General features: G+C 46.4%; 1 protein-coding gene across 1 annotated transcript; it reads right to left on the bottom strand.

The window, feature by feature from the left end:
* Nucleotides 1-2,493: 2,493 nt before the first annotated feature.
* On the bottom strand, nucleotides 2,494-55,431 carry dnah5l (dynein, axonemal, heavy chain 5 like). Its single transcript, XM_025910569.1, has 97 exons — nucleotides 55,410-55,431; nucleotides 54,570-54,789; nucleotides 54,104-54,204; nucleotides 51,993-52,181; nucleotides 51,851-51,925; nucleotides 51,649-51,738; nucleotides 48,661-48,732; nucleotides 48,431-48,535; nucleotides 47,541-47,727; nucleotides 47,160-47,325; nucleotides 46,418-46,511; nucleotides 46,235-46,333; nucleotides 45,365-45,546; nucleotides 45,092-45,211; nucleotides 44,907-45,012; nucleotides 44,542-44,637; nucleotides 42,903-42,998; nucleotides 42,649-42,822; nucleotides 42,380-42,469; nucleotides 42,137-42,292; nucleotides 41,750-41,889; nucleotides 41,281-41,432; nucleotides 40,968-41,175; nucleotides 40,126-40,213; nucleotides 39,896-40,019; nucleotides 39,532-39,713; nucleotides 39,196-39,288; nucleotides 38,998-39,101; nucleotides 36,993-37,089; nucleotides 36,833-36,913; nucleotides 36,204-36,458; nucleotides 35,602-35,751; nucleotides 35,406-35,524; nucleotides 35,090-35,226; nucleotides 34,853-35,015; nucleotides 34,337-34,448; nucleotides 33,401-33,529; nucleotides 32,811-33,010; nucleotides 32,500-32,653; nucleotides 32,309-32,419; nucleotides 32,062-32,217; nucleotides 30,298-30,426; nucleotides 29,979-30,194; nucleotides 29,116-29,262; nucleotides 28,854-29,026; nucleotides 28,711-28,781; nucleotides 28,390-28,497; nucleotides 27,756-27,943; nucleotides 27,331-27,525; nucleotides 27,043-27,177; nucleotides 26,836-26,893; nucleotides 26,605-26,736; nucleotides 25,772-25,989; nucleotides 25,525-25,659; nucleotides 25,204-25,380; nucleotides 24,148-24,237; nucleotides 23,913-24,047; nucleotides 23,404-23,505; nucleotides 23,145-23,312; nucleotides 22,858-23,064; nucleotides 22,574-22,666; nucleotides 22,065-22,301; nucleotides 21,407-21,472; nucleotides 21,117-21,257; nucleotides 20,296-20,427; nucleotides 20,019-20,129; nucleotides 19,772-19,926; nucleotides 18,799-18,920; nucleotides 18,299-18,528; nucleotides 18,012-18,170; nucleotides 17,775-17,931; nucleotides 17,524-17,669; nucleotides 16,942-17,157; nucleotides 16,019-16,120; nucleotides 15,831-15,944; nucleotides 15,135-15,302; nucleotides 14,919-15,023; nucleotides 14,412-14,525; nucleotides 14,154-14,330; nucleotides 13,716-13,910; nucleotides 13,485-13,640; nucleotides 13,227-13,409; nucleotides 12,757-12,927; nucleotides 11,811-12,062; nucleotides 11,593-11,719; nucleotides 11,242-11,513; nucleotides 11,004-11,168; nucleotides 10,474-10,691; nucleotides 10,279-10,334; nucleotides 10,063-10,184; nucleotides 9,795-9,945; nucleotides 5,023-5,222; nucleotides 4,742-4,930; nucleotides 4,012-4,144; nucleotides 3,711-3,919; nucleotides 3,414-3,635; nucleotides 2,494-3,121 (listed from the first exon to the last, which is right to left on the bottom strand). Exons 2-97 carry the CDS (start codon nucleotides 54,787-54,789, stop codon nucleotides 2,888-2,890), a joined length of 14,157 nt encoding a protein of 4,718 aa, XP_025766354.1. The 5' UTR covers nucleotides 55,410-55,431; the 3' UTR covers nucleotides 2,494-2,887.
* Between the last annotated feature and the right edge of the window lie 7,489 nt (nucleotides 55,432-62,920).

Here is a 62,920-nt window from a genome sequence, read left to right as displayed (position 1 = left end):
GACCTGGACCAGTACGCCTCATCTGTACTGGATTACATCTCCGAAACCACAGACAGTGTCACCACCCAGAAACGGATCACCATGTACCCCAACCAGAAGCCTTGGATGAACCGGGATGTTCGTCTCCTCCTGAAGGCCCGCAACACCGCCTTTAGGTCAGGAGATGCACACGCCTACAGTACAGCCAGGGCTAATCTAAAGAAGGGCATCAAAAAAGCCAAACACCATTACAAAAAGAAGGTAGAAGAACACTTCTCCAACTCCAACCCCCGACGCATGTGACAAGGACTCCAGACCATTACAGACTACAGGACCACCAAACCCTCCCCCGCATCCTCTGATGTCTCCTTCCTCAACGAGCTCAACAACTTTTATGCTCGTTTTGAGCGAGGGAACCCCACAACCACAACCAAAACAGACATGACGCCAGACCACCAACCTCTGACTCTCTCCCCCACCGATGTAGGAGCGGTGCTGAGTAGGATCAATGTCCACAAGGCTGCAGGTCCTGATGGCATCCTCGGGCGTGTTCTCAGAGCGTGTTCTGGGGAGCTTGCAGGAGTGCTCACAGACATATTCAATCTGTCCTTGGCCCACGCTGTGGTACCGGTCTGCTTCAAATCCACCTCCATCGTCCCGATACCCAAAAACTCCAACCCATCTAGCCTCAATGACTACCGCCCAGTAGCACTCACCCCCATCATCACAAAGTGCTTAGAGCAGCTGGTCTTAGCATACTTCAAATCCTGTCTCCCCCCCACCCTGGACCCCCACCAATTTGCATACCGCCAGAACAGGAGCACAGAGGATGCAGTCTCCATCGCACTGCACTCTGTCCTCTCACACCTGGACAACAACAACACCTACGCCAGAATGCTGTTTATAGACTTCAGTTCAGCATTCAATACAATCCACCCCTCACAACTCATCAGGAAACTGACAGACCTGGGCATCAGTTCCCTCATCTGCAAATGGTTACTGGACTTCCTGACCAACCGCCCTCAACATGTCCGACTGGATAACCGCTGCTCATCAACAATCACAATGAACACCGGTGTACCACAAGGCTGTGTGATGAGCCCTTTCCTCTACTCCCTCTTCACCCACGACTGCAGACCTGCTGATGGTTCCAACAACATCATTAAGTTTACAGATGACACCACGGTGATTGGCCTCATCAGTGACAACGATGAGACCGCCTACAGGGAGGAGGTGGATCGTCTGGCTGAGTGGTGCGACACAAACAACCTGCTGCTTAACACTGAGAAGACTAAGGAGCTCATCGTGGACTACAGGAGGAATGCTGACCCACATCCACCCATCCACATTAAGGGGACGGCTGTGGAGCGTGTGAGCAGCTTCAAGTTCCTGGGAGTCCACATCTCCGAGGATCTCACCTGGACAACCAACTGCTCCAAGCTGGTCAAGAAGGCTCACCAGCGCCTCTTCTTCTTGAGGACTCTGAGGAAGAACCACCTGTCCTCAGACATCCTGGTGAACTTCTACCGCTGCACCATCGAGAGCATCCTGACCAACTGTATAACAGTCTGGTACGGGAACTGCTCTGCCTCGGACCAGAAGGCGTTGCAGAGGGTCGTGAAAACTGCCCAGCGCATCGCCGGAGCACCACTTCCTGCCATAAAGGACATCTACAGGAAGCGGTGTCTGAAAAGGGCTGGGAAAATCATCAGAGACCCCAGTCACCCATCACATGGACTCTTCACCCTCCTGCCCTCTGGGAGGCGCTACAGGAGCCTCCGGACTAAGATCACCAGGTACCGGAACAGCTTCTTCCCCACAGCTGTCAGACTCCTGAACTCTGCCTCCTGACATCTGACCCACGTTAAACTCATGGACTGAACATACACACACCCACAACCACTAGCACTTGATAATTTTTAATCCTACAACTGTTTATAACTTGCATAGTTCACATTTCTGTATAACTGTATATCTCAGATTTCTGTATAGTTTTTATTTCATATTTATATCCTGTTCATAGCCTGTACATAGCTTGTACTCACTACAGCCTGTACATACTTATAGTTATAGAATATTCATAACATACTTCACACCGTGTACATTATAACATACCATAATAGACCCATTTCTGTAATATACTTACACATCTATATTATTGCTAATATATATTGTAATATATCTATATCACGGCTAAAGCACTTTGTGGATGGATGCAAACTGCATTTCGTTGCCCTGTACCTGTGCATGTGCAATGACAATAAAGTTGAATTCTATTCTATTCTATTCTATCCTAAAAAATAAATCCTGCTCTTTCATTTTGGTGCTGCATTGTTCACAGAAACACATATTTTCCTGTTTCTTTCTGTTTGTGTGTTTTGCCTGTTTAGCGCTGCTGAGCAGGAAAACCCAGACGAACAAAAACCTCTTTTAAGTAAATGTTTGAGTTACTTTGGGTCTGAACTGTAAAAAACTGCAGACTGAAACAGATTTGAAGGCATCACAGGAACAGCCTCACATTCAAAACATGTTTATTTTGAAACAATCAGGAAATGGAAAGGTTTTTAATTAAAACAAATTATTATTTTATGCATTCTAAGTTCATACAACCACCGAAACTGTGATGATCCTCACATCAGCTTTACTGTGTAAGGTCACATACAAAATCATTAATGTTACTATTATCATTATTATTGTTAGAGACTTGCAGAGAGGTGGAAACATTTTGATTTTCATAAATTTAACAGACTAAAAACCTACAAACATGTTTGGTGCTGAAGAAAAATGGAAAACATCAGAAAATCAGAATAAAAAAGCTCAAACTGAAACCTGTGGGGAGGTCTGAGTGAGACACAGCAGAGCCCCACGGTGAGTGTCTGTCTGTGTCTGTGGAACAACAGCGTTTGGATCACTTGCAGTCGCAGAGCAGCGCGGCGCCTCGCAGCGTCCAGCGCTCGGGCGGCTGCACGCTCCTCAGCTGCAGGGAGAAGATGAAGTTCAGGTCGGTGCGTCGAGGCTTCTTGTAGACGGGACACGAGTACAGGCTGACCGCCCCTCCGCCGCCAGGGGGACGCTTACTGTCGGCCATGTTGGCTGAGCTGACGGCGAAGACGTGGACCACAGGGAGGGGGGTGAAGAGGACCTGAGGGGCGGAGACAAACTTATTATTACTGAGCAAAAACAAAAATACTTTGATTTCATTTAGTTCCTAAATTTTAGTTTAGATTTAGTTTCTAAATCAATTATTAATTCACGATTTTTCATTAGATTAATCTTTTAAAAACTCTTAAAATGTTTTTATGTTAATTTACAAAAAAATACAGAAACAGTAAAACGTTGGACTTTTGTTTGAACATTGAAGTTTTTTTCAAAGCTTCAGTTTATTATTTTAATTTAAGTAAAAAAAAACACTGATTTTAAAAAGACAAACTAACTTTGGGCGGAGCCTCAGCGAGTTTGGCGCCACGTCTGTCCCATCCCGCTCCATCCAGAAAGAGGCCATAGATATAGACTCCACCCACATCTTCAGGGGGCGGAGCTGAGACGTCCTCCCTCATCATCTTGGTGACATCATTGCTAAGGGTGACCGTGTCCAAGGCCCAGCCCCTGGACAGGTTGGAGCGTGTCGTCTCCTGGCGCATGGCGGTCAGGAAACCCTAAAGAAACAAAAATCATTCAGAAAGAAAACTGAAGAATTCCAAAACTCCAGATTTCCGGAACAATGAACCAACCTGCGGGTTGAAGAAGGCGGTGAGCCAGAACTGGTTGGGCCGCCCGGCGCTGATCCACGCGCTGAGCTGCTGGTTCCTCTCCAGCAGCTCGCTGAACCAGAAGCCGAGCGTGGCCGACGGCCAGCTGAGCCTCAGCCACAGGCGCGGGATCCGAGCATCGAACATGCTGTCGAGGGCATCGCGCAAGTCTTCAGACATGATGATGGTCCCTGCAACGGAAACACGAGTCAGATCGAGCGTCAGTGAACGTGTGTGTGTGTGTGTGTGTGTGTGTGTGTGTGCGTGTGTGTGTGTGACTGACCATCGATGGCCAGTCTGAGGTCAGTGAGCGTGCTCCGTACGCTGCTGATGACACGCTGCATTCGATCCAACTCCTGTCGGAGGAAGATGTTCATTGGCTGAAGAGGACCCATCTTCTGGAGTTGACCTTTGACCTATAAAACACACAGAGACGTCATATTTCTCCAGAGGACTCATGAACGTGTTTGTTGGTTCAGAGATGCTCTGCCAGATTCTGCTGATGATTTAAAGTCTGAATTCATCTAAAAGAATCAGACGCTGACAAATCTGCTGTCTGAAATCTGTTCACTCGTTTACATCATTCACTGGGCGACGTTAGCAGCTGGGCTCTAGAGTACAACCACACTGTGCTTTATTGTCATATTTTGATCTCTGCATTCTTTTTCACTTCCTGTCAAAGTTCAATAACATTAGCTTAGCATAAACATTAGAAACAGGAAACAGTTACCCTGGCTCGGTCCAAACGTACCCACAGCTGCTCACCTGCATCTCTGACACTCGTGTATTAGCACACTGTTTGTTTGAGCTGCACAGAGCTGCATGTGTTTCTTGAGCCTAACAAAGCTGCTTTGAACATGAGCACATTTTTGTTTTTAACTTGGCAGCTTGTTGCTTACACAGCAGCTCAGCTGTTTCCAGTATTCATGCTAAGCTGAGCTAGCTGGCGGCTGATTGGCGGGATTGTGTTCTTCCTCGAGTTTTGGGTCGGCTGTTCGGTGCTAAACAAACACCTCATGTGGGATGTAGTCAGGTGGCAGCTTCTCCAGCATCTCATTGGCTAGTCTCTGCACAGTGTCCTCCCTGGTCTCCCCGGCCCCGCCTCCGGTGTCCTTCGGTTGGATGTTGGTTATGGTGCTGAGCGTGTCATTCGCCAGGTTGGTCTGATAGGTGATGTCAGCGTTGGGGTGGAGTCCAAACACCTGTAAACAGGACGACAGAGGCTTTTTGTGACATGTGACTGGGCTAGTACTGCCTCAGTGTGGATGCGTCCCGTCTCTGAGCGTGCTCGGACCTCTGGTGAGTCGACCAGCGGCAGCCCCTCGATGTGCTGCAGGACCTCCTGGATGCTCTTGGCCTTGGCAGGGATGCTGTAGCCCTTAAAGAAGCAGAATGCTTCACTGAAGGTGCTCTCACTGAACCAGACACGCGTGAACGTGTTGAGGAGCCGTTTGTCCAAGTCATCCGTCACCCGACCGCCATACTGGACTTCACCTGGAAAGCAGACATGAAGAGAGAGTCAGGAAGATTTCTGGAGAACTGGAGGGTTTGAGGTTTCTCTCATAATCTGATGGATGAAACGTTACGGTGGAAAGAACAGAGCAGGTTTAAAGAGGGCTGACCGAACATGTAGCAATTCAATTCAATTTTATTTATATAGCGCCAAATCACAACAAAAGTCGCCTCAAGGCGCTTTATATTGTACAGTAGATCGTACAATAATACATACAGAGAAAAACCCAATAATCATATCACCCCCTGTGAGCAAGCACTTTGGCGACAGTGGGAAGGAAAAACTCCCTTTTAACAGGAAGAAACCTCCGGCAGAACCAGGCTCAGGGAGGGGCGGCCATCTGCTGCGACCGGTTGGGGCGAGAGAAGAAAAACAGGATAAAGACATGCTGTGGAAGAGAGACAGAGATTAATAACAGATATGATTCAATGCAGAGAGGTCTATTAACACATAGTGAGTGAGAAAGGTGACTGGAAAGGAAAAACTCAATGCATCATGGGAATCCCCGGCAGCCTACGTCTATTGCAGCATAACTAAGGGAGGATTCAGGGTCACCTGGTCCAGCCCTAACTATATGCTTTAGCAAAAAGGAAAGTTTGAAGCCTAATCTTGAAAGTAGAGATAGTGTCTGTCTCCTGAATCCAAACTGGAAGCTGGTTCCACAGAAGAGGGGCCTGAAAACTGAAGGCTCTGCCTCCCATTCTACTTTTAAATACTCTAGGAACAACAAATAGGCCTGCAGTGTGAGAGCGAAGTGCTCTAATAAGGTGATATGGTACTACAAGGTCATTAAGATAAGATGGGGCCTGATTATTTAAGACCTTGTATGTGAGGAGCAGGATTTTGAATTCTGGATTTAACAGGAAGCCAATGAAGAGAAGCCAATACAGGAGAAATCTGCTTTCTCTTTCTAGTCCCTGTCAGGACTCTTGCTGCAGCATTTTGGATTAACTGGAGGCTTTTCAGGGAGTTTTTAGGACTTCCTGACAATAATGAATTACAGTAGTCCAGCCTGGAAGTAATAAATGCATGAACTAGTTTTTCAGCGTCACTCTGAGACAGGATATTTCTAATTTTAGAGCTATTGCACAAAAGGAAGAAATCAGTCTTACAGATTTGTTTAATATGTGCATTGAAGGACATGTCCTGGTCACAAATGACTCCAAGGTTCCTCACAGTGTTACTGGAGGCCAAGGTAATGCCATCCAGAGTAAGAATCTGGTTAGATACCATATTTCTAAGATTTTCAGGGCTGAGTACAAAAACCTCAGTTTTATCTGAATTAAGAAGCAGAAAGTTAGCGGCCATCCAGGTCTTTATGTCTTTAAGACATTCCTGCAGTTTAACTAATTGGTGTGTGTTACCTGGCTTCATGGATAGATAGAGCTGTGTGTCATCTGCATAGCAGTGAAAATGTATGCTATGTCTTCTAATGATGCTGCCTAAGGGAAGCATGTATAATGTAAACAGAATTGGTCCTAGCACTGAACCCTGTGGAACTCCATAATTGACCTTAGTGTGTGAAGAGGACTCTCCATTTACATGTACAAATTGGAGTCTATTAGATAGATATGATACAAACCACTGTAGTACAGTACCTGTAATACCTACAGCATGTTCTAATCGCTCTAATAGGATATTATGGTCAACAGTATCGAACGCAGCACTGAGGTCTAGCAGGACAAGCACAGAGATGACTCCACTGTCAGAGGCCATAAGAAGATCATTTGTAACCTTCACTAAAGCTGTTTCTGTGCTGTGATGAGCTCTGAAACCTGACTGAAACTCTTCAAATAAGCCATTCCTCTGCAGATGATCTGTTAGCTGTTTGACAACTACTCTTTCAAGGATGTTTGATATGAAAGGAAAGTTGGAGATTGGCCTATAATTAGCTGAGACTGCTGGGTCTAGAGATGCTTTTTAAGTAAAGGTTTAATTACAGCCAGCTTGAAGGCCTGTGGTACATAGCCGATTATTAGAGATAGGTTGATCATATTTAAGACTGAAGCATTAATTAATGGCAGGACTTCTTTGAGCAGTTTTGTAGGAATGGGGTCTAAAAGACACGTTGATGGTTTGGAGGAAGTAATTATTGAAGTTAACTCAGAAAGATCAAGTGGAGAAAAAGAGTCTAACTTAACATCGTTAAAGGGATTGTTGGCTCAGTAGAGCTCTGACTTTTTGTCAGCCTGGCTACAATGCTGAAGAGAAACCTGGGGTTGTTCTTATTTTCTTCAATCAGTGATGAATAGTAAGATGTTCTGGCTTTGCGGAGGGCTTTCTTATAAATCAGCAAACTATTTCTCCAGGCTAAATGATGATCCTCTAAATTTCTGACACGCCATTTCCTCTCCAGCTTACGAGTTATCTGCTTTAGGCTATGTGTTTGAGAATTATACCACGGAGTCAGGTACTTCTGATTTGAGGCCTTAGTTTTCACAGGAGCTACAGTATCCAGAGTCGTCATAGTGAGGAGGTAAAATTATTAACAAGATAATCGACCTCTGTTGGAGTAGCGTTCAGATAGCTGCTCTGCTCTATGTTGGTACAGGGCATTGAAGATGATAACAGTGGGTGGATTATATTCTTAAACTTAGTTAAAGCACTTTCAGAAAGACATCTACTGTGATAAAGTCTACTCTCCACTGCTGTGTAATCAATTATTGTAAATGTAAATGTTATCAGGAAATGATCAGACAGCAGAGGGTTTTCAGGAAACACTGTTAAATGTTCAGTTTCTATGCCATATGTTAAAACAAGATCTAGAGTGTGATTAAAGTGGTGGGCGGGTTCTTTTACATTTTGAGAGAAGCCAATTCAGTCCAATAACAGATTAAATGCCGTGTTGAGGCTGTCATTTTTAGCATCTACATGGATGTTAAAATCACCCACAATAATTATTTTATCTGAGCTGAGCACTAAATCAGATAAAAAGTCTGAGAAATCAGAGAGAAACTCTGTGTAAGGCCCAGGTGGACGATAGATGGTAACAAGTAAGACTGGTTTCTGAGTTTTACAGCTGGGGTGGACGAGGCTAAGCATCAGGCTTTCAAATGAATTAAAAGTCTGTCTTGGTCTTTGGTTGATTAATAGGCTGGTGTGAAAAATTGCTGCCACACCGCCCCCTCGGCCTGTGCTTCGAGGTTTCTGGTAGTTAGAATGACCCGGGGGTGTTGATTCATTTAAACTAACATAATCATCCTGCTGCAACCAGGTTTCTGTAAGGCAGAGTAAATCGATTTGTTGATCAATTATTAAGTCATGTACTAACAGAGACTTGGAGGAGAGAGACCTAATATTTAATAATTCACATTTCACTGTTTTACTCTTTGGTTCAGATGTGGATACTGTATTGTTCTTTCTTTGTGATTTTTTTTTTAATGTAAGTTGTTTATTGCTGGTGTTTAGTTTGTTTTGTGTCTTTTTGGGAGCTGACACAGTTTCTATGGAGATGGGGTTTTGGGGGGGGTAACGGGAGGAGAGAAGCTGCAGAGATCTCCAAAAGTTGATTCTGTTCATCTGGACGTAGCCAGATGAACAGCGACGTAGCCGTGACGCAGCCCATTGTTCCTTCAGTGGGCTGGTTTCAGTCATTATGCAAATGTACTGTTTATAAGATTTGGGGAAACCTGCAGTCAGCTGAGACTGAAGAAGTCACTTGGATGAGTGACGAAACGTTTCTCCCACCAAACGCTACGTCCAGATGAACAGAATCAACTTTTGGAGATTTACTTTCCTGGATGATTGAGAATGCATCAAGAAGCTGCAGAGAGGTGTGTAAGACTGCAACTCTCCTTCCTGGTCCCAACTCTGGATAGTCATATTTTGGGGGATTTAATAAATTTGTCCATATTTCTAGAAATGAGAGCTGCTCCATCCAAAGTGGGATGGATGCAGTCTCTCCTAACAAGACCAGGTTTCCTCCAGAAGGTTTGCTTCTGTTTAAGACTATGCTTCCTCCTCACCATCACCCAGCCGCCCTCTTTCCCCAGCTGCTTGGGGTCTGCTGGGGAACAGCTAGCGGGGCCTACGCTGCACCAGCTACAGGGGCCTGGCTAGCTGCGGGTGAATGAAGGGTGCGAAGCCGAGTCTCCAATTCAGTAATCCTGGCCTCCAGAGCTGCAAATATGCTACATTTGTTACAAGAATCATTACTGCTAAAGGAGGCCGAGGAGTAACTAAACATCTGACACAATGAGCAGGAAAGTGCAGGAGGGACAGGTGAAGTAGCCATGCTGCTAGCGAGTCGGCTACGAGCTAAGCTAAGCTAGCAAAACAGTACAGACACAGTGAGTGAATACGTTGGCTATAAGTTAGGTAGTGAGTACACAGAAAGTGTGCTTCGGATGAAGCACGTGAAGATTATACTATGAAAAAAGAATGTATCTAACAGTTTTTAATTAAATTGCTAAGCAGATAAGCTACTCAGAAACACCACTGTGTTTGAGCAGGAACAGGAAGTGATACTCTACCACAGAGAGAGCGAACACCAAGTGACAGCGCAATTAAACGTTAGCGGTGGAAAGAACAGAGCAGGTTTAAAGAGGGCTAACCGAGCATGTAGCGCAGACAGCTCCAGTTCACGCCTCGCTTCATGTCCAGGTTGTCCAGGTGGTTCTGCACAAACTGGATGCTGGAGGTAAAATCTGCCTGGTTGAACTCGTAGGGGATGTTCCAGCCGAGCGGACCGAACTTACGACGCTCCTGATGGGATGAAGAAGAAGAAGCAGAAATGATAACATCAGAATGATCTTACAGGAGCTGTTTTCCACAAAGAAACAGTGGATTTATGAATCTGATCGTGTGGCTGTTGGCAGATACCTGCACGGTGGTGTGGAGGAAGGCCACAGCGTACAGCAGAGGCTTCCACTGAGGCAGGTTGCTGATCTCCAGCTGGTCCTGAGTGACACCATTAAAAGTCCTCTTCAGACCAGCTTTCATGCCTGATGCCGACAGATAAAATAAAATAAGTGGGAAAGTGAAAGACAGCGAAGGATCAATAAAAATTCACGAGTTCATCAGGATCATGTCTCCTACCGAGAGGAGGTTCATTGGTGAACTTGATGGAGGACTGAAGGAAGGTGATGGGGAACCTGCTCACAAACACAAACACAGTCAAGCAGCTCTGCAGACACAGCAGCTGGTTTAAGCTGAGACTAAATGTGCCGTAAAGTAAACCTGCAGAGGGGCCATCAGGACTTAAAGCAGGACGTCAGACCTCGTCATTGTTACCTGGGGTGCACGTCGGTCGTCAGCCACACTCGGAAATCTTTGTGCACGCTCTCCGGCACCGCTGTTGTGACCGTCTCCAGCAGCTCATCCAGGAAGTCCAGTCCCAGGTGGCAGTTCTGGAGGAGGAGCCAGCCGCCATCCAGCATGCTGTTGGCCAATAGCCTGCGAGCGTGAACCTCTTGGCCCTGACCCATGGAGATGGGACGGCACGGCGCCCCTGCAGCAAAAAAAAAAAAAAAAAAATCAAATCTGGGCTTTAACAAAATAAATCAGTATTTTTCCTTAATTTGCTTTTGCTCCTGTACTTTCAGTTATTTTTCGATAAATACACAAAAATTATTTGTGTATTTTCTTGTGTACCCCTGTCATCTGCACTTTTTAGATTGAAATTAAATATCCCATCATTTGCTTAAATAGGATTTATGACTATTTTATTCGTACTTATGTATTAATTATTTCGGTAGTTTCTGATGTTTTTCCTTTTTATTACATCATCGTTCACCTCCGCCCTTTCACTCAGTCGCCCTCACCTTATTCTTGGCTAATCTCTCGATGTTCTCAGTCGGGTCGGAGCCCATCGACAGCAGACACACCATCGGCGTTCGGTTGTTGCTCTCTGCCAACATGGCGTCCAAGTCCAGGACCGAGCCTTCGGCGTACTGTTGGCCCAGAGACTCTGAGATGTAGCGCCGCGCCTGCAACCATCAGCAGCTGTTAGCCTCCACATTAACCACAGTCTGCTCTGTCAGATCAAATCAGCAGTCAGACCTGAGCGATGGTCCGGTCGGGGCACCAGCTCCGGATGAGCAGAAGCTTCCGGAAGGTGTCGAGCTTCTCCTCGTAGCCATCGGGCAGCGGGGCGTCTTCTGGCGCCGGATGGTCGAACCACGCTTTCCAGGCGCGCTCGTTCTGGTTCACCTGGTTCACAATCTGGAAGAAGGCAGGCAGGCTGGACAGCTGCACCAGGTTCAGCCAGGTCTGGTCCAGGATCCAGCGCCGTGGCTTCGATTCTACAGAGTTGAGGTCCAGAGAGGCTCCGCCTACACCGAGAGAGAAACAACTTTCACTCTCAAAGGACTCTGGAGGATGCAGGAGAAGAAAGGAGGAGGAGGAGGTAACCTTTGATGAAGGTGAGCACCTCCATGTGCGAGATGATTCGGGCCTGCAGGTCGATCTTTAGAGCCAACAGCAGAGTGAAGAGCAGCTTGTGTTCCTCGTACAGACCTCTGGCTGTGTAACGGTACACCTGAGGGGCAGACAAACATCCTGAACCTCCACTCGAGTGCACGTTACAGGAAAGAAAGGACAGCCCTGAGGTGTGCGCTGATGAGGAGCACCTGGTAGGTGAGGAAGCTGATGATGTTGCTAATGCGTTTGGAGGTGACCTGCGACCTGGCCGAGTTCTGCATGGATGAATCAAAAAGCCCGAGGAACTGCCGCAGCGACGTCTGGTACATGACGTTCACCAGCGACATCTCCACAATCAGGAAGTACAGGATGCTCCCCCTGGTGGCCACTGGTCGGTACTCCTCCCTGGCCTGGTTAATCTTCACCTCTGTCTCGGCGGCAACCGTCAGCTTCTCACTTACCTGGAAGATAAAAGGACTCGCTGACTTTCATACAGGTTCCTTTAGCTCAGTGGACCCCAAACTTTTTTCACCACCACCCCAAACACATCCTCCAACCACACACACACACACACACATTTTGTTTTCCAAACTCCATGCAGTTTATTTCACACCACAAACATTTAGTAAATAATTAAACAAATAAAAGTAAACTGCAATAAATTACAGGTAACAATAATATAAAGTACTAACTCTTTTACGCCACACCTACACGGGTATTTTGGAAAACGCAGCTGTTTCTATGTGTTTGGGCCTTTCGTCTGCACGTAAATGGCGTTTCGAATCACCGAAAACGGAGAATTTTTATTTTTATTATTTTTATTTTATCATTTATTATCATTTATTATAATTATTTATTTTATTATTGTATTTATCCATCCATCCATCCATTCGCTTCCGCTTATCCTTTCCAGGGTTGCGGGGGGCGCTGGAGCCTATCCCAGCTGTTAAATTGTATTTAAATTTTATTATTATTTTATTTTTTATTTTAACTGGAGAAACTCTTACAGCGGATTTATTCTTCACATTTCCAGCTGCAGACTTTTATTCTTGGACGTTAATAGAGTGCAGCTGATGATTTTTAAATGTTTTCCTCGATGAACATTAGAAACATGTATCAGACAATAAGGAGATGCGGTGAAGGAGCAGGTGGTACCTCCTGAGCGGTGATCTTGGTGACGCTCAGCACCTCGATCAGAGACTGGTCCTCCACCAGCGAGCCCTGTGTGCTGGTGAGCCTGAACAGCAGGCTGTCCTCCAGCTCCTGCATCTTCCTCTTGTTGGACGTCACCTCCTCCAGGAGCTTCACTCGCTCTGCCTCCATCTCCTTCATCAGAACACGGGAATCATTTCAAAATGAGGGCAGACATATTTAATCCACCTTCAGTTTACTGCACAGAAACTTTATCTTTGTTCGTGGCTTGTTTGGCCTCCGCTGAGATGTTGGGCGGACACGTGGGTTCAGACGTTCCCACCAACATAAAGCAGACAGCATGAGTGTGTGGTGTAAAACATCTTAATGTGGACGTGCCGAGCGCTACAATGGCCTTCAAACATACCGTAGGAAATGTAACTAGCTAACTCATTAACTACGTCACTGATTGGATAACTGGCAGGTGGAGTGACCTGCTTCTCCAGCAGGATGACCCGTCCCAGCAGCTGGTCCTCCAGGCCTCTCTGAGTGACGGTGAAATCCACCACGGCCGTCCTGGCGCTGACCTCAGGGCTGTATGCTGGGTTGGCCATCTTGGTGGTGATGTAGAGCGTGAAGCCCTTCATTACATCCACCTCCTTGTCTCCAACCTTCACCTGCAGGAGGAGGAGAAACATCCGTTACTGTGTCTTCTTCCTCGTTTAGCCTCCGGTCCAGATCAGCTGTTTTACCTTGTAAGTGGAGCCAGACTTGATGTAGTTTTTGTCCAGTATGTTGTCCAGGACGGGGTCCAGTTCCTCACCAACGTCCTCCAGCAGCAGGGGGCGCCCAAGAGACAGGCTGTCCTCCAGGTGGGAACGGAAGTATTTGTGGTTCAAAGACGTCACCTAAGCCACAGAAGAAGAAAATCACGAACAGTTAGCGAAGCGCTCGGACTTTGAGTCATGTGCTAATGCTCTCACCTGCAGCTGCTGGTCTCGCTCTCTGTTCTGGATCCAGGTCTTGCCCTGGCCCTGGGGGTCTATCAGCAGCGGGTAGCGGGACGCCTTCGTCACCACGATGCCGTTCTGGATGGACAGGTCGTCGCTGGGTAAACCCTGCAGGTTCCACTCGCTCACTGTGGCGTTGTCCACCAGCAGACCAATCACGTTCAGCTCCTGCAGGAGAAATGGAGTTACATCATCAGCAGGTCAGAACAAGCTCGTTCAGCAGGGTTTGGTTCCTTGTGTTTAAGAACCAAGAGAAACAAGGCGGCTGTGATGTGTTTCATCATCTGTCCAATAATATGGCTGCTTTGACTTCACTGTCCAAGACGTCTGAGCTGCAGGTATCTGTGTCTCTGTGACACACCCCTACTGTCTGTGGATTCTCTGTATAAACATTCAGCCGTGACATCTTACGGGACTGAAGGGGAGGAGCTTCTCCTCCATCTCTTTCCTCCACAGCGTCAGCAGCAGGCTGCGGTACTCCTGGTTAAAGGGGCCGGCGTAGGACAGGAAGCCTGTGGCCAGAAGGACGTCCCCCACCAGGTGTTTGATCTGAGTCTGAAACCCCGCGCTGCTGTCGGTCCAACGGACCTGAGGCACAACAAGACGAGGTGTGAGATGAAGGAATGATGGACCAATGAACAGTTAGATGGATGGAAGGTAGAAGCTGACCTTTTCTCCTCCCAGGCCGTCGATCAGAGCGCGTGCGTTGGCCATCTTCCGGCGGCAGGCCTGGGCGTCATCCTCCAGGTCCTGCTTCTCCTTCATGGCAGCGTCGTAAAGCGCCTGAAGGTCCAGATCAGACACATTTACCACACTTTAAGTTCAAACATAATAATCGATTAAAATGTCATCAGTGCAAAAAGAAGAGATCGTACCAAATGAGTGGAGACGAAAAACTAAAGTGTCCAAACGACTGAGCGAGTTTCACAAAGACAGATTTAACTGATAGCAAACTGCTGAACTACAGATGCTCACGATTCTCAGAAGGTTCAATACTCAATAAAACATAAAAACAACAAACCAGTGACCATGAAGTTTGTATTTTCCCTCATTTCTTGTTACGGCTGCTGTTTAACCACCAAAACAGAGGAAGGCTGAAATGCTGCTGTGCACAAAAACTCTACAAGACTTTATTAAAGACGACAGTCTGAGAGCGGTAACACAAACACACTTTACCTGCACTGCGTCCAGCTCCAGCTGTTTAGCATCCAGCTCTTCCTGAGCCTTACTGAGTTCAGCCTGAGCCACCAGCAGACGGGCCTCCTGCATGGCCAGGTTAGCCTGCACACACACACACACACACACAGACACACACACACACACACACACTATAATGAGCGCCTGTGTCAGGCTGGCTCCGGGTCTCATGGATACTGACAGCTCTGCGTTCACCTTCAGAGGAAGAACCTCCTTGTTGATGCTGAAGAAGTCGACCATGGCCTGAGTCCAGGAGCAGAGCCCCGCCACGTTCCCACAGATCCTCTTGGCCGTCTCCATGTTGTAGTCGTCCATATGGAGGTAAGGAGCGAGCAGCTCCACCACCTCCTCTGTGATGGAGTCCTGCAGCACCGAGACGTCAAACATCCCCTCAGTTCATGCATTCATGAAATCTGCTCTCAGTGCAGATCTACGAATCATTTTACTGCAACATGATGTCTGTTTGGCTTATTGCTGCATTTCCTGTCTTTATTTTTTATCATGATCATGTCAAAGTAAACAGAATCTTATGATAATATAATAATATAAACATAAACATAAAGCAGGACTTTATGATGACAGAGAGCAGACGGATGGATTAGCTGACGCTCCGAGGTTCTCCAGGCGGAGCGCCGGCCTCAGAGATCCACAGCTTAGCAGGTATGTGACACACGGAGAGAAAGCAGGTGATGAGAACATGAGAGGGGAGTGTGTGTGTGTGTGTGTGTGTGTGTGTGTGAGGTCAGCGTGTGTCCATCTGTCACTTCTTCAATAGAGTGTGAAGCTTCATGAACATGAGGACTCATTCAAACTCAGGTTTATGCTGCAGCTGGAACAAGTATAATAATACCTCTGTGTGTGTGTGTGTGTGTGTGTGTGTGTGTGTGTGACCTTGCTGAAGTTCAGCAGGCTGCTGAGGAAGGCCGAGTTCTGCATCAGCTTCATCGCCTCGGCCCACGACGGTCTGGGACAAGGTCGTTCGGGGTCAGAGGTCACGGCGTCGACCTGAGAAAGATGACAGAGATTTATAAAGCATGTCGTGAACACTCAGAGGGAACGTTTCAGGCTCCGACTGTGACCTTTCTCTGGAACAGCAGCAGCACGGCGTCCATGATCCTCATGATGAGATGAGGAGGCTTCTGCAGCTTCCTCACTGTGGAGATGTCTGCTGGTTTGATGGTCTGCACACAGAGACAAACTCTAAGGCTGAACATGTGACACATCAACGTAGATGACGAGCAAACAGCACACAGTGACAACATGTGAGTCTGAGTCAGATCACAGGAGGACAGCGTGTCGTGGAAACATGCAGGCAGGTCGTTTAACGCTTGTTGTTTGTCTGCAGAAGCTTTGATGATCTCTGAGGTTTTCTCATGAACGGTGCTCAGAGCCGAGGTTCATATGGTTTTACTTTACAGTTCAGATTTTAGCAGCTTAGTTTCAGATCGGTCCACTGGGCCCTCCACCATGGGACTACCACCCAGTACACACTGCACCATTGAACCTGACACTGGTGACCAGTCTCACTGACACAATCACTCATTTTCTATCATTAAGCATCGTTCAACATGTGGAGCGGAGGCGGCCTGCTCCATCACCTGAGGGATGCAGGTGCTGCTCTGGTTTGGAGGTGGCTGCTGAGAAGCAGCAGAACATGGATGGACAGTTTCAGTTTCTTTGTATTATTATTGTAACACAGATGTAACTGTGAGCAGGTGTGACAGGACCAGCTCTATTTACTGTCATGCAGACACTGAGTGTGTACATGAGTGAACACGGCCTCAAACCTGTGAGCACACAGGGACGTTTCAGCTAAGATTGTTTCTCTGTGATCGTCTTCTTATTTTATTTCAGTTTTTAGTTCAGTTTGAGTCAAATTGAAGCCAGTGAAGCTTTGACTCTGCTCTGTTGTCCCCCACCTGAAGCTCGTGTAAAGTCATGTAAAGACTCAGTGGACGAGTCCACGTGGTCACAACAAACAGACGGACACAGGGCCGCTCACCATCTGATGATGAAGCTTACACCGCTCTGACCTGAGCGGTCTGTGGAGGACATGTAAATACAATGGAGGACTGAGTGTAACCTGTAGGGCAGCCTCAGCAGCCTGCAGAGCCGGTTTCGCAGCCTCCAGTTTGGACTCTGCTGCCATTTTATCGACTTCGATCTCGTCCACGATGAGCTGAGCTTTATCCTTCACCTTCTGCACCTGCTGCTTCACCTGCAACCACAGAGCGGGGCATTAAACGTGCGTTTGTGTGATCCACAGCTAGCTGACTCCGCCCACTTGTAAAGCTCCCGGTTTACATGTAATTAAAAGAAAAATCCCAATAAAGACTGTGTAGCACAAACTGAGGACGTCAGAGGTTTAGCCCAGAGTCAGACACATCTGTGACCATAACTCAACGTTTCAGTGTTTCATGTTGTTTCCTCGTTCGCTCTGCAGTTCTGTTCAGTAACATGATGAGAAACAGCGTCTGAGGCTCCTTCACGTTAGCTTTATGTTTCATAACAGACTAATAAACCTTTCAGACACGTCGCTGTTGACCTGCGGTCTTGCTCGCTAACAGGAAACATGTTTTTTCACCTTTTCGGCAGCCTGAGCTTTGGCCGTGACCTCCTGCAGGACCTGGTCTGCCCTCTGGGAGGCGACGGCAAGCTCCTTCTCCTTCACCAGCAGCTCCTCAGAGAGCTGAGACACCGACTGCTCCGCCTCCATCAGTTTACACAGACCTGCAGGAAGCATCACAAGCATGCGCAGCATCAGCTCGCCTCTCCACCTCCACCTGAGACAGGAAGTACAGGACGGTTTAGCCCGTCCCATCAAACCATCCTCACCTGTCTGCATGCGCTCGGCCAGCGTGCCGACGTGAGCGATCTTCTCCGTGTAGACCAGCTTGTAGCTGTCGATGAAGGACAGGTAGGACTTAGGCGTCACAAACGTCTGGCGGCGGAAACGCTCAAAGTACTCGCCACACTTCTCTGCCACCAGGTCCTGTGAACACCTCGGTCATGTGATCAGTCCGCTCAACACGCTGGCAATAATAAGGTACCTGATCACTGTGGGAGCGCTACCTGGAAGGTTCCCATGGTAACCACAACGCTTTGCTTGACGTCCTCTGAGCAGCGGAGGTCCTGGTACTGAGACAGGAAGTGATGCGATACAGCGATGAGGGCGTCCTGAGGCCAACGCTGGAACCAGTCCACTGTGCAGCCAGAAATCAGACCCGGAAACTGTCCAGGGCAGAGGTCAAAGGTCACTGATGAGAAACAGTAATTCTTAGGAGGACAGAGCCTTTGGCTCCACCAGCTTACATCATCATCAGGGTCATGTGACCGGTGAACCTGAGTCCTCGCCGCACCTTTAAGGCACGAGAGCGAAACTTCTCCCCGACAGGTGAGAAACAGAGGACCACGTGGAGGTTGCTCCGCACGCGGGACAGGAAAAAGTCATAGAGGTTCTCGGGTGTCGGCGGGCGGCGAGGATGCTGGCGCTTCATCACGGGAATCAGGTCCTGAGTGATGTCATCCAGCTCGTCTCGAGCAAACAGGTTGGAAACTTCACCGCTCGCCAGGACGTTGTTCATGTATTCTGCAGGAGAGGAGACAGGAGTCAGAAAACAAGATGGGCCCTGACCTCCTGACCCCATGACCTCTGACCTTTGCTTCCATCAGCAGGACAAACAAACAGTGTAAAAAAATCTGTTTTCCTCCCTTTACATTCAGACTTCCTGATATTTCACATGATGATTCACATGAACAGATAAAGTTTCAGGTGATGTTTGTTCTGCTGTGGTGCAAACTAAAGACGTGAGCGAGTTTCTGCTGTGAATCATCAAAGCTGTCAGCTGATCGTTGGCACCCAGGAAGGCTTCTTCTTTGATGTCATTGTCGCTGAACAGGAAGGTGACGCCTTTCCCGCGCTGACCGGCGATCCGATACAGAGACTTCAGATCCTCCAGCAGGTTACTGCTGCTGTACGACCTGCAGCACACACACACACACACACACACACACACACACACACACACTTATACTGTAAGTAATACAGAGAAACCGCAATAATGAGACGATCCCCTATGAAGGAAAAACTCCCTTTCAGCAGGAAGAAAATTCATTTTTATTGTGTTAAATATTTGTTGGGGGAAGAATGTTCGAAAAGTAAATGAATGTCTTCCTCCGTCAACCCCAACAGGTGGTGGCAGATGGCCCCGCCCCTCCCTGAGCCTGGTTCTGCTTCTTTTCTTCCTGTTCAAAGGGAGTTTTTCCTTCCCACTGTCACCAAGTGCTTGTTCACAGGGGGTCGTCTGATTGGTGGTGTTATTGTAGGGTCTTTATCTTACAGTATAAACACAGTGAGGCGGCTGTTATTTTAATTTGCTGCTATATAAATAAAATAGTTTATCACAGAACTTCATTTACAGACTTTCTTCTGCGGGTTTCTGAGGAGTTCTGCCTGAAAGGGAGGAGTGTGGATATATTGTGGATGAGGGACACTGGATGATGATTGGATGAGGGACACTGGATGATGATTGGATGAGTGGACACTGGATGATGATTGGATGAGGGACACTGGATGATGATTGGATGAGTGGACACTGGATGATGATTGGATGAGGGACACTGGATGATGATTGGATGAGGGACACTGGATGATGATTGGATGAGTGGACACTGGATGATGATTGGATGAGTGGACACTGAGACTGTGTCCCACCGCTTGTTTAGACTTCTGCCCAATGACCCGCATAAACAGTAGGCGGAGTTTGTTTTTCACACCTGACTTATTTGTGTTTATTTTCCGTTGGTCACGATGAATCGCAGGAAGCACACACCTGCTCAGTGTGATCTGGAAGGTTTGGTATCCTGCGATGAACGACGCGAGCCTCGTCAGGCTCTGCTTCCCCGACCCTCCCACCCCGACCAGCAGGGCGTTTCCTTGTGGCGTCCTCAGGATGCGTGAGATCCTCATCAGGTGGATCATCGCATCCTGTCGTTGGACCACACACAGAGGGTCACCATCAGCTGATATGAACAAAGATCATGTGTGAAGGTGAAGAGTGTGACAGGAGTCATCATCACCTTGAAGAAGACCAGGTCCATGGCTCCGCCTCTCACCACCTCGTTGTACTGCTGCTGAAAAGCCGACAGCCGCTCTGCCAGAAGGTCCAGCGATGGGATTGGTTCGTACACCTGTCAATCATATCGGTGTCCACACTTAGAAACCATAAGAAAACTATCCAACACTGAGGAAACTGAAGACTTTGTCTCTTCTCATTTTTGCTGGACTTTATTTAACTTACGACTAAATAAAAAATTCACTTTAATAAAAATATTAAAATAAATCAGATTCTGAGACCTTCGGAGCCTCCAGCTCAGCGTCTTCAGGTTCATCTCCCGTCGCCTCCGGGGCTTCACGCAGGAAGTCCACAAAGCAGCTGTTCCACTGAGCATGCTCAGTCAGAGCTCTCCCATGATCCTCCACTGTGACCTGAGGGAGAGGAGCGTTAGATACAGTAAAGAAGATTTACTCACTGCTTTTTACACCGCACAAATAAACAGTTGTTGGTGGAGATAAGTTCCTGTATCATCTTTAATCTGTCGGCTCTGATTCCAGAGACGTTTATTGGATAACAATGTTTTTATTTTGCACTGAAAATTCAGTTTTACACAGAAAGAGTTTTAGACGAGCTTTAATAGTGAATCAAACCAAGAAACAGAAGCACGAGCAGGAAGTAAAACACATGACTGAACACAGAGTCAGGTGGAAACAATCAGGGCGGGAAAAACACAACGAAGGGAAGTAAAAGCAGACATACAAAAAGACGACAAAAACAAAACACAAAGGGTGACAAAGACGCACAGACAGGAAACACAGACACAACACGAGAGCCGACAGAAGCGGACCAAAGATGTAACGATCCCGTTCATATAGCTGCTGATTTTATTCCTGAACAAAAGTCTGATATCAGATAAATAAAGATTATTCTGAACTGTGACTCATGCAAAGCTCCTCTGGTAGCAAATCATCTGTAAAAGAACTAAATATTTGAGATTTTGATCATTTATTTTACTGTAAAAATGAAACTCAGTCTTTGGCAAAACAAGCAGCAGATCATGTTCTTTATGTTCTGTAAGCTGTTACTGAGGGTCACAGTGATGATGTCAGAGCGCACACACCGTCTCCACGATGCTGCCGAACGCTCGTCTGTCGCCGCTGTCGACGAATCGATCGGCGATTGCTCTGCAGCACTCGTGATGGTAGAGAGCCGAGAGGAGCTCAGAGCTCTGACACACCTCTGACTTCACCGTGAGGATCCCCTGAAACACACAGGGACTCGTTCACATCGCCGGGTCAGAGAGTTGCTTCAGTAGAAATGTATGAGTGAGAAAGGTCTCAGGAAAAAGGGACAAAACGTTTATTCAGGCTTAAAAGAAGAAGAAATAAAACCACGAGTGATTTTTTCAACCTGCCAGATTCTGCTGAGGTCACGCAGGTTGAAGATGTAGTGAAACTTTGCAGGAGACGGTAACATCTGAGGAGAGAGAGAAGATCTGAGAAACATCCACAGACTGAATGCAAACAAAATCAAGTCAAGCAAAATAAAGTTACAATTACAGCAAAACTCATCAAAATGTCAAATTTGTTGGGGTGCCTGGGTCGTCGAGCCAGAGTTTTCAGTTTGACATTATTATTGAACTTTGATTTTGATAATATTTATCATTTCTGGTCTTTTGGTTTCTTTGTTAGAGTTCTGAATCTATGTGCAGTAAATGTGACCTTCAAATGAAAAGAGACGTTTAATCTCCATCATCATTAAATGAAGGGGTGAACTAATCACGAGCATAGATCTGATACATCCTGGATGACACAGGATGGAATGAAGTTTGATGATAATACTTTGATTATTAAGTATTGATTATCCTGATTAGAACAAAGTCCCTCCTCATGTCCTCCATCCTCACATAAATATATGAGAATTAACCTGAAAAAAGCTCAGAGGGGATCTTTCAGTGATTATCAGCTGCTTTAAATATTATTTTTTAATGACAGTTTATAAAGAATTAAATACATTTTAGCCTTCTTTTATTCTGAAGGTCCGATTTGATCTTATTTAAAAAACAAACCTTCGCCTTCACGGCCTGCCACACCCGCCTGGTGGTGGGGACGAGGGCGGCGGCGAGCTGGCACACCGGGCCGGGGAAGCCTCTCTCTGGGCAGAAGTAGCCCTGAGCCACAGTGCCAAAGATCTTATCGATGGAGGAGTTGGAGGGCAGCGTGCAGTTAAAGATGGAGAACTGGCGCTTCAGACGCTGAGGGATGTCGTTCCGGCCACCGCCGGGGTGAATCATGGCTGCCGCCAGCTAGTAAACATCATTACACACATCAGTCAGTCACAGAGCAGATGATCTAACATCATCATCATCATCTCTCTGTTTATGATTTAAAAGGCATCCCTCAAACCAACAGGTTTGTGTTCACTTCATATATTTCCCTCCACTTTATTAGGTACACCTGTAATACTCCAGTATATCTGTAGCATGCTCCTGCCTTTGCTCACAGTAACCTTCATCAGTCTGTCATCATGGAAACATCCAGAATGTGCCACAGCGCTCCAACCACAGCCAAACTTCACCTGAACATCCACCACAGTGATGAACTCTCCTGGACGATCCAGGCTGTAGAAACCTCCCTGCTCCATCAGCTGACGCACAATCTCATTGGTTATCTGAGTGAGATGTGGGGGCGTGTCAGAGATATAATAATCTGATTGGTTACATGCATATTAGAGAGAGAACAGGGTGGGGGGAAAAAACTGAGCTGATTGGTTGTTTGTGATGTGAGGTGGAGGTTATTCTGTGAGAAACAAAGAGGTAAGCTAGCAAAAATTTGACCAATCACAGAGAGCCTAAAGCCCACCTGGTCGCCCCATTCGTTGATTACGGGCATGTTGATGTCGTCTATGAAGACGGTCATCCTGCGTCCGGCCGGTGGCCCGTAGGTGGTGCCCATGCGTTTGTCGATGTAGCTCTCGAGCGTCCTCTGGAACATGCCAGGCAGCGTGGCCGAAGAGAAGTTCACCGTCTTACTGAGGTGGAGCTCTGGGTCGAGCTTTCCAGTGTAGCCCTAAAGGGGGAGTCAGAGAGCAAGCTGCATGCTGTAGCCTGTGCTAGCCTGTGCTGGTGAACGGTTGAGCGCACTCTTACTTTAATCATGACGGTCTTGGCTGTTCCTTGCTCTCCGATCAGCAGCACGGCCTTCCTCTGCTTCATGATGGTCTGCATCAGGAAGTCCGTCCTCACGTTGTCTACGTTGGGAACCAGGATGGACGAGTAGTCAGGGACGTGGTCTTTGGGGTAGACATACTCTGGGACCTGATCAGAACCATAAACACAGAACATGCATGCAGCATGCTGACTTCATTCTCTGTGATTAACACTCAGGAGAAACATAGAGTCCTCTCACCTTGTTGGACCAGTGCTCCCAGTGTCCCTGCTCGCTGACGGTGAACTCAAAGATGGTCTGGTCGTCCTGAGTGGGTGGCAGGTCCAGAGATGAGCTGTGGCCCTTTGAGACAAAAACAAAAACACCTGTCACCTCAAATGGAATATTTACATCCATTTCCAACCAGATGAACCCTTAAAACCTTTTTTTAAAGTACCATGTGACCCGTTTGCTCCAGCCTTGGAGGCCGTGGTGTTCAGTATTGTGATAACAGAGCAGTGCTGGACTGACTCATTTCCAGATGAGTGACCCTTTGTTAGATGTCTTTTACCTTTTTGCTTGGAACCAGTCAAAGTTTGATTGGTGTAGTGTCTAAACTTTATATCATAGCCTTAATCCTAGCCCTCTTCTTAAGGGTGGGGGCGGGTAAAGGTGAGTAATCCCTCCTCTGTAGACTGTAAATATTCACTACAGGTTCATTTGATTTGAAAACGAGGTTTGTTATGGAGTCAAAGAAAACTTTCACACACCTTCAGGAAGGCCTCCATCTTGGCTCTGTCATCCAGCTCCAGCAGTGCACCCAGAGACCACATGACTGCAAAGACAAACATGCGTCCCACATGATCATGGCCACCCTGTTTGTCCTGCGCTGCTGGGAGCAAACCCTGAAAGCACAAATATGAAAAATAACCAAACAAAAGGGCAACAAGAACTTCGAAGACTTATAGATTCTAGTTTTTCTTGGGTTTTACTGCTGTGTCCTACCTGCAGCAGGTCAATAGTCTGTTTGATGTACATACACTCCAGCACCTGCATCTTAGGGGACACAGCAGTGAAGACAAAGTCCAACAAGTCCTGAAACAGGAGAATACAAAACTAACCTTTAGCTTTCCTGCTGTCTGATGATTTCTTTACCTTTAAGGTTGATGCATTTCTAATCTCTGCTTACAACGTCATCAGTAACTGATGTTTGGCTACATGGGTGCTGGAAACAAGTGATAAACACCAAACTGAACAGACTTTCAATGGTCAAGTGCTAAAAACTGCAGTTCCTCTAACATCCACCAGAGGTGGATAGGGTAACAGGGTAACATGTCCAACGTTACAGCAGAAATAAACATGTTTACAGCGGGTAAGAAAACATGTTTGGTGTCTATAGCAGTGTTCATGTCTCACTAAGTTCACTATGATTAATTATGGAGTTCATCAGGGTGCTGTGCTGGGACCAGTTTGAGTCACAGTGCACTTGCTTTTCCTCGTTTTTCCTTCTTTTGTGTAATATTGAAGAGTCTGTGGCCGACAACACAAAGTGCTTGGAGGTGATAGTTGTTGGTGCTACATAAATAAAACTGAAGAGAATTGAATTAAGAAGCTTTGATCCTTGTTTGTTGAGTTCAGATGAGGTTATTATATGGTTCACTGCTTTGCTGCTCCTTTGTTGTGTATGTTTGACCAGGTGGTAACATCTTATAAATATTAAAATGATAAATAAGTCTAATCTCTGTCTCTCTTCCACAGCATATCTTTATCCTGTTTTCCTTCTCTCACCCCAACCGGTCGCAGCAGATGGCCCCACCCCTCCCTGAGCCTGGTTCTCCCAGAGGTTTCTTCCTGTTAAAAGGGAGTTTTTCCTTCCCACTGTCGCCAAAGTGCTTGCTCATAGGGGGTCATATGATTGTTGGGTTTTTCTCTGTATCTGTTATTATAGAGTATACTGTACAATATAAAGCGCCTTGAGGCGACTTTCGTTGTGATTTGGCGCTATATAAATAAAACTGAATTGAATTGAATTGAATTGAATTGTGTCCCGGCGGCTCTCACCTGGTAGCAGCAGTCGAAGCAGTGTTTCAGAGCGCTGGCCTGCTGCTCTGCTAGTTTCTGTAACCAGGCCTGCAGGATGGGCCTCCAGCTGAGCACTGACGAGCTCATGAACACCATCCCATTCCTGGACACAGTGGCTGGGGAGGCGTTGTCGATGTTGTGGGGCTCAAAGACAATCTGAGGGAAGAATATAAAATACGTGGCTTGACTTGACCTCGATGCATCTCCGCTTTCTGATCATTATGTTTGTGGATTATGTCAAACTGCACCACAGTGACTGTCTGGCTGAAGTGAGGTGAGCTTTGTTTGTTTTGCTTTGACCTTGCAGCAGGGAGCCATGGGGATTCGATCGCCATTTGCCAGCGTCAGAGTTTTGTTGTCGTCTAAAACGGAGTTCAGATTCTCGATCCAGATGGCATCCACCGGACCATCCAGCACAATCCAGATGTATTCCCCCTGACACACACACACACACACACACACACACACACACACACACACACACACGTACATATACATATGCACTGGAGCATCATGAATGTAGGGAACATGTTGAGTTTCCATCAACCTTTTTGCCTTTCAGAGTTTTCCTCCACAGTGTGGAGAAAATGCCGTCCGTCCAGTCGTTGGTAGTCACGTCCAGCATGCCGAACATCTGCGAGGCTGTGATGGCTTTGGGGTTCATCCTCATCTCTCGGTGGGGCGAGCCGCATTCAGACATGGCCTTCATCAGCGTGTGGATGCACGCCGTCTTCCCAGCACCGCTCGGACCCAGCGTCATCATACCTGCACGAGCACAGGACAGCTCAACTCCCATCTGTGCTGAAGACTCTTTAGCATTGCCATCAGTGTGTCTGTAACCTCAGCATTATTGAACACTGTTTGTATATAAAATAAAGATTTACTGTAACAGATTTGTGCACCAGAAGCTTTTTAAACTTTTATATACCAAATTATATTATATAACATTTATGTTTTTAATAAGCTGTTGGTTTCTAAGTGTTTAGTATCACGTTACTATATCCATATCCACAGTAAGTGTGGGTTATGTTGTTGTGACAGCAGCCAAAGACAGATTGTGTTGGTGTTGTGTTTAACAGAGTAATGAAGCCATAATGTTGTGAAACTCTGTGTACATGTAGAATAATAACCTGCACTGAAAACTGTTTAAACCTCATTTTGAGGAGAAAGTTAGCAAACCTTTGCAGCACTTTCTAATCACATTAGACTGATGAGTCTAAACATGCAGTTTATGTGTTTAATGATCATAGAAACTAATGTTGAGGGTTCTTTCCACTAATTTACATTGGAACTGTAAATGAAGCTGAGTGGCGAGACGAGAAAGACTAATTAATGTGTCACTGTGTCCAGATAATTGTGTCTGTCTGTCGGGATCATCACCATGTCGGACTCTCTGCGTCTCATAGAGCTGGACCAGTTTGAGGATCCAGGGCAGGTGAGGGATCAGACCGGCCTGCTGAGCCTGATTAAAGATGGCCGACTCCAAGTCTGGATAACCGGCTTTATCCAGAACTGCAGAGGGGGATGAAAGAAAAGCACACAGTATGAGAGCCGTCGTGTACTCATGACGCCTCTGCTAGTGTGTTTCAGTGTTATGTGAAAGAAACGTACCAATGCCAGGAAACAGGTCATTGATCAGACTCATAAACAGAGGCTCGTCCTCGTCCACCTACAGAAAGTCACAGAAGCAATCAGGATGGCTGACTGTGACGATGATGAGGGCTCCCCCTAGTGGGCAACTCTAACACGTCTGATAATGATGAAGTAAAAACTTAAAACATAAAGTCTTATTTCTGCATATATTACTAACACACACACCAGTTTGGAGAGGTTCATGTCCCTCAGGACCCTCATCACCACGGTCTTCTCTGGTTCTGACGGGTTAGATCGCTTCACAGCTCCCAACGTCCTCAAAACTGACAAAATGTTCCTCAGACCGAAATCATAATGGACCTGGTGAGAAAGACCAGAAAAATTATAAATAATAATATGATTAAATGCATGAGTAACACTTTAAAAAGAAGGACAACGGAGAAATAAGAAAATCCATCATCTAACACCAAGAAGGACAGGATGTGTGGTGGTTACAGCATCAGGATCACCCACCTGTTTGGACAGCTGCTCCTCACACAGTTTGTAGAGGGTGTAGAACTTCCTGCTTAGGACCTGGTTGTCACGGAAACCAGCACTGGCCAATTTAACCCTCATGATGATGGCTCGGTCCGGGACCATCATGGCTACTGTACGGAACTGAATCTTCAGGTTTTCAGGCAGCTCCTGACGGCCGGCGTAACCGGGATTCTGGAAAACCGAGAAGTTACTAGAACTTTCTGAGCGGAGGAACATCAGCACGCTCAGTGCTGGAACTGTGGTTCACTCTAGTTACTGAGCTGCCTTCATGTATCCACAACTGCTCACTTAAAGAACACTGAATAGTGAACAGTGCATTGTTTCATATGCAGAGTGACTCTGATGATTTACTGTTGACTTAAACTAACACCAGAGTGTTCATTAGATCAGAGATGAGGTACCATGGTGAGGAAGATGCCGAACTCGGGATCCATGTCGACCACATCTCCGTCGGTGAAGACAAACTGCTTCTTCTTGTTCTTCTTACACTGCAGCACGATGTAGATCTGCTGGGCGGCGACAGAAAGCACCGGCAGCTCGATGCGGTTAAACTCATCAAAGCAGCCCCAGGCTCCGGACTGAGCCAGACCTGCAGACACAGCACTGCACTTTCAGATCAGCATTTTGATAAAATGATCACATGTTTATTACATGTTAAGAAGATGCCATAACTTATGTATCATACAGAGTTATGTATCATAGAAGAGTGGGCGACTGGCCTCCACGTATCATTCTAACATATTTACTTCCACACTTTTGTCTCTGACTCAGGAGAAATATGTCTTCATGAGGATCTTCCACTCTGGCATGGCTCTGCATTCAAGAACATCTAATGAACATTTGTTCCAGGTTACCAGATACCACAGACAACAGCTGTGGGTCCATGTTAGGTAGTGAACCTCTGCAGAGCCCCGTCCTGTCAGAGCGGGCCGGGCCTCGTGGTTGACTAACCTCTCTTCTACTCAGTGGGGTGATAAGATAGTGTCAACAGCAGGGACAATATTTCCGGTGTCCACCATCCACACACTCACACACCTTTGTAGATGCGTCCCAGTCCTCTGTAGTCCATCTGGTCCGAACAGTTAAAGACCACCACATACTTCCCCAGACAGCGACCCATGTCTTTAGTGGTCTCCGTTTTACCTGCAAACACACACACACACACACACACACATACACACACACACACACACACACACACACAGTAGCATGCAAGAGTTCAGCTTCATTTCACACACACACACACACACACACCTACACACACACACACACACACACACACACACACACACACAGTAGCATGCAAGAGTTCAGCTTCATTTCACACACACACACACACACACACACACACATTACCTGTTCCTGCTGGTCCGGCCGGAGCTCCGCCCATACTCATCCCCAGAGCCTGGGACAGAGTGATGTAACACCTGGACAGATGTTCAGTGTTTGTGAATCAGTGAGTCCACAGGCGTCAGTCAGTGAGGCTGGAGTGTGTGTACCTGTCTGTCAGCGGGGTGATGACCAGCCTGTCTGTGCAGCCCAGGTATTCATTACAGTAGCTGAACTCCACATCTGTGATCTGGATGACACATCTGTCAGTCTCCTCCAGGAAGTAAAACCTCGACTGTTTCTGCCATTCGAAGTCTGAAGCCGAGCGCACGTTCATCCTCACCTGACAAACACAAAGTCATATGACCCACTGTGACAGACACTATCAAACAGTATTTAGATGTTTGTTTATATGTTTGCTCTTTGGTTCACCAGATCATCGAAAATGTCTCTCTGGTGGACGTGGATGGTGATCAGCGTCTCATATTTGGTCCTTTCGTTCCTGCTCAGCTCTCGAGTGGTCATGTCGATGAGCTCATTGAGGAGGTCCAGGAACTTCTGATTGGTCGTTTGCATGATCTGGCAACCAATAAGATGGGGACAGTCAGGAGAGAAGAATGACACGAGAAGACCCTGTAAATAATCACCATAGCCTTAATTAAATTCTATCTTATTTTATTTAGAGAGCTCCAAATCACAACAAAAGTTGCCTCAAGACTCTTCTGCCCCACACGAGCTTCAGTTTAGCCTTTTGACCCAAACCACAGTTTTTCTTTTCTTTTTGTACCAACCAACTTGGAGGGTTGGTTTGGTTACCCAGCTACGGGGTTTGGTTATGTTAAATGGATTCTGACTGAAACACAATGAAAACAAAACGCACTTACCTGAAAAGAGAGAACACGATGAACACAAAGAAACTGCACCGACTTGTTACTAAAAGAGCCAATCTATTAATTCTGCCTAAATTCAAGCCGTAATTACTGACTGTTTATTTCTGCTGTAAAGTTGAGCATTTTAACCTGAGAGTCTGTAGGAAGCATATCCAGAGCAATTATCTGAGCAGTAATATGGCTGCTGTGATGTTAATTGACTGTCCAACAATAGTTTCAGTGCGGGTGATTCTATGGTTTGTGTTGGACATTACTGTATATTACGACGTAGCAGACACAGTCAAAGTGAATGCAGCATTAGTGGATAACTTTAGATCTCCACCCTCTCACATAAATATGGTCACGTTTGGCTCCAAAAACCAAGATAGGAAAGACAGAATAGCTCAAATTGAAGCATGAAAGCACCTTCTTGTCCGACTTGCTGAGGACGAGTGCTTCTTCTGCGTTTCTCGTCCAGATCATCTGGATTCCCAGCAGGCCAATCTGAGCCGGGAACGCCGACTGGAACTCCAGCAGCTTAAAGGCGGAGTCACTGATGGCCAGGTAAGCCTGACGGATGATAGCATGAAGGGTTTCCCTCACCCCAGCTAGCAGCTCTCCTAACCACACCTCCACATTCCCCTGCAAGTGGAGGTGAGATGCTGATTGATAAAATGATTCAGTTTAAGGGAAAAGTAACAGGGAACTGAATTACTGGGAGGTCTCTATGTGGAGGTGAGATTACCTGTGCCAGCACTGGCTGGCCCAGTTCCACAGTTTCTCCTTCTTGGGACTGGAAACTGATCATCTGGTCGTAGATTTTCTCATTGAAAACAACTCTGTTAATGTTATCGAACAGACTGAGCAGATGAGCCTGACAGACACAGAGCAAGGAAGCAGATTCAATGTCATGAGCAGAGGAAAGCAGAAACTCAGCAGCAGGAGCGAACCTGAAGCATCAGACAGCAAATACAAACCCATCAGATCTGAAACCTGTGAGCTGCTGTGTCACCTGTATAATGTGTCACCTGAAAGTGTGTCACCTGTATAATGTGTCACCTGTAAAGTGTGTCACCTGTATAATGTGTCACCTGTAAAGTGTGTCACCTGTATAACGTGTCACCTGTAAAGTGTGTCACCTGTATAATGTGTCACCTGTAAAGTGTGTCACCTGTATAACGTGTCACCTGTATAACGTGTCACCTGTATAACGTGTCACCTGTATAACGTGTCACCTGTATAATGTGTCACCTGTATGATGTGTAAGCTGTATAATGTGTCACCTGTATAACGTGTCACCTGTATAGAGTGTCACCTGTAAAGTGTGTCACCTGTAAATCTGTCACCTGTAAATCTGTCACCTGTATAATGTGTCACCTGTATAACGTGTCACCTGTATAACGTGTCACCTGTATGATGTGTCACCTGTAAAGTGAGTCACGTGCATATTGTGTCACCTGTATAATGTGTCACCTGTAAATCTTTCACCTGTAAAGTGTATCACCTGTATAATGTGTCACCTGTATTACGTGTCACCTGTATAACGTGTCACCTGTATAATGTGACACCTGTAAAGTGTATCACCTGTATGTGTTACCTGTATAACGTGTCACCTGTAAAGTGTGTCACCTGTATAATGTGACACCTGTAAAGTGTATCACCTGTATGTGTCACCTGTATAATGTGTCAACTGTAAATCTGTCACCTGTAAAGTGAGTCATGTGCATATTGTGTCACCTGTATAGTGTGTCACCTGAAAAGTGTGTCACCTGTATAGCGTGTCACCTGTATAACGCGTCACATGTATAGCGTGTCACCTGTATAATGTGTCACCTGTAAATCTGTCACCTGTAAATCTGTCACCTGTATAACGTGTCACCTGTATAACGTGTCACCTGCATATTGTGTCACCTGTAAAGTGAGTCACGTGCATATTGTGTCACCTGTATAATGTGTCACCTGTAAATCTGTCACCTGTAAATCTGTCACCTGTATAATGTGTCACCTGTAAATCTGTCACCTGTATAACGTGTCACCTGTATGTGTCACGTGTATAATGTGTCACCTGTAAATCTGTCACCTGTAAAGTGTATCAGCTGTATGTGTCACCTGTATAACGTGTCAGCTGTAAAGTGAGTCATGTGCATATTGTGTCACCTGTATAATGTGTCACCTGTATAGTGTGTCACCTGAAAAGTGTGTCACCTGTATAATGTGTCACCTGTAAAGTGTGTCACCTGTATAACGTGTCACCTGTAAAGTGTGTCACCTGTATAATGTGTCACCTGTAAAGTGTGTCACCTGTATAACGTGTCACCTGTATAACGTGTCACCTGTATAACGTGTCACCTGTAAAGTGTGTCACCTGTATAGCGTGTCACCTGTATAGCGTGTCACCTGTAAGGTGTGTCACCTGTATAGCGTGTCACCTGTAAAGTGTGTCACCTGTATAATGTGTCACCTGTATAGCGTGTCACCTGTAAGGTGTGTCACCTGTATAGCGTGTCACCTGTATAGTGTGTGAGTCAGAGGCTTGGCCCAGAATCTCCAGCAGGGCGGGGTCGGACACGAAGAAAAAACGAGGGAACACCAACCGTTTCTTCTCCAGGTAACCGGAAAGAGACTTCTGACAGAGCTCCAACTGCTCCAGCAGGTGAGGGAGCAGCTGGAGGAGGAGGACAGATGGAGCTGATGTGAATCAAACATTCGTATTTTGCCTCATGGCAGAGTGTTGCTCAGGAGCACTCGGGCCACACCTGGCTGAGCGTCTCCTCTCCCACGCAGCATTGCACCACGTTGGGAATCTCGTGCGCTCGCTGCATGATCCTCTGCCACGATTTGTCGATGTTCTGGAAACGTTTGGCTTCCTGCGAGGTTTAAAACTCCGACTTCAGTCTTAAATATGAAAGAAAAAATATCAAATAAAAGTCTGAGTGTTTGCTCCTACCTGAGGCAGCTGCTTGGCGATGTCTCCACCCACAAACACCGCTTCAAGGTAGATCCAGAGGTTTTGAACCGACAGCCACTTCTCGATGATCTCTGAGGTGTTGGAGAGTTTCTGAACCCACAGCTGGATGGAGGGCTTGTACGGAGCGTTGTACCTGCGGAGCAAAGAGCCACAGGTGTAACCCTGCATGCACAAACAGCATTCCTTCTTTTCTTTCCTGCCTCTCACGTTTTTCTTGCTTTCTGACTCTGAGACGTCTTTGCTTTCCTTCCACCCTCATCTCCTCACCTCCTCTGCCCTCGTCTCCTCACCTGTTGCTCAGCAGGGACGTCAGCACCATCAGGCTGTCCTCCATCATGGAGATTTTCTCTGCGGTCTCGGCTCCTTTCAGCAGCAGTTCTCCTCTGCTCCTGAAGGTGCTGAAGCTGAGCGTGTGGCTGCTCCACTCGGCCACCACGTCCTTCAGCTTGGCCTCGATGTCGCGCTCCTTCACCGCGCTGATGCAAACGTCCTGGTTCACACGGATAAAACACATTCCCACATTAAAGCAGCTTTAATAAACTTTCAGGATTAAAACAGTTTTTCTTTCTTCTTTGCATTTTATACATTTTCTTAAAAAAATCAGTTCAGATGAAAGTTTCAGAAATATTTTTCACCTGTAATCTTAATCTGGAGTTTTAGGACTGACCCAGTATTTTAGGGTTGTATGAATTCAGGTAAGAATGGCTTACGGGGACTTTCTCACATGCTGCATTTCCAGGTTAATTTCTAACTTTGCACATTCGTCAGACACATTTCAGATTTGTGTGTGTGTTTGTGTGTGTGTGTGTGTGTGTGTGTGTGTGTGTGTGTGTGTGTTTAGGCTGGTCAGTTTAGATGTGTAGTGTTTTCAGGCTCAGACCTCGATGTCCTCTCTGTGTTTCAGCAGCGGAGCCTCTATAATGTTTCTCAGGCAGAAACTGTCAGAGTCCACCTGGAAGCTGTGACCGGTCACATCGCTGAGACGAGTCCAGTGCCTGTGCAGCATCGCCTGAGCCACACATTTATTACACATTATTATTATTATTATATACTTTCAACAAACATGTAAATATTTCACATTTATTGTGTACCCTGTATCTTATTGTGAAATCTCAGTCTCTGTGTTAGGTGTCTCTGTCACTTCCTGTTTTATTTTGATAGTCTTCTCTAATTTTGCTTCCTTTTCTCGTGATCTCCTGCCCGTCTACACCTGTGTCACCCGTCTGTCCTCCGTCTCTCTAACTAGCCTTATGTGCACATGTAGTCTCACTGCTCCCCGTGGCCCATGTCCCAGCATCTGTTGTCTTTCCACTGTGGTACCTGCAGGACATGACACCACACCCCCGCTGAAGGCCACAGCCAAAATCCATCGGTCCACCAATGAAGCTGTTCCACAAACGGTGGTGCAATTTCTTAGTTTCCTGTTTTTCCTTCCTTTAAAAAGTATTTTATTACTCTACAAACTTCTGTGTAATTCCACGACACTTTCTAACATTTCTGTGTAGCTGCTCTGCAGTCGGCTGCATCAACATCAAATAATTGTAATGTGAGTGAATTTAGTGCATAAGTAACAAATCAAACATAACATGATGGCTGTGTTGCTTAAATCAGAGGTTCAGGTAGGTGATGAAATCAAGCTCCCAGCACAGCTGATTTCCTTTCACACATCCATCCTACAGCTGCTCCTCTTATCAGCACACCGCCCTGAAACTGGACTCCACCCCAGCTCCTCCTCTCACGCCTGTGTGCTGCTGTGTAAATGCCTGCAGATGGACGTTACTGGTATATGTGCTTCACAGTGAAATGTTTCTGGCACCTTGTTGGCCATCATGTAGAGCAGAGGACACGTCTCTGTGAAGTCATCGATGGTTTTCTTCAGATCTCTGAAGGCCTGCCACTCCTTCAGGGCCTGTGGGAGCTTCCTGATCCTGAAAAAAAGACTTCAAAACTTCATCTCTGTGTGTGAACGACATATTTAACAATGAATGCCAATAAACAAGATTCATTTGTTTCCTAATCTCAGATTTTTTTTCATCTATCCTGCTGCTTCTCAAACTGTGAGCCACTGAAGACACGAGCTAAACTGAAATGCTCACATATCCAGTTTGATGTGTTTCAGCTTTGGCATTAAGAACGTTAATGACAGATTTAACATCCAAACTTTCATGACTTCAAATAATGTTTTTATTGTCTTTATACACTGAAGCTGAGCTGCTGTGCTGTGAGGTCAGAGGTCAGGATGCTTTCATTGATCAGTACAGTAACATGTGTCTGTTTGGGAACATGTGAGGTGGAGGCATGAACGTCCTGCTGAGGCCTTAATGAGCTGCACCTGTTCTGGAAGTCCTGCAGCGCCGCGCTGATCTTCTCAATGTTGAGGTCAGCCCACAGGATGTCGTAGTAGCCGGCGACGCTGTCGGTGACCGAGCTGTACAGACTGTAGAGTTTGGACAGCAGGGAGAGCTCCCTCCGGATCCTCTGCAGCTCCGGATACTCTGCGGGGAGGAGACGGCCGGTGAGGAAGGAGGCAGACAAACAGGAAGTGGGCGGGCGAGTCGTTCAGTCGTACCGTTCACAGGCAGCCCGAACAGCTCCTCTCCACCTGAGCAGGTGGTGTACTTTCTCCACAGCTGATCGAACTCTGCCTGAAAACTCTGCAGCCGCTCGCTGGCTTCAGCCGGGGCCAAGCCCTCCACCCCCGGGCCCCTGCATTTATCATAATCAATTATATTATCAGTATGTAGCCCAGGTTCAGGACAGGTTACATACTGAACTTGGAGGACAAAAACAAAGTATTGATACTAATGTCAGTGTTGGTGCTGATAGTGTGGATATTTGGATGACCCCGCCCACCTGGAGCAGGTGCCTCTCTGAGGTGTGCATACCTTTGGTTGTAGTCAGTGCAGAAGCTCTGAGCCTGGCTCTGGAGGCTCTGCACTGCAGACAGCAGGTCTGTCTTCATGCTGGGCTGAATCTGCACCAGAGTGTTCTGGGTCTGCACCACCTGAAGCCACAACACACACACATAACACACACCTGCATCCCTGTACCTGTCACATGACGCCCCTCCCTCTGACTCACCAGGTCAGTGAGGTTCTTCCAGGCGTACGTCAGGCCGTCCACGCGCTCGCCGTTCCCGTCACCAAAGAGCAACTCGTGTCTGTTCAGCAGGGCGAAGGATTCCTCCACCGGCCCGATGGTGGCGTCGATGTGAAACTCCGCCTCCCGAATCTCCAACAGTGAGCAGGAGAGGAATGAGTGAGGGGAGGGGCTCATGAATGAATTCTACTCTGTGGGTTGTTACATGAAGGACTGAGAGAAAAAACAGCTGAAGAAAGAAAACATGACTGAATGTGAAGAAAGTACGGAGGCCTGAAACTGCCAAAATTAAAGATAAAGAAAAGACTGAAATTTAAATTCTTTGAAATAACTGATGCCTAAAATAGATTTTGTACTATTTTAGTGCAATTAATGAAAGACACATTTATTAAATTGGCTAATTTCATTTTTATATATTTATTTTGGCAGTGCCAGACATTAGCAGCTGTATGTTTATGAACAAATAAATTAATCAGAATCTAAAAGAAAAACTGGATCATTTTTCAATTACTGGGCTGAAAGAAGAATTTAAACAAAAAGAGGAGGTGCAGACGTAACACACAGCCAATCAGATGCTGGCTCACCTCTCTGAGCGCAGCCATGGCTGCTCTGACATCATCCAGGTCTGAGATTGGACGCTGCAGACGTTTCGTGAGTGTGTCCACGAACAACAGGATGTCGTTCATGTCGGTGGACGCTCGGCGGTTCAGAGCGGCGCCAAAAGCTCGTTTCCAGTTGTGACACTCGTGAGTGAGCGAACGCTTCAGCTGGTCGGTGTCCAACAGGATCGAACCCGCTGTGTAAAACGCAGGTAGCTCCGAAATCTGCACCTCCAGCCTCTGCAGGCACAGCAAGGCATCATGGGTAAATCCACTACACGTATGGTCAAAATCAGCTGCTCTAAAGGACGTGAGGGTCATTTTCTTTCAGCTCTGACACGTTATCAACGATGGCTCTGTGGAAAAATAAAATAACCAGCGCCCCCTGCTGCACCAGCACTGAACTGCAGCTGCAGGACTGTCCAGTGTTTATTGAGAAAACAATGAATTACACGATAAAGGACATTTGTGTTTTTTTCCTCCACCTGCCCTTTAATGACCCCAACAGATGCCTTACCAAAGTGTTTTTTTACTAATAACTCAGATAAAAATATAATAAGCTGTAAAAGCACGGCGATGTTCAGTGGTGTGTCTGTAACAGGAAGTAGACTCACAGAGTAGAAGCAGATCTGAGCGCTGAACTCTGTCAGGGAGGGGTCGGACTGCAGGAAGGCCTGCACCTGCTCCTCTGGGTCCTAAACACAGCCAGTTGTTAGTGCAGCCCAACAACACACACACACACACACACACACACACACACACACACACACACACCTGGTTCCACAGGGTGGAGAAGTGGCCGAGGTCATTCAGGGTTTCGGCAGCCTGAGCCTTCAGGTGTGACACAATGGAGCTGAGCTGCATCACCAACCTGCTCCAAACATCATCATCATCATCAGAACAAGCACTGATGGGCTGACTGTCATGTGATCACGTGATTAACATGTGAAACTGATCCCAGGTCTCCCACACACAGACTCCTCTTCCACATAAAAGGCAGCAGCATCAGTCTGGACAGTGAAGCCAGTTTGGAAATGTGCTCTCTGAGCTGCTCTCTGCTCCTGATACAAATTTCTCACACAGCTTTTAATTTTGAACAAATAATTGATTGTGTTCGTTCTGAGAGCAGGTGGGTTTATCTGACTACACGTCAAAGACAAAGAACACTGTCCAGGTTCTATGGGCTCAGATTGTGGTCATAAATATTTTGTACTTGTAAATCAGAATGTGTATATTTGTGCATCTGTAGATAAGAATTTGTGTGTGTGTAAAAAAGATTTGTGTGCGTAAAAATATTTACACAAGTTACAAATTCTTGTTGTTCAGGTCTGGTTACAGATACAAAGCAAAAAAATCTGTGTGAAACTCAAGTTTCAACTTACAAGTACGAATTTTGACCCATTTTTTCTCCCTTTCAGCTGATTGGTCAATGTCATCTCAATCACAAATGTAACTATCCAATCAGAGAACAGATGGATTTGGCTGTCAGAGGGAGGCTTTACTGAGCTGCAGGTCCTTGAAGGGTAATAGAGTTTAAAGGTGGAAGATCTTTATATAAATATCCCATAAGGCTCATACAAGCTAAGTCCTTTAACTTTTGGTAGCTGTTGCAATGATACAGTTGTGGTATACCAGTGATCAGAAATACCATTATTACTTTAGTATTACTTTAACACAAAATCAGGGTTGACCCGGGACCACTGCTATGAGTCACGCTACGCAGCATAAAGGCCGTTTCACATCGGACGCGGCATGCGCTCTGCTCACCGCTAACTAAGAGCGAAGGATCCAGAATTTGTTGCGCTGGCTGCTGAGCTCTGCTTGTACATCGTTTTTTAGCGGCCGCTCTACGCGTACTAGATGCGCCTGATCCTTGTCGTTTCACAACTTGTATCTCTCCGACTTTATCTCCTCTTCGAGAGTTTGTGTTGCATTATGTTCAAATGTTTAATAAAAACATTCATTCATAACGAGGAAAGCTTTGTAACTGTCCCGACTAGTGAAGAGTGTGTCATTTCCACAACACTGCTTTCCCTCCGAGGTCGACAGCGCCTTTGAAAACGCTCTGGAGGTCCCTGTGTCAGCACGTCAACCTGTGAAACAAAGTTTACTTGGACACACACAGATGTTTTCCTCCATGGTGTGGCGATAAGAGACGTGAAAGAGCATTTATCCTTCAAGGACCTGCAGTTCAAAAAAGCACCCCTCCAACAGCCAGACCCATCTGTTCTCTGATTGGATAGTTACATTTGTGATTGACATGACATTGACCAGTCAGCTGAAAGGAAGAAAAATCGGGTCAAAATTCGTACTTGTAAGTTGAAACTTGAGTGCAGAGTTTCACACAGATTTTTTTGCTTTGTATCTGTAACCAGACCTTAACAACAAGAATTTGTAACTTACGTAAATACTTTTACACACAAATCTTTTTTACGCACACACAAATTCTTATCTACAGATGCACAAATATACGCACTCTTATTTACAAGTACAAAATATTTATGACCAGAATTTGAGCCCATAAGGGGTTCAAGCCCAGGACCCTCCTACAGTGGTGCAGCAGCACTAACCGCTGAGCCTCTGTGCACCATGTGAATTTGTCGCAGGTCAGTTTGAGATTTTGTGCAAGGACTGCAGAACTTTTCTCCACAGGACCCACTCTGTGTGTTTCAGTCAAAGCCATGAAGGACGTCAGCTGCAGGTCTGATTGTGCATCTCTGTGTGTCCACAGCGTCTCAGCCAGAGAAACATCATGTCGTGTCTCTGCTGTTTTACTGACCTGCTGATGTCTTTGTGTTCAGCCAGCTGTCTGTCCAGCGCTCGCAGCACCACTGGCTTCACTGCCACGTCCTCTCCTCCACTACAACCTGCCACCTGCTCCACCTGAGAAACAGAAAGAGGGGCGGGATGAAGCTGGAGTGCGACTGGCTGCCTGCTATCAGGTGATTTTAAAGCAGGATGAGTCAGATGAGCGTACCTGCTGCTGTTTGTACTGCAGGTGAGAGTAAGTCCACAGAGGGATGTCTTTGGTCACAGACAGCACGACGCCCACCAGCTTATTCACCACAGACTGAGACGTGAGAAGGACACACAGGCTGGGTGACTGACAGCAGTGACTGACAGCAGTGACTGACAACAGTGACTGACAGCAGTGACTGACAACAGTGACTGACAGGTGCATGAACATGACATGAACTACAAGGCCAGTCCTGTGTGACGTCCTGCTGTAAGACCAGACGGTGGACCTGCCAACACATGAGAACTTCCAAAATGTTACTGAAGGTCAAATCTGCTCAGCTGGACACAGAAATACCTGAATGTCATCCAGACTGGGTCTGAGGACCATGTTGGGGATTGCAAGCTGGATGGAGGTTGTGAGGAGAGGTGGAGGAGGAGCTGGCTGGGCACTGCTGGAGGAAGACACCAAGGAAAAGTGTGGTTGTTGTTTGGAGACATGAAGTCTGCTCCTCAGGGCCTCCAGGGAGGATCTGGTGGCTGAGAGAAAACAGTCCAAGCTCAGACGGCTTGTAGGAGGATTTGTTGGTTAAAACAGAGCAAATGTGTTTCTGTGGAAGTTCAGACTGAACAGAAGGAAGAAGGAGGACAGAAGAAGAAGAGCATGATGGCAGGAAGGAAGAAACAGGAGACAAGGAGACGTGGTAGAAAGGGAGGCTGACCTTTGACCAGAGCTTCAGTGCTGCGGTAACAGAGCTGACCAATCAGGTTGTAGAAACGACAAGGGAGACACGACAGACAGCGAGTCTGATGTTTGGAGTCTGGATGGAGACACTTAAAAGACCCCTGAGGACGACGAGCAGAGATGAATGAGTGAGTGTGTGTGTGTGTGTGTGTGTGTGTGTGTGTGTAGACATGTGTGTGTGTGTGTGTGTGTGTGTGTGTGAGTGACCTGGAGATTAACAGTCTCCACAGTCTTCATCTTCCTCTTCAGCTCCTCGATCAGTTCGTACACGTACCTCTCCACCTGCTGACTCTGCCTGCACACAGACACAGTGTGATGGACACACACAGACCAGCAGGACCAAAGCTGCAGTTCCTCTAACGTCCAGCAGAGGCAGCACAGACTCAGTCCCCATAGACTCCCATGTTAAACATGTTTTTACAGCCTGATACAAACTGTTTGGTGTCTAAAGATCATTAAGGTTTAAAGTTGACATTATAAGGGGCGTGGCCTCTTTGGAGTCCCTGAACTGGAGCTCTGGACCACATCTGTACTGTTGGAGCCTGTTGGAGCATTTTTAATGACATTATCTGACCAACAATATGACTGCTGTGAGGTTGCTGTGGTAACACACCGTCCATCAAGGCTGAGCTCCAGGATTGGCTACTGAGCAGTAATAGGCAGGTATCTGTGTGATGCACTAACCTCATGTCAGTAAAGAGAAACCATCACAAACATCACAGAAGTCACATTTTGTCTCTGAATATTGTCACATTCACTTTACTTGTGATCTCACATCTGCTGCTGAGCCTGATGATTAATATATGTAAATATGGGTTTTCCTACAGCTGAACTTCTGCTTGTTGCTTTCATTTGTTTGTGGGAGTCTTTCCTCTGACTTTAGCGTCACCAAGTTCTTTATTTTTCTGTGTCACAGTCTAACAGCTGGATATTTACAGCAGTGGGTGAGCAGCTCGACACAGCTGCAGCCTTTCACATGTCAGTGTTACTGTCAGTGTTGCTGTCAGTGTTGCTGTCAGTGTTGCTGTCAGTGTTACTGTCAGTGTTACCAGCTCAGGGTGACAGCAGCAGCTTGGACCAAGCTTCCTGTCTGTAGCAGGAGGTCCTGCGCCGACACAGACGAGTCTTCAGGAAGGACCAGCAGACGGCAGGACGACATGGCCCGAAGCAGCCGGCCAATGCGACAGTCCAGCAGGTCTGTCGCCATTTTGGCCACCAGATCCAGGTCTTTGAGAGCCACATACACATTCTGCAGGACTGACACAGAGTGGAAGGCAATCATTAACGAATGCTTATAAATCTGATGTCTGTTCTTTGTATATTAGCACAACAACAATGAGATGGGAAGCTGTCCGTCCTTACACCGCTCAGTGTTGAGAGCAGTCCAGGACAGTGAGGTGAGCCCAGGGGAGAGAGCTGCCTCCACACGGCCAATGAAAGGCTGCATGAGGGGGAGGAGGAGAGGCGGGACCCTGCCTACCACAGAGCTGTAGTCCTGGAGCATCTCCAGCAGCCTGGACCAGAGTCAGCACCATCAAAGAAAACACAAGTTTACCAAAATGAAGAAGAGATGAACACAAGAGTCTGAGACGAGAAGAGTAACGTCGCAGAGAAAATAAATCATGATGTCGTTTAATCAAGAGGCCGCAGCGCCTTGTTTCTCTGAGCTTTTCTATCCAGCACAGAGTGAAGTAACAACAAAAACTACAAACCAAAGAAAAGACATTCATGTGATCATTTTGAGTGAGAACATCACAGAATGAGCTGCTGACGTGCCCACAGCTGGAAGCTTTGGCCTCGCCACACATCTGGAGTGAACAGCTGCTCTCACCGGCTGTACAAATCTCTGAGCCGTGGTTCCCTGGAGGTCATCTTCTGGATGACCTTTGGCACGCTCACGCCCAGTTTGGTCATCCACCGAGCTTCCTGCAGCACCTCCAGCACCACAGGGTCCAGGTTCACCGAGACCTCCTGAAACAAAGAGGCTCTTTCAAATGTTCAATAAAATCTAACAGCAAATTTAAGGATCCAGGATCCAAAGGAAAGTCGAGTGTCTGGTGTTAGTTCACTGTCTGCAGAAACAAAAGCAGTCGGCTCTGGACTGTCAGTCACATGACTCAAATGTGTAAAAACGATTTGTTCAAATCTGAAAAAGATGATTAAAAAGTTAAACCCACACATGACCTTTAAAAGCTGCTTTCATTCAGTTGTCACAAACCTTGCTGTCTTCATGTCGGACCAGCAGGGCGGCGCTCAGGCAGCGTGGCGCGCTCTCTGCAGCCTTACTCCACCCCTGCAGGTGCAGCACCTCGTACTGCAGCAACACCACAGCCAGCTGGTTGTAGCTCCGGATGACTTTAGTCATCTCTGGTCCCTGAGACAGACACAGACAGGCGGCGTCACCGAGGACGCACTCATCACAGAGATCATGTGACTGATGGGGTAAAGTCAGAGTGTGCACCTTCAGGAAGTCAAGCTTCTTCTTCAGGATCAACATCGGAGCTTCAACCTTGCTGAAGAGCTGCCGGCTCCAAAGGACCCTGCCTGACACCTGAGAGAGAGAGAGCAATAACAAAAGCTCTATTGGTAAATAAATAATCAGTATTTCTCAATATAAGCACAATAGAAGCACAATAGAAGCATCCTCCAGGACTGGAGTTTGACACTCGGATTTAAACTAGTGAATTTCCTGCTGGTGTTTGTGAGCACGGGGTGAGCAGGTGTAAGTACCGGCGGCAGGTTGCGTCCGATGGGCGGCCGGTCCTTGTGTTTCTGGTAGGTCTTCCTCAGCAGCTCCAGATCTCGGCTGTAGCGCTGCAGCAGCAGCAGGTAGTACTGCCTCAGGTCCAAGCGAGCCAGCGGACCCGACTCAAACATGGCCAACAGCTCCAGCAATCTCTGCGTCTAAATCCAGACACATTGTTTTAGTTCTGTGTGTTTGATACGATAAGAAGTCGGTTTCAGTTCTGATTGTGTGAACTCACAGAGACAGACCGGCTGAACCAGACGTCCAGCAGAGACCGAAGACACTGGAACACACTCTGAACCTGGAGCTGGAAGTCTGCATAGTCTCTGTCAAACTGAGACACACAGAGCTTCCTCAGGACTGAACCACAACTCGTAACAGCTGGAAGAGCGAGGTAAGCTGAAGCCTCTGCAACCACTGAGTTATTTCTGATCATCATCTAAGACATCATTAGACAGAAACACACGCTGTCTGAACTAAACACACACTGTTGTTGTGTTGTTACTGAACACACTGACTTCTCTTAAAGCAAATGGAGTAGAGCGTTTCAGGAAGATCAGACTGGTAGAAAGCCCTGAAAGCATTTCAAAGACTTGTTCATCGCTCCACAGTAAGAGCATCTGTCCACAAACGGAGGAACTTCTGACTTTCAGGACTGTTCAGTTCAGCTTTGAGTTGGTGACATTCATCAATAACCTTCATGGTTAAACCTGCACACTGGTTTCCTCTCTGTGTGAGCTTTGGCTCAGCTATGTCTCCATGAGGAGTGTTATAATGTCCACATCTGTGAGTGTGTAAGGGTGTGTGACCTGTGGACGATGTGCCTGCCAGATGTTTGTGAGCATGCATACTGGTGCACAGAGACACTACAGTGAAGCACATGCTGGATAACATGTGTGGCTGCATGACTACAGTCTGATAAATAGCTGATAAGAACGGTGCTCGTGTTAGGAGACCAGGAAGGAAACGACTGTTCTGACATCTGATGGAGGCTGTTGTGTTCAAAGGTGTTTCTACCAGTTAGTAAAAGTTCTCTTTGTTTATCCAGCTGCTCTGTGAGGTCAGAGTGTGATTACTCAGAGTCCAATAAAGACATGAAACGTACCTGTTACTGTGTTAGTAGCTGTTATTGGCTCATTCAGCCTCGCTGTGAGAGAAGCTTCACAATCACATTCTTCTGATAAAAGTTGTCCCTGTAAAACCAATAAAATCCTGTTCCTGTCAGGGCCTGGGTCTGGGGAACCAGGACTAAGGTGTTTTTGTGGTTTTCGCTGTTTTCCACCCGTCTGTTCATGTTTATCTGTGTGTGTGCTCAGGGGTGTTTTGCCTGAGCAACCTCAGAAGTGTTCCTGCGCCGGAGGCATCCACACCTGACGCTCGCCATCTGCAGCAGAGTACGCTCGTCAGGAGAGCCGTGTTTAAGAGTGTGGCTGAGTTCCAGTCGGCATGGGATTCTTCAGTCTAATTCTAATAATAATTATTGTGAAGATACCTCGCTCACTGGGATTACCTCTGAACTGTGTTTTTGTGTCTCCAGGGTTCAGCAGAGTGTTTTTCACGGAGCCACGGTTGGGAACAGGAGTTTTTTGGAGTTGTGTTTTCACTTGATCACAGACATTGTGTGGGATTCAGGAGGAATTGCCACAGAAGTCACAGTGCTGGGATTTAACTGTGTTTTCTCCACTGACTCTAAATGAATCCACTGTCACTCATGAAGTCCTGCATTTTGGGTCCTCTCATTTCTACAACTCCACAGTCTGCCACCGCAGCCGTCACAGTTCCTCGTCCTTTTCTTCCATTTTTGTCTGTTTCTGTTATTTTTTCCCGTATATAATAAAAGTGATTAATGTGTTTAAAGAATATAGATTTGAAATCACCTCCAGTTTGCGGTGATCCAGGACGTCACAGGTCTTGGATTCAGTTGTGGAGACGATGGTCTGGTAGCGAACACAGATCTTCTCCACGCCCTCCACCTGAAACACACCTGAGCTCAGTTTGAATCCGTCTCATTTCTGTCACACTGAAATGGAAGAACTGGAAAATAGACTTTTGACACAATTAATAAATAATAAAAGGAGGAAATACATTTATACAAAATCATTACAAATGTCCATTCATCACTGTAGCTTTGCATTGACTTTCATTCGACCATTTTTATATTATAAATGTCTTATTATAATTATTATTGTGCATTGGTGAATATTTGATGGAGTCACTTGTTTCTAATCTGACAATCATCCACCTTCATGCTCTGCAGAGCAGCCAGGCTCTCCAGCGTGGACGCCATGCCGGCAATCTTCTCCAGACGGCGGCAGAAAGAGTCAAACTTCCCGAAGATGTAGTTCTCACTGAAAACACGCACACACGTTTGTAAAGGTTAGCGTGACGCTGCTGACACGCTCTGACTCAGAGTCAGTTACTGATCACCTGAAGTCAAACTGTCTGTTCTCAGGGTTTTCTCTCAGTTTGTCTCTGACGCTGTGGAAGCTTCGCTGATACGCTGCATTCAGATTACAGCAGTCAGAGATTCGCTGCAGCAGCACTGGCCTGACACACACACACACCCAACACACACACACACACGCACACACACACACACACACACACGTTGCTGAGTCCATTTGTTAGTCTGAGTCTAAACTCTATGATGATCTGAACAGAAGTTTAAGTCTAATGTAAGTTTCAGGTGTACTGCGGTACCTGCTGTGCTCCCAGACACGCCTCACGCCCTGCAGCAGGTAGCTCCTGCAGGTGCTGATCATCTGGTTGGTGACCTTGAGCAGCAGTGAGCTCATCCTCTCTGAGGTGTTGTAGTACTGGGACACCACGTGGATCATCTTGATGCCATTCATCAGACTGGGAATGTGCTCCAGCATCCTGGTCTGTGGGCCGGGAGAAAAGGAAGACGGAGGATGAGAGACGGTTTGTCCAGTGACTGATACGAGCTTCAGTGTGAGAAACAAAGCTGCTGACACAGCAGGAACAGACAGCAGCCTCATTACTGACATGTAGAGATCAAATCAATGCACATTCAGGCTGAGCTGGAGAATCCTGTATCCACCATATCTGATCCAGTAACAAGAAAAAGGTTTGTCATCAGACCCGATGCAAAAGAAGAAATAATAAAAAATCATTAAAAAAGAAGCTGGTGGAGGTGAAACACCCGACTCATCAGCACAAACTGACAAATTCACCATCACAGAAAATACAAACTAATAAAAAAGATCAATCAGAGAAATCCTACTGATAAATCAGAGCTGAAACATCTCAGACTGAGCTGTGAACTCTGTCCTGATGAAACCTGTTTGTCTGTTGATCTTTTTAAACATTTTTAAAAGTCTGAAACTGAGAAAAGAAAAGAAGTCTTTAGTTTTTTAACAGTCACTTTAATTCTTTCTCCTTCTTCTTAAGTTACAGACAGGCCTTGTCTCAGCTGTGATTTGTGACTACAGCCTCTCTGTGAATGATGTGTGACGATGTCTTCACTGTTTTCTGTTCCTCACAATCATGAAGGACTCAAACAGCTGCAGACGGTTTTATACAGAAAGACATGAAGAGTGTTTTTCTCACAGGAGTGGATTTTTCCACAGATCCAAAGAACTTGTTGAGGGTGTAAAGATACTTGACGTTGTCCTTTGCCTCGTTGGCCACCACAGTGATGTCTCTGTCCTGATAAATCAATAAATCGATCAGTGATGACATCAGCATCGTCAAGACAACAGCTGTGAACTGAACAGGAAATAAACTGCTGACCAGATCTCTCCAGGCACGCAGGCACCGAGACTGAGCCACCTGCAGGACCCCCAGAGTCCTCTTCACCTGAGAGCCCTTCACTTCCTCCAACAGACTGACACACACACACACACACACACACACACAAAGATCAGAAACACAGACTTTATGAAATGTGATCAAATCAACAGTTATTATGAATCCTTCCACACACAGTGGTCACTACAGTTACAGTTACAGCTGTTCAAAGGCTGTTTGCTTGTATTCGTGTCAGTGTTGATGTCGTACTTGCACATAAACCTCTACATTGGACTCTGATGTGTCGCTCCATACCTGCCACCTACTGGTCAGCCAGTGTAAGTGCACAAAACATTTCTTCAAACCAAGATGGAAAAATACATGTTTAAAAAAATGAAGTTCAAAAATCTTTTTTTTATCCCTAAAGATGAATAAAAATACTAAAGAAAGAATCCTGATTGATGTTGTCATAATTCATGCATGAAAGGGTTAAAAACTATGATACAAACAAACAAACACATTAATATATTTGAACATTTCAACTTTAAAGAGCAGAAAGAGAAATAACAGAAAGTCATATTGTGTAAAAGTGGTTTTGTCCTGAAGTCTCAGAGTGGAGACTAAACTGTTCCAGGTCTGAGGAGCTTCTGTCCACAGACGTCAGATCATGTTTGATAAACTGAGTTTAAAGTGAAACCTGTAAATGCTGACACTACAGGAGATCCAGCTGAGAGGACGCGTCTACCTGTTGAAAGTCACCGTGCGGCTCTTCCAGAGCTCCAGCTCGGCCGACGGCCCGACATCGTCGGCCTCTTTCCTCATCTGCTCGCTCTCCGTCAGCACCTGCTTGATTTGATTGGTCCACAGGGTCAACACCTCCTCCAGACGCTCCACCAGCTCACTGTTATTGGCTGAGAGCGAAACACACGAGTTCCTCTAAACACACGTGAACACGGACTCATTATTTCAAAGAAACCATCGTCTCAGGTCAGATGCTTCCTTCAGCTTCCACAGATAAACTGGTTTGATTTACCTGACAGTTGATTTTTAAAGCTTTAAACGATGTTTCCTGTATTTCCAACAGTCTTATTGTTTGTGTGAGATGTGAACAGCTTGAGCTTCATACCTGCTGCTCTGTAGTCTGCAGGGCTGCTCAGCTGGCTGATGGCGTCAGGAAGCTCCACGTGCTGCAGCTGGAACTTTCTCTCCATGTTCAGTCGGGCTGAGCTCAGATTACTGACAAACTGATCCACCGAGGACAGGAAGGACCGGACGTGTGGACACGAGGCGCCGTCCTGCACAGAGCCCCACGACTGGGCACAGGGTCAAAGGTCAGCAATAACAACAAAGGTTAATGTGTTTCCTGTTTCACTTTTTACCTTATTCACAGCCAAAAGCATCAGGAGGAGCACTGCACACAAATAAGACTTTTCATGGCTCATTATGTAACAGCTGCTCTACAGTCAAACCCCACAAAGAGAAACCAGCAGGTACAGATAAGCCCAAGGTGTGGCCTCCAGCAACACTGTGAGGAACCTTGGAGTCATGTTTGACCAGGACATGTCCTTCAATGCACATATTAAACAAATATGTAAGACTGCTTTCTTCCATTTGCGCAACATCTCTAAAGTTAGAAATATCCTGTCTCAGAGTGACGCTGAAAAACTAGTTCATGCATTTATTACTTCCAGGCTGGACGACTGTAATTCATTATTATCAGGAAGTCCTAAAAACTCCCTGAAAAGCCTTCAGTTAATCCAAAATGCTGCAGCAAGAGTCCTGACAGGGACTAGAAACAGCAGATTTCTCCTACACTGGCTTCTCTTCACAGGATTGACCCCTCATGGCTCCCCCTCCCTGCCCCTCTCTTTGCTTTCAGTCTCTTCTTGTTTAAAGAGAGTTCTCCCTTCCCACCATCAACAAAGTCTTCATATATGGCGTCATGTGATCACTGGAAGCTTAAAACATCTCCCTTTTTGTGCTCAGTGAAAGCCTGAATGGATGGAGGTGTTTTACCTGCTGCGACCTGAGAGCAGGTAACATGATGTGAGTCAGCAGAGTTTCCAGACTGTTCAGGACGCCGCCGCCGCCGCTGCAGTCCAACACGCCAAAGTTCACTTCCTGGAAACATCAGGTTGCACGAGAAGATCAGAATGATTGGCTGCATCCATGTCACAGTCAACCAATGAGGTCTGTGCAGTTTGTTAAATTTGCAGGTGAGGAGGTGACCCAGACCAGTTACTGACCTGCTGCACGTTCACGGTGGTTATGGCCTTCTCAGTGGTTCTCAGGAAGAACAGACATTTCCCCAGTAAAGGCTGGAAACACAGAACGTGATGGAGGTCAGATCCTTTAACGTGACGCAGACAGAGCACTTCCTCTGCACTCTGTCACCAAAGTTCACCATGCAAAGGAAAACCTTTCATGGACTTTAAAGACGGGGTGGTTGGAGAGCTCTGCAGGCTGCTCATTACCAGTGATGGGAGTAACGGCGCTACTTTTTTCAGTAACGAGTAATCTAATTACTATTCCTATCGTTACAACGCCGTTACAGTTACTAACAAGAAAATGTGGGGAGGTCGCGTTACTATTTTTCAACAAACAGACGGTTGAAGCTGTGTTCAGCTTACAGCATCTTGTATCAGCTGCAGGAAGTAGCTGTAAGTAATCTGGACGCTACAGCTTTAAGCAGCTGCGCGCTCCCGCAGACAGACGATCACTTTTTGGCACAACAGCTGGAGCTCAAGGGGCAAAACAATCGCATGAGTGCTGCTGTTTGACTGAGGAAGAATAAAGGAGTCGTGGTCAATCACATGACCACTTAAAGACAAAGCAACAAGGTGACATATACCAGTTTATAAATTGTGTTGATAGGAAACGTAAAACCAGAGTCATGATAAACAAGATATACGCGTGTTTGTTCCTCAATAGTTTCATGTTTACTGTCTAAGGACAGCAGCGAGACCTCTGTGCTTATGAGCTGCTGAGCTGCTGTCAGAGTTCACAGGTATCAGGCTGTGATGTTTCCTTTATACTGGACACTAATTATTATTTTGGAGTGGCACAAATAATTTATGTGTCATCTTATTGAATGCAGAACAGCTGATTGTTCTGGAAATAGTTTAATGGTTATTAAAAAAAAGGGTAAAAGGTAAATGGCTGCAAATAACTTTGTTTTTTGCAAAACTTGTGTGTATAATTTTCAAATTTATATAAGTTATGAAAATGATTCATTAAACATGTTTGTGGTTGACTTGTTACAGTAAAAAATGTAACTTTTTCGATTCGGAGTTTATGTTTTTTGTCTGATTTTAGATCAATTGTGTTAACACAGTTTGTCAAAATGAAAACATGAGTGTAGATTCAGACACGTGAGGTTGTGCTGAAAACAATGAGACCAAACAAGGCAAAATTAATAGTTCTTAAAGGTAAATGTGGAGGAAACATCAACAGTTGTCACGGCTGGGGCAGCAGTCGTGTGGTGGAATGAATGAGGACCCAAGATGCAGACGGCGGTGGAGATGCGAGTGGAGATTTATTTACAGTGAAAATAACAAAGGTGAAGAAGCGAACATAAAGCTAAACTGCAAAAACTAACAGACAAAGCAGAAAACATGAGGGCAGCAGGGAAACACAGAGAGACGTGGAGACACACAGAGTAATGCAGGTAACGCAACAAGGAACACAGGCAGACACACACTATAAATACACACGAGGTAATGAGGGAATGACACACAGGAGGGGAGCACAGCTGAAGCACAAGACGAGACACAAACCTTCAAAGTAAAACAGGAAACACACAGACACAGGCAGGGCTGATAAAACACGGAAGCACTAAACATAAGAACCAAACCCTAAGAACGAATTCAAAATCAGAATAAACACCAAACACAAGATGAAATCAAAAGGAAACAAAACGCCGGCTCAGCAACCCTGGACCATGACATGACCCCGGACCATGACATGACCCCGGACCATGTCATGACCCAGGACCATGTCATGACCCAGGACCATGACATGACCCCGGACCATGACATGACCCCGGACCATGACAAAAGGAGTTAGACTTAGACCCTGGAGCCCAGAGGGTATTTTTTAAAGTAACACAATAGTTACTTTTCAAGTAATTAATTACATCTAGAACCTTGTCACTCAGTTACTAACTAAGTTACTTTTTTGAATAAGTAATTAGCAACTATAATTAATTTTTAATGACTATTTGAAAGTAACTTGCCCAACACTGGGTATGAGCGAGTTTCCCAGCTGATGCAAACTGGAAAGCTTCTCCTGTTTGACGTGGATCTATTCAGCTTTTATTTCCTGATCATTTTAAGCATCAACAAAGTTTCTAAAAACAAACAATTTGTCATCATTCATAAACTCTGACGTCACAGGCGTGTTTTTATTCCTGTCCCATGTTTGAAAGTTTCTGCATATCAGAGCTGCCAACACGGCACCGACTCAGGCTGGAACTGACTTTAAATACTTCATCATTCATGTTCCTGTTAAAACCACATCCAGGGGAAATGTTATTAGCATGCAGCCTTTAGCTCATGTTCAGATTGCTGCTCCACCATGTTTGTAGTCCTTTTCTCTGTGAATAAGTGTTTGTGGAGCTTTGAGCTCCTCAGACTTCGGCCTCTCGACCTCCTGATGTTCAGCCTGCAGCTGTCAGTCATCCAGTGTTTGCTCAGAGACTTTAATCACCTCGTTAACCAAACAAAGCAGCACAGTTTGATCCATGGAAACACAAACACGCTCAGGCTCATCATCTCTGAACAGGACAATGATGAATTGTAGGCTCAGGATTGTTTGGAGCTTAAAGAGAAATCAGATACATCAGAACACAAAACCCCCCGAGAGGCGGATCAAGGTGACATCACACACCTGAGCTCTGAGTCCTCCAGTCTGATCCAGGCTCGTGCTTTAAGACAGTTTCTGTGTAACACTCAGCTCAGGTGAGTTCAGGACATTTGCTTGGAAGAAGCCGTCTGTGGATAAATCCTGCTCTCCACCTCAGCTGTCAGGTTTATCCAGAGAACGGCCGTCCTTACTTCCAGCAGCCCCACAGTCCTCGTTTCTAATAAACTGGCATTACTGAAACCAACTGTCTGCCTCTCTGTTCAATAATCTCCTCGTTGCTATTTTATCAGCAGAACCTTCCACTCATATCAACATTTATTTCTTATTCTCACATTAGACTCACATTAACTTAAAGAAAAGTCAAAGCCAACCTCAGAGTTCCCCGTAGTGAGGAAGAGTTTCCTCTGAGCCACAGCTGAGTTTGATGCGTCCACAGAGGAAGACTGATGGGAGGACAGACTCTGGGAGAAAGGCAGATATTAAAAGATATGAATACAAAGTACGGTACAACAAACAGCAGATCATGAAGAGCGGTTAGACCTTCATGTGTCATTTAAATGTGATCAAAGTTACCTGTTTGACATCCTGATAGAAGAAAATCAGCTTCTTGGATCCGTTTGCAGCAAAGAATTCATGGATCAGACTGAACTGGAAGAATCAGACATTAATGACTCAAAGGTTCAACTCTGAGGAAGGATCACGTCTCTGAACTTACTCTGTCATCAGAGACGATGGCGTCTTCCACCGCCGCCTCCTCCAGGCTGCCAGCGTCTGCCAGCCTGCTCATCAGGTATTTATGTCGGGCATCCAGAGCTGCCCGCCGTTCCTCCTTCACGGCTCTCGCCTGTTTGGCTACTTCTCTCCTCGCCTCATTGGACAGCAGCATTGTCCTTTTACCAGACACCTGGAGAAACATCAGCTCAGTCTACAGACGCAGAGACCAGTGAAAGCCAAACATCTGCAGGTTTCTGAGGACCACGTTTGACCCTGACTGGAGGCATCGATTCTGAGTGTGACTGCCTAAACTGAGCTACTGTCCCCCCTCCACTGAGTCGCCACGTTCTCCTGTGATGTGTCATGGGGGGAAGTGTTCCTCACGGTTGGACTCGTGAGAAGTTCAGTCAGTTTATTCAAGCTTTAAAAAGATGCATTTTCAGTCTCTGGATTTCAGCAGAAACAAATGTGAACACAGCACTTTTTGATTGAGTATAAGAGGATGAAACAGTTAGTGATTAGTAACATTGTTGCTGACTGATTCTGTTGTAGAGCTGTCTGTGGATCCTCACGTTCCTGGAAGCCTTCCCTGGATTGCTCAGATATCATTAACTGGTTTGTGTCCAGTAGAATCAGGTGTTGTGGATGCAGGCAGGTGAGGCCTGTACAGTCAGCGCTGTGTGAGCGCTGTGTAACGTTAGCTTAGACTTATTTCTGTTGTTATCATCTTTCAGGTTAATGTTGTTTTCATTGTGCATCACAGGAAGTGTGGGTGGCTGTTAGCCTCACAGCTCATGGAGAGTTGCCGCTGCTCTGCCTCCTTTTTGATGATGGCTTTGTGTTACTTTGTGTCGTGTCTGAAACAAAGTGAGTCCATGTTACTAACTGTAGTTGGCTCTCTGTCTCATGCACAGCTGACTGTTGTCTGAATGAAAGTATTTTTATACTTTGTGTAATCTGTTGGGTCTTTGAGCCCTTTTTAAACAGCATATGAGTCATATGTATGTGTGTATATGAAAGGTTGTTTGTAATGCATAAAACTGTTGCTTATTCTAGAGCTGTTGCTGTGCCTGATTGGTCTACTCGCTCTAAACTGAAGGTTGACTTGATTATTTAGGTTTTTTACATGTTGTCAATAAACCAACTTCTTTATGATTTGAACGGCGTCTCTGATGTGTCACAGGCCTGTCAGCTTTCTTGGTGATTGGTACAGTTTTGAGCTTCATGCTCTGGCTGTTGTTGGGTTTTCCTCTTTCATATTAAAGCTTTTGTCCTACATTTGGCTCTAAAGTCTAATCCCAGCACTGTGTCTGGGTGTGTGATGGTTGTTTTCCTGCTCTTTCTCGTGAAACAGTCACAACATTCTCAGTCCAACTTTCACTCTGTGCTGCATTTGCTGCAGCTGCAGTGAACATGGTGCCGTTTGCCTTTAAGAAAGTTGTGCACAAAGGCTTTTTCTCTAGCAGACAGCTGTGTGGCTAAAAGTCAGATCACCTCCTCCCATCATCTTTTACCACCTCAGTCACACTGGACTGAAACAAGAGTGAAACTAGGAAGAATCAGAGTTTGTCCAGTGACTGCACTGATTTTCTTCACATTCACAAACTGATTCTAAGTAGTTGCATCAGCCAGCTAATCACCCGGACACTGAACGTCCAACACGCTCCCTGAAGGGAACGATTACATCCTCCAAACAATCACAATCTGACTCTGAATGACTGTAATTATTCTCTGATTTGTGAATAACTGGAATTTATTGATGCAGACACGTTGCCAACCTGATGAAGTCAGTCTGAGTTGCATCTCTTTGGCTAACTTAACTCAAGTGGTTGCCGACTATTCTGGTTATGTTCCCATATAACAGCAGGGTTGCTGAGCACCTCTGTCACTCTGCAGTTCTGTTCCCAGTTCTCATTGGTGGAGGAATTTTCCAGGAATTTCCAGCTTTCCATGAGAGACCTGATCAGGAGCGACTGTCCTGGACACTCCCAGCATCACAGGGACTCACAAACCCGTCGACCACAGTGAGAAGACTGATCGTCACAGGCCCACATGTAGCTTTAGATCACACGTGTGCACTTCCTGTGGTCACTGCTGTAACTCTAGACTCACCGAGGGGCCAGTGGTTGGTGAGGCGGCAGCAGCTGAAGTCATGTGACTAATGGCTCTCAGGTTCTGTCCTCCTATTCGCCGGTGTCCTTCACCTGTCACACCTGGTCAAGAAAGAGTGAGAATGTTCAGAGCTTTAACGGAAAAGAATATTCTTACATATAAAAGGCCTGTAACAAGTATTGTAGTGTTAATCAGGATGAAGTCCATCATGAACACTGCAGAGTGGTTCAGACAGTCGGTGGTTTCATCCACAGAGCCTCCAGGCTGCATATCAAAGGATCCTGAGGAATGACAGTGAACCCGAGTTCCCCTCATTACATTCATGTGTGTGACTGTGAGGAAAAGGTGATTGTATGAATGTGTGTGAGCGAGTGAATGAGGCTTGTATCAGAGTGGAGATAATGTCAGCAGCACAAGCTGGACGCTCCCAGGTGTCACATGTGAATCTGTGCATCAGTGTCTGCACCTTTGTGGAGGTGAAGCTCAGGAGGTTTGTTCAAAGCTCTGTCTGCTCCATCTTTCTTTCCCTCAGGCCTCTCCAGATCAGGAAGGAGGTCCTGTTCTCCTTCTCCCTCCTGGATTTCTGGATCCAGGGAAGGATCAAAGTCTCTCAGCCCAGCGTCAGAGCTTCTGGCTGGGGGAGGACTGGAAGTTTCAGCTGGAGGCTGAGAGCCTGGATCTGCCATCTGAGTCACAATTCAAATATTCTCAGTAATCTCATTTTTAAAATATGCAGCTCATTCATTTTGACTGAATGTGGGACAGCAGCACATCTGTACTGCTTCAGCTGGACCTCTAACAGCACTTTGTAAATGTTGGACTGTTTGATCTTTCAGCTCCTTCATAAAGCTGCAGATCTTTTCATTGGGTAACAGTTCTGACTGCAGCATGCGCTGCTCTTAAACCTGCAGCTATAGTTGTGCATTAATAACCTTCACAGATGTCCAGGTTACTCCTGCTGTGTGCTCTGATGCACATGTGCTGAACTCCTTTATTCACACAGCCACGTGTTTCTCACCTGCTACCAATGAAAGCTGGTAGTTTTTAAATAAGAAGAGATTTTACAAAAAGCTTTTTCTCTTTTTTAATGTTTAATATAAACATTTCATTTCAATAATTTCCTTTTTTCTTACATTTGACTGATGGTATCATCTTTCTGTGAAACTGTGCTGCCATCATCTATCATAAGACCACAGATAAAATGAAGATAAATCTGGTGTTAATAAAGCTCCCAAATAAAAACAAGACTCAGTAATAATAATGAGACGATGTTTCATCAGATCAGAAACCAGCAGGGTTATAATACCTGTGCTGACTCACCTGTGTGCGTCTGTCTGAGGACGAGTCTCTGATACTCTGGGACCAACCAGTGAAGTCAGACTAACAGTGGAAACAGGACGTGAATGAAAGTTTGACTGTCTCCATGGTAACCCAGGCCTGGGGATTGTGTGTGTTTCTTAGTGACTCTGTAACCAAACACACAACAAAGCTGCCTCCTCTGTGGCTGTTAATTCATTTATTTCAGCCACTGAAATCGTTTCCAATGAGGAAAAGGGCAGAACAATATAAAACTCAGCTGCCTCGATGTGTCCTGACTTTCTCGTCTTTATTTAAAGAATCTCTTTGAATCCAGGTTTTAGACGGTTTCATGTATATTTGGTTTGTTCCTAGTTCGCTGCTACTTTAGAGTTTATTCCTCTCTCAGTGTTTCTCCCTCTCGGGTCAAGTCTCTCGTATTAACTTTATTCATGTGTCTGTTTCAGTTTTCACATTTCCTGCTTTATTTTGGTGAGTTGTCGTCCTCGTGCTTTGCTTTTGTTTCCCTCGTCTTGTTTGCTGTGATTTAGTTCACCTGTGTCTTGTTCTCCCACCTGTCTCCACTTCCCCTTATTGCCCTGCTGTCCATCAGTTATCAGTTTTCTAAGTTCCTGATCTCTGAATTCAAACTCCAGCATAAGAAAGCAAGCAGCAAAACTTTATTTAAACAGGCAGAAGCACAACGTGCTGCTCAAAGCAGAAGCACAGAGGAGAGTTTAAACCCCAGTAAACAGATTGTAAACACTGATCATGTGATTCAATAGGTTATTCCAGCATTACAGGTAAAAACAGCTTCAGTTTTTTTTCTAACTTCGCTCGGTGTTTCACTATGGGAATCGCCTCGGCGTGACCAACTACGGAAGCTCCAATGACACCACGTCTGTCTCTGACAGACCTGTCGAGCCGTGCTCAGGGCTCCGCCCCCTCATACTAACACAGCCGACCAGCTCCTCCTAACTCATCCTCGCTTTCTTCCCGTGAGAAACTACTTTGAGCTCCCTCAGTGCATCCAGGCTAACTTGATTAGCTGCTTAACAGTTCTCAGGCGTCCCGTTTAGGAGTACGTCGTCGAATGCAGTTTTTCCGGTTCCAGTTTGGATCGTGCTGAGTAAGTCCTTCGAAAGAAGTGTACTTAGAGTTGCACTGTGGAACAGCAACCGCATCAGGCGAGCTGTCCCAGCGGTTCCTGGTTTTAGTTAGCGAGGTAGCCGACGTTGTGTAACTCGGGCTAACGCGTTACGGCGAGCTGTTCGTTCAGTGTCCGGCTAGCATTAACTTGTTAGCAGGCCACGAACCACATTAGCGTCTCACTAGCATTAGCTTGTTAGTCGACCTAGGGCTCAGTTAGCATTAAGTTGCTAACGATATTGGCTAGAGGAGTGCAGCTAACGTGTCACGACGAGCTGACTCCCGCGGTGACTAGCTCGGATTTAACACCCGCCGCTAGTCCTAGCTACTTACGGGCTAACGTGTTGAGATGAGCGTGGTGTAGCCTAGTCTCACCCTTTTCCGCTAACCATGTCGACGGCTCCTACTCCCGCCAAAAGGTTGGAGCCAAAGGCCAAACAGGCTGCATCCCGCCCGTTCCCCGCATCATGCGGTGCCACCATCTCAGGCAGGGACCCTCATCCAATGTGCATCGTCTGTATGGGTGCCAAGCACGCTCAGGCTTCACTGGCGGACCCTCAGGGATGCCCACACTGTGCTTTGATGCCAGAGAAAGTCCTGGAAAGGAGGCTGAGAGTAGCAGTAACGAACAGTCAGGACCCCTGCCTGTCGGCCGCTACTGCTACGAGCGATATCCATCATCCGCGAGCCTCCACAAGCTGGGCGGACATGATGGAAGAAGAGTCTCCGCTCATGCCCCCATCGTTCGAGGACCTCCTTGATCAAAACATGGGCGGGCCGGGTGGCGAGGACGCAGAGGGCGATGCCGACTCTGACCTCCTCGACATGGAGGACATGGATGAGGAACAGGAGGATGACTCTACCTTTCCTCCCCAGCAGTCTAGGCCACCGAGTGGGGCTGAAGTTGCACCCCCGGTGGACAGTAATTTGTACGAGGTCTGCAAACGGGCTGCTGCCAAGCTAGGCATCCCATGACCGAACCCCCAGCAGTGGAGCCTTCAGTGGCGTATCACCTTCACCCTAACCGCAGGGCAATCTCAGCTTCTTCTAGTGTTTCTTTGCCCAACAAGATAGACGCCGTGAGGCGATCTATCTATCAAAGGATGTACAAATATGCTGCACAGTCAGTATGCTTGCTTAATGCAGTCAAACTGCTATCAGCATATCAGGCAGAAATTCTGGAAGACATGGGCCGTGAGCTTGACTCGGGTTCCCCGAACCCAGCCCTCTGGGATGAAATCTGCGTGATTAATGATCTCATTCGTCGCTCCTCCAGGGGAGCAGTCCAAGGGTGTGGCCGCATTATGGGCCTTGCAGTCTCGGGTGAGAGAGCCTTGTGGCTAAACCTGTCAGGCCTAGGTGATGCTCAGAAGGCTGAGGTAATGGATGCAGCCTATGACCCAACCAAGGGTCTCTTTGGCCCAGCCCTGGAGAGAATGAGAGAAACAAGCACCCGCAGAAAGCAGGAGGGAGAAGCATTCAACCTCTGCTTACCCAGAAAACCTAACTCTCAGCCCCAGCAGGTGCCAAGAGCTGGCTTTGCCGCAACAGCAGCAGCTGTGAGAGGGAGACAGAGTGGGGTCAGAATGCAGAGAGGAGCAGGAGGCCAGCACACCCGCAACATTCTGTGTCACCCCTCTCTTCCAAAGAGAAGGAAGGTGTTAGAAGGGGTAACCAAATCACTCCAAGGTTCAGGGTCTCCGGAAGTTTCCAGTTCACCAGGAGCACCCTCTCAGTCTCCTCCTCCAGTTCAGGGAGGACAGACTTGTGGACAAATGGCGCAGTGTCACCAAGCACTCCTAAGAACTCTGTCTGTGTCACCAAGCACTGCCCAGAGTCACCAGACACTTCACTGTGGTTTGGGGGTAACAAAAGAAATAAAACGTGCATTTCTGCAGCCAGGCAGTTTGCCAAGGGCAGAATGTCCCCCCAGTTTCAAAATAAAAACAAAAGAAAATCACTGCCATTTGTCTTTGTGCCCAGCAGGGGGAGCTCACGCTCTTCCTGAGGGGGAGGGCCCCAACTCCTTCCGGGAGACAGGGGTGACGTCACGCTACCGTGTCTTCAGAGGCCCGCTCACAGCGCGGCTGGAGTGGTGGCGCGCATGCGCAGTTCATCCCTGGGTCTTGTCAACCATTTCCCAGGGTTACAGACTACAGTTTGCGGTAAAACCACCGAGATTCGGCGAAGTGTTGGCTTCGGTGGCCAGTGGCGACTCAGCAAATGTGCTGAAAGAGGAAATATTCTCCCTGTTACACAAACAGGCGATCAGAGCGGTTCTGAGCGAAGAAGCTCAGCAGGGATTTTAATCCCGCTATTTCCTCATCCCGAAAAAGGACGGAACGTCGCTCCGTCCTAATCTGGATCTGCATGTGTTAATAAACTCAGCCGTCTGCTCCTTGCTCCCTTATTTATAACAGGACCTTGGAATAAATTCTCTTCCATCTCACACACATTTATTCAGCTGTGTGAAAACTATAACTTTAATCTCAGCCAAACTGATTTACTCAGAAACAAATAAAACACTGAAAAAAGCCAAACAATAACATTTTTAAGTTACCTAAGTAAGTTATATATCATATTCAACCTGAGTAGCGAAAGATCACGGGGGGTCTGAAAACGATGTGCCGGGAGTCCGCTGTTCTCGCCCGCTCTAGTGAGCCTTGACCCGGCTAGCTATCGAGCTGGTGGGTAACAGACATCTCTGAAAACGTCACAGCACTTTTGCAAATATATGATGTCTTGATAAGTTGAGCAGATATTTGAAGTTTACATACCTACATTCTCACCTGAAAATATCTTAAACGTTTATTTTGTGACCCAGAAAGAGTAATATTAAAACTAAGTAGCTGCCGCCATTGTTGGAAACTGGAATTGGCTGGGCCGTGCTATGAATTCTGGGATAGGTTGGGCCACGATGGATACACCTGACACATCCTTCAAATCTGGCGAAATCAAGGACGCATTTGTCGGCCACATTTGGAGCAGCCTTCGAATAGGGATAGCTTTCGTTGCCTGGCTGTTACGTAATCGCCTTCAAATGTGGCCTCCGAAGAATGGGAATTGGGACACAGCTAGTGATTTTCGTTGACTTTTTTAATGTAAGTAAAATTTTTAAAAAAATATATAAATAAAAATGCATTAAAAAAATTCAGCAGCAATTTGTTTCTGCAATCAGAATGAGGTCTGAATCCACAAGGGGTATTTCTTTCTCATTTGTTTGTTATTTTTTAGTTTGTTTGTGATGTTTTAAACCCTCCCTACAAAGCAAGTCTTTTTTTTTAAGACCAGCAGCATGCAGAATGTGAATGATGGTTGTTCTATAAGAATTTCCATTGTAGCAATGTGGTTTCCTTCATTGTTTGTACAAAGAAGAAATGTCATTGTGTCTGCCTGAATCACTCATGTGCCATCCTGCACAATGTGGTATTTTCTCACAATAATCTGTGTTAAAAGCTTTTTTGCTTCTCAAGATGAAGAGTCGAAGTGTCATGGCCTGTGTCTGGGGACCCAGAGCTCATGCATTTTTGGTGTTTTGTTGTCTCTCTCCTATTTCTCTGTCTCCCTGTGTGTATGTGTTTTTACATTCGGGGTACTTGGATGTTTTGGTCACCGAGGGAGTGCGATCCTGGAAGTGTTTCCATGCTGGATGGCTGCCACACCTGCCGCTTGTCAGCCGTTGCCAGCTGTAGCGGAGGAGTCTCATCTGGAGCGTCCTATTTAGGAGTGCGGCTGAGCTCCAGTCGGTGCGGGATTATTAGCTGTAACTCAGACTGGTTATTCCAACCGTAGACTCATGCGTATGAAAAGGCTTCGCTATTGTGGATTTCCCTGGCAACCTGTGTGTGTTTGTGTGTGTTGCCAGGAATCGGGAGATGAGTGCGTTTTTTCACACGGGAATAGAGTCACAGTCCGGGAACAGGAGTGTTTGGAGTTGTTGTGTTTTCACCTTGTCATGGACTTTTTGCACTGTATGGGATTCTGGGGAGGAATCACCACACCAGCAACAGTGCGTGGGGCTTGTATAGTGCTGTTTATCACTGCCCACTGTAAATAAATTCACTTCTCACTGTCAGAGTCCTGCATTTGGGTCCTATTTTCCCTACAACTCCATGGTCTGCCTTGACACTAAGGACCACAAGGCCTTTTGTGGCAAGTTTAAATGACCAGCTTTGACTTGGTTTAACTTAAATTGGGTGTTAAATCAAAGGTTGTACAGTTTACCAACTTATGTGGTTGGTGGATCTGAAGACGCCGTCATGCTTTATGTCTCTGTGGTGTGGGTTAAATTTGTGTCATGCCTGCGTCTTGTAATGTTTCCTGTTTATTTTGGAAGTCTTGTTTTCATGTTCTATGTACTTGGCGTCATTATGTTCATTCCAGTCAGCTGTTTTCCTCATGTGTCTCCACTTCCCCTGATCACCGTGTGTGTGTGTGTGTGTGTGTGCGCATTTAAGCCCTCGGTCTTCCTGTGTTCAGTGTGGTGTAGTCTGTGTTCCCTTCCCCATGTCTAGGTTTAGACTTCATAGTGTCCCTTCATGTTTTATAGTATTTTCAGCGTTCATAGCTTTCACAGTCTCTCTAGTCTTGTAATAGTTTATTCATAATTTTCTTAGTCTGGTCTCAACCTGTTTGCTTAATTTTTGTATGCTCTCTTATCAGCCCCAAATAAAGGCTCGTTTTTCGTTGAAGTAATTCCGTCTCCTCGTCAGTGTCCGCACCTGAGTCCTCCACTCATTCTCCATTGACAATTAAATTAGGTCTCCCATCACATAGACCTAAATATTACATATTTAATCAAATGAATCATGAAATATTTCACTATTTTCTGAAACAGTTGTAGTTGTGTGTTTAAAAAACTTGTTTTTGTTCAGCACTACATTAATTGAAACAAACTGATGTCAGTGGCGTCTATCTCCTCCTTTGGCCAGCTTATTATCCCAGCAGGGTACCTGATCACTGGCAGGGTGTAGGGATTGATAGCCCGGATCTTGTTCTTACCGTTCTGCTGACTCCTCAGGACATGCCTGACCCTCAGCAGGTACTTGGTGGTTACAGCTTTCCGAGCAGCCTCTTCATGGTTCCCATTTGACTGTGGGATCCCCAGGTACTTGTAGGTGTCCTCACTGTCTACAATGTGAGTGCTATCCCCTCAGTTCTGACGACCTTCCCTTTCTTTGTTACCATCCGACTACACTTCTGCAGTACGAACGACATTCCGATGTCATTGCTGTATATCCTGGTGGTGTGGATCAGTGAATCGATGTCTTGTTCACTTTTGGTATACAGCTTGATGTCTTCCATGTACAGGAGGTAGCTGACAACCGTTCCATTCCGTAGTCGGTATCCGTAGCCAGTCTTGTTAATGACCTCACTGAAGGGGTTCAGGCCTATGGAGAACAGCAGTGGGGACAGAGCATCTCCTTGGCCTCTAGTGTTGAACGCCACATCCCCATTAAGTTCCTGATGAAGGCTCTTAGGGTCCTGTTGATCTTGCATAGGTCTAGGTATTCCAGGATCCAGGTGTGGGGCATTGAGTCATAGGCCTTCTTGTAATCAATCCAGGCAGTGCAGAGGTTGGTCAGCCTTGTCTTGCAGTCTCAGGCGACTGCTCGGTCTACCAGTAGCTGGTGTTTTGCACCTCTGGTATTCTTGCCAATCTCTTTCTGTGCCCCACTCATGTATTGAGCCATATGCCTGTTCATCTTAGCTGCTATGATGCTTGACAGGAACTTCCATGTGGTACTGAGGCAGGTTATTGGTCGGTAGTTGGATGGGACCGGCCCCTTCTGGGGGTCCTTGAGGATCAGGACTGTCCGGCCTTCGGTTAGCCATTCTAGTTGTCTCTCGTCAACTAGCAGCTGGTTCATTTGTGCTGCCAGGTGCCCATGGAGTGCAGTAAGCTTCTTCAGCCAGTAGGCGTGAACCATGTCAGGGCCTGGTGCTGTCCAACTCTTCTTGCTGGAGACCCTTTCTTAGATGCCTGCCACTGTGATGGTTACTGGTCGCTGTTCAGGGAGGATGCTGTGGTCTGCTCTTAGATCTACTATCCACTGCGGTTATGGGTTGCGTCCTTCTCACATAAGCTCTTCCAGTATTGCTCCATTTCCAGCCTTGGTGGTACTGTTCTCATATTGTTCCCCTGCCACTGTGAGTACACCTTGGCTGGTTCCATGGAAAACAGCCGGTTTATTCTACTGCCTTCTATCTCTCTGGTGTACCTCTTCAAGTGGCTGACCAAGGCTGTGAGTCGTTGCTTGGCAATTTTCAAGGCCTCAGGTATGGACTACTTGCTATACTTCTTAGGCACCTTCTTTGTCGCACCTTTTTGCAGCTCCGATAGTTGGCTAACCTCCCTCTGTGCTACCTTGA

This window comes from Oreochromis niloticus, linkage group LG2 (assembly GCF_001858045.2).
Source record: "Oreochromis niloticus isolate F11D_XX linkage group LG2, O_niloticus_UMD_NMBU, whole genome shotgun sequence".
NCBI classification, from domain to species: domain Eukaryota; kingdom Metazoa; phylum Chordata; class Actinopteri; order Cichliformes; family Cichlidae; genus Oreochromis; species Oreochromis niloticus.
Note: the sequence above shows the minus strand (reverse complement) of the source record. Positions and strands in the feature narration are given on the sequence as shown.

Bases quoted from the DNA above. Each gene is read 5' to 3' on its own strand.
- dnah5l (XM_025910569.1), bottom strand. From the start codon at position 54,789: ATGGCAGATCCAGGCTCTCAGCCTCCAGCTGAAACTTCCAGTCCTCCC. The intron at 27,526-27,755 runs GTACCTCATCTC...TCGGTTTTCCAG, and splicing joins TCGGCATCTTCCTCACCATG to AATCCCGGTTACGCCGGCCG. The intron at 12,063-12,756 runs GTACCACCTGCT...TTTATCTTCCAG, and splicing joins CCAAGATCACCGCTCAGGAG to GTAAGTGAGAAGCTGACGGT.